General features: G+C 40.8%; 2 protein-coding genes across 2 annotated transcripts in view; one reads left to right on the forward strand and one right to left on the reverse strand.

The window, feature by feature from the left end:
• Window positions 1-4949, forward strand: part of C5H4orf54 (chromosome 5 C4orf54 homolog) — a 17739-nt gene extending 12790 nt beyond the window's left edge. The window contains 2 exon segments of the mRNA XM_075066230.1: window positions 2782-2886; window positions 4665-4949. The gene's annotated coding sequence lies outside the window, so the exon portion shown is untranslated.
• A 12840-nt stretch (window positions 4950-17789) lies between these two features.
• MTTP (microsomal triglyceride transfer protein) lies at window positions 17790-50665 on the reverse strand. Its single transcript, XM_032763027.2, has 17 exons — window positions 50593-50665; window positions 49501-49644; window positions 46577-46684; window positions 45470-45586; window positions 43792-43931; window positions 42059-42209; window positions 38279-38436; window positions 37388-37556; window positions 35955-36062; window positions 33411-33623; window positions 32056-32267; window positions 30852-30949; window positions 30631-30752; window positions 29911-30138; window positions 22744-22868; window positions 20469-20639; window positions 17790-19419 (listed from the first exon to the last, which is right to left on the reverse strand). The coding sequence occupies exons 1-17, from the start codon at window positions 50593-50595 to the stop codon at window positions 19251-19253; spliced, it is 2436 nt and encodes an 811-aa protein (XP_032618918.2). The 5' UTR covers window positions 50596-50665; the 3' UTR covers window positions 17790-19250.
• Window positions 50666-62934: the final 12269 nt, after the last annotated feature.

Here is a 62934-nt window from a genome sequence, read left to right on the forward strand (position 1 = left end):
TTGCTTTACTGGTTCGTAAGAACTAAAAATGAGAGTAACTTTAAAACATCAGAAAGACTTGAGACTTCCCAAGTGTAAGAGAAAGCAGACTTTTCTTTGAGAGTATATCTAGATGAATATTTAGTTCATGGCAAGCTGGGAAATCTACCTCGCACTAGCCTGTTGTACATGAAGGTTCATGTGGAGACTGTTGCTGCAGACTAAAGGTTCTATAGAGCTCTTTGAGCTACCCTGCTTTGAAATTGGAGTAGGTCAAAGCACCCTAGGGAACTTTCAGTATTTGTATAGACAGGTGCTTGGAAGAGATGTGTTTCAGGTTGGAGTGAAGAAAGATACTTAATTTTGAATACTTATAAATATAACCATCTAAAAGAATGTTGACAAGATGTCAAAATTCAAAATGTCAGATCTTGCATTCTTTACTCTGTCCTTAAGTAAAATTCCCAGTAATTTCAAAGGGTTTTTCACAGAGTAAGGAGACATAACCCAGTCTTGCGCCCTTAGCAGTTTAGCCACTGACTTCAGTGGAAATAGAATCAGGCTATAAGTAAGGAGCGTGGGATTTGTCTCTAAATTCATTTAGTCATTTGACATATTTTAATATAAAAGGTTGTTTTCCATATTTAAACTTACTGCAGTTGAATTTGGTCAATGGAGGAAACCTGTTCAAAAATACAATATGTTTAATTGTATTGAATACCCCACTTTCTTATTTATGACTTTCTGCCGAAGAAAATATCTGGAGCCTTCTGACAATGCAAGCCTAGGAAGGCTGTGGCTTTTGGCTCTGGGAAGCATTGACCTATTCAGAAGAAAAGTCTGCCTTCCACTGAAGCCCTAATAAAATAAAATCTAACAGCTCAGTTGCCAAAAATTGTGGAACTGATAGACAGCTGGAAAGCTCATGCAAATAAATTTGCCTCCCAGAATGCCTGATTCTTGCTTTCTTTGTAACTGTCATCCTTCTCAACCACCTGTGGCCATTCAGCACATTGGAATTATTCCAGCTGTAGGTCAAAGTAGTAGTTCTTCACAGGCTTTGGAGTTTTTTCCTCTGATGACCTACCTATATATAATGTAACCTTAATTATGGTGTGGTGACTGCTCCACTGTAGCACATGTTTAAAGCTTTAAAAATGACTTTGGAGTTCGGAACCTATTTGCCCCGTGTCCATTTGTTTAATCGCTGGTCTCTTCATTCTTTTCTGTAGCTCACAGGTTCATTTGTGAAACCAGCCAACAAGAGCTGTGCTACTGCATGGCCCAAGTGCCATCAGTAATGGTTCCTGCACTACAGTCCATGGATCACAAATGGTCTCTACAACAAAATGTTTTCAGATTGAAACAATAGGGGATTGGGAGGAGAGATGCTATGAGAAAATATCTCTCTCAAACTGGTCCACAGAATGAACCGTGCATCCCTGCATACAATAAATCCCTGTCATATATATGGAGTATATGGAAATTAGACTCCTGAAAATGCAGTTGGAGATTCCATTGAACTTGCTCAGGGATTCTCCTAGGAGTGATGTCTTGACCTGTCAGCCTAACAATAACTCAAATGCAGAACTTCTCCAGGTTAATTCCCTAGAGAACTCATTCCTTTAAGATGTCTGGGGAATTGATCTCCCTTCTTTGGGAAACTAGCAGTTTGCTGGAGAGAGACGTACGCTCTGTAGTGTACACACACTCAGTGTCGTTATAGCTATGCTTTCATAGCCCTCTAGTGTAGAAACAGCCTACGCCTACCAAGTTTTTCCATCAGTGTAGGAACATCACCTCCCTGAACGATGTTAGCTAAGTTGACAGAAGCTGCCTTCTGTCCACATAGCTGAGTCTACTCTGGGGGTTTTGTTGGCACAGCATCATCTGTCAGAGGTGTGGGTTTTTTCACACCCCTGACTGACATAGCTGTGCTGGCATAACTTTTAACTTTCATTCAACTTTGACTTTCATTCAACTGTGTGCTCTAACAATCCACAGTGCTTGAGTTGCTCCAAATACAAGTGTCGTGGATAGGCCGCAATAACACTCCAGCGCACAGCATATGGTTTGTCATTAAGGTAGGAATAGGGAATTTGAATTATTAGAAATGGATGAGTGCAGGTGTTTGGGAGTTTCAGTTCTCTATATAGTGTTCCCTGAGCATGCTCAGAGAAATCCCCTTGTTTCCTTATATGAAATGATAGTCATTTCATTTTATGGAGATATAGCTAATGCCTACTGAAGTGTTTTGCAGCTATTGAAGAGAGTACCTTTCCACAGAAGAAAAAAAATTCAACTTAGGAAGCGTAGAACGCAGGAGGTTGACACAGCTTTTATGGACCAGTAGCCACGTATTCTGCTTTCAGCTGGTTTGAGCCCTAAAATCCCCACTTTAATAATTACCAGTGATATAATAAAGGCAGTACAGGATTAGATGGTTCTGCCCAAATCATTTGGGGCTATTCCTTGCATTCTTTACTCTGGCAAAACTGCCAGTGAAGTCAATGGGAGTTTTCAATGAATAAAAATATAAAGTTTATATGAAAATGTTGAGACTAATATGAAAGTTTTTGAAAAATGACCTTTATCAAAGTAAAAACAAACAAACAAAACTGCTTAAATAATGGTTTGTTTTAATACATTTGTTTATTGTAGTGTTTGTCACATTTAAGGAAAATCTTAGGGTTTAATTTACAGTGTTGTTTCCACTGATGAGGTATAAAATATAAAAAATGAGCTACAGTTGTCTTGAAGTACACGTGTGATTTTATTTCACCAGAATTTATTTGTTTGCAGGCACAAATTGAAATTATCCTCAGGATGAAATGCACTGCACGTATACAGGTAGTGAGTGATTTAACATATGCTGTTTTCATTTACCTGCATCATTGTGGAAATCAGGTGAAAGAAATGTTTTAACACTTTAAGAACTCTGAAGTGCACAACTAGAATATATAGCATGTAAAGTTCATCCTTGTGTTCCTCAATAATGTTGCCTAGATTTATAAGTTTTACATTTTTATCAGAATTTTGCTTTTCTGTTCAGGTGCCTTTTAAGGAAAATGAATGCATCTTTGCCATTTTCATGAATGATAATGATAAAGTCTATTTATGTTATAAATAGGATTTCTGTGTTATATGAAACAGACAGTACTTCAGACTGCAGGACAGTATAGCTACCAAAGTAGATTGACCATAGTCACACAAATATGTGTATGGTACACACACTATAATGCTAGCATCTGCATTTAAAAATATTAGCGACATCATATCTTTTTCTATAACGGTGCTCAGAGAGGAGTTTCACATTACAGTTTACAAGATGTAGGTTTGCACACACAAACTCAGGGTTTACAGTTTTGCCCGGTGTACTTGAAAGAAAAAAAATGGTGCCCTGTATTTCAAAAAATATTTGTAGTAAATGTTTTTGTTAAACTGCCTGTAAAAAAATGAAAGCAATAACATGAAGCAGTATCAACAATTATCTGTTTTCTCAGGGGAAATCTCTTCAATAGAATGTTTGGCATTAGAATTGAAACAGTGTTTGCTTAATTTTGTCTGTTAATATTAAACAGACTACATGTTTGCATAAAGTGTCAGTTATGCGAGGTGTTGTGTGCTTTGGTCCTGATCCAGCAAAGCACTTGAGTATGTCTTTACCTGTAAGCACTTGAGTAGCTCCACTGACATGTTTAATTAAGCATGTGCTTTGGTGCTTTGCCTTGTTGGAGCCAGAACTCTCAACATCCTGCAAGATGGAGCCTCAGATCCTTAACATTATGTGTATGCAAATAGTACTCCAGGCTTGAGTCTGACATGAAATATGCAGGCATGCATTGCTTTAAAGAGTAGTAATATGGTGCTTATGCGTTCTTACCCAGTGGTAAATTTGTCAAGTTAACATAGTCATGTGTAACCACATATCTTGGATTAGAATCAAGCCCTCTGTGTCAGGTTCACAAGCTGCCAGTATTGTATGTTTCATATTGTGGTCATAGTACCTTAGGGTGAAATTCACCCATCTGTAGAGAATCAGCACAAAATCCAGGTACTGCTCAAGTTCCACGTAAGCCTTGTGGGCCTGATCCAAAGTCCTCTGAAGTCAACATAAAGAGTCCTGTTGATTGCAGTGGATTTTGAATCACATCCTGCTTGAAGGCTTAAATGAGACTCGAGCGGTCCTTGTGTTAATGTGCAGCGCAGAAGGGTGAATTTCACTCTTTTTAGAATTATTGATACATACTCACTTCGGTGAATAATTTTAAAGGTATATTTATGGGTTGTGTGTTTGTTCCCATCTGCATTCAAAGATGAGTTTACTATGTAGTGGTGATGACCAAAGTGTCATTCCTTTTCGTAGAAGTTACCATAAACTTGTGGCTACCTGAGAATTCATACAATACTTTAAAACATGCTTGATGTGGAAGATGATCCTTTTTTGGGGGACGGGACGAGACACATCAGTATTAAGACACTGAACAGCACAAATATGAAATAAAGACAATGATTGTTAAAGAGAATGTGAGTGGTATGTTTGATTAGAGCATAGTGGGTTACATTGTAAATGGTAAAGGCAGAGTGTTGTGAAGAGTTTATAATGACAATGTATTATTGCCAGTGGAAAAAGGGAAGATATATACATGGAGAGAATTTGACTCTTTAAATTGCTTTCAACCTAGACAACATTTTGGCAAGTTCCTAGCTGAAGTCTGAAGTGATCACATTACAGAATGCTGTGAGCTTGGAATTTAAGGACAAAAAATACAGCAAAAAAGCTCTGAGAATTGCACTAACTGTGTGTTGCACAAGGAGAAAATTTAATTAGATGTGAATCATGTAAGAATGGACTGTTTTAAACCATTGAATACCGAAGTTTGTAATTCATTGGCAAACATTTGCATATGTTTTTTTGAATGTTATGACAAATGAAATGTATTTTTCAGTAAAAGACACATTGCAAACAAGCATAAACTGTTTGACTTTGTTTTTGTGAAATTGAATGCTTTTGTCGTGGCATTATTATGGATGTTGTTTAACGTGTAAAATACCAAATAACAGAAGGAAAGTTTACATTATGTAGCAAGCCCCAAAATGTAACAAATTTCAAAAGATTTTTAATTTGTATCTCAAAACGCTGTCACAGAATATAAAAGCTACACAGGAATAAGCAAATTCAGAACATGATTTTCCTGTCTGAATCCTCAGTGATTTGAATTAGGGTGCAACTTTACAGCATTGGTACTAATAATGTGGTACATGGGCCAACCAACTGTCTACTTCCTTGTAATCCACAGGCTCAGATATGTTCAGAGCCATATAATTATTGGGGGTGTCGGAGAGGTGGAATCTATGAAAGGGTGATTTTCTTATGAAATAATTTGTAGTATAAGTTGGAGAAAATCTACTCTGTAGCAAAGTATCCAGCTTCCCTAGGGACCCAATTCTGCAAGGTGCTGCAAGATGTCATTTCTCCCCATCAGCAGTTTGAGGCTCCTTCTGCATTGAAAAAACATTTTTTTCAGTAGAAAGGATATTTTGTGGGAACAGTAATATTTTGGACCAGTTATTTTCTATACAACCTCACTGACTTTAGAAGGTGTGTGAGTGGCATAAGTCAGGGCAAAATTTGGTGCTTTGAGGCATTGTCCCAGTTCTTGATCAAGATATAAATCAAGTAGAAAATACTGTGCTATTTATTTAAGTAATCAGGAGAACAGCAAGAGCAGATCTCTGGGCCTCATTGAAGTCAGTAGCAAAACTCCAATTGACTTAGATTGTACCCGATCAGGTCCCAAGATAAAGTATTCCATTATAATAGAGTATGAAAAGCACTGACTGATAACCTAGGCAGAGTTTTTCTTAGGCTTTCACAGAGCCAAACCAATAAGGTCCTTATCCTGCACCATTAATGTCTTGTGAACTTTGCCATTGACTTCAATGAATACTGGATCAGGCCCTAAATGAACAGTGAAAAGACTCGTATTCTCTCATGGGCACCCCAGGATTCTAAGACTCCTGCTGTATGTCATTAGGAGCCTAATTCAGCTCCCAGTGAAGTCAGCTGGCATTTTCCTATTAACTTCCTTGGGAGAAAGATTGATGTCTAAGACTATGTCTACATGGCAATTAAAACCCCCTGGTTGGCCCAGGCTCACAGGGCTCAAACTAAGAGGTTGTTTAATTGCAGTGTAGATCCTCTGGCTTGGGCTAGAATCAAGACTCTAGGATCCTGGAAAGCGGGGGGGTTCAGAGTTCAGGCTGCAGCCAGAGCCTAAACTTCTACACCATGATTAAATAGCCCCTTAGCCTGAGTCAGCTGGCACGGGCCAGCCCTGGGTGTCTAACTGCAGTGTAGACATACCCACAGTGCTCAAAGTCCCCCTTTAAAGGAGTTAGAATGTATGATATGCTCCATGGCCCCAGTCCAGTGAGGAACACGTTGGTTTTCATGGGCATTCAGGGCCCTGGGCTTTGAGGCTGTCTGCTTGTTCATGTTTAGCATGCTACAATCACCCTTTGTCAAGTAGCTACAGTGCTCTTCTTTAAACATTTGCCTTTTACGGGAGCTTTCAAAGTACAAATGCTTCCTATCTTGAATTTTTTTTTTAAGCCAATGGGCTTGATTGTCTTCTCCCACCTGTTTTTTACTGGTGTAGCTGCATTGACATCTGTGAAGTTACACTAGTTTGAAAGAAAATCAGGCCCAAACCCATTCTTACATATAGCAAGTAAACTGTGTCTGAATTAGAGAATGATGATGTAATTGAAAAAGTGGCAGGCACAAACAGAATTAGAATGGGAGAGGGTAAGGAACAATAATTGTGCCTATTTTTACCAAAGGAAATAAGCAATGACAATGTATCTCTTAAAGCAGCCCATTTTAAAAAAATTCCCAATCCCCTAAATTTCATTCTCTGAATGATAATGGAAGTATGTTTTGAATTAAGAGAGTAAGAGACAAGGTGACAGCTGGTTTTATGCAGGTCACCCAGCAGCAGCACAGGGTAAATTTGAACAATTATTGTTAGAAAGTTAGCAATGGAGTTTTAGAAGGTTGTCTTCTAAAATCATTCCAGATTAACTAGTTATGAGTAGGTTTATCTCAAACCATAATACAGTTGAAAGGCAGATGATTAAAAAAACTCTTCAGCCCCTTGCCCCTCACCCCCCAAAAATTCTTTAAATTGTTTCCGATTAAATTTGATATATGATTTTGGATATCACAAGAACCAGATCAATTTCTCTCTTTGACACTTCCTCCTTGTATACACAGACTAGTGAAGTTCATAATTCTTTTCTAGTCATTCTCTGTTGTTGCAGTTGTCTAATTTTGGGCCAGGATCATAAGCCACATCAGTTTGCTGGCATATAGTGGTATTGCCTGAATTATCTGTGGGCAAAATCTTCTGCTAGTCCATTGTGTTCAACATATCCCAAAAGAAGTTGGGCTGTTTTCCTGTATTGCCAACCCAAATATTAAAAAAATTAGTAAGGAACCGCAAAATTGTTAGGCTAGTTTAAAATTCATGAGACTTTTATTTTAAAAAAAGGCTGTGTTTTTATTTTCCTTTTTGTTTTGAGCTTTTAGGGTGCACATGGGTCATATTTTCAAGCTTTCCTTGTAACCATATGGGGTTGAAACTTTTTTTTTTTTTTTTCCGGTAATGAAAGCTGATATTCTCACCTAATCAGTTGTCTTCAGGATCTGGGGCTTTAAATCAAACATCAAATATTACAAGACTCATGTTAAAATCCTGAAAAATAGCAACACTGTTTCTCTCTTGCAACAAGTACAATTTAATAGTGATTAGTGGTCCAGGTGGCTTGTTGATTAAAATATTAGCCTTTCACATTTTGGGTTGTTTGGAATTTTGAGTCCTAACCTACATTTGGATTAAACAATGGGACATTCTAGTGTGGTGTTTTTTAAATGCTAATAGTAGGCAGAGTGCTTTTGTAAGGACACAAAGGAGGCTATGGTCCCTGCCCTAAACAATTTAAAATCTAAGCTGACAGCACAAAGCTGAGGTACAGTGAGTGTATCAGAGGGCCTAGGAAATGGTTCTGTCTTCGAGTGAACCATTTTTTAATTTTTAACAAGGGAGGTGTCAACACTGTTAGGTTAGTATTGGAGAGCTTTGTGGAAAGAGTGATTTTTAGTAATTTGAATGAAGTAATGGTGGTAGCCTTGTCCACCCACCAACAATGGGAAGGCATTCCAAACATACAGGGCAGGATGGAAGAGGGTATGAAGATGAAAATGGGAGAAGGATTTGAGGGAAGTGGTGAAGCCAGAGTTACTGAGAGGGGGATTTAAGACAAAAAAAGAAATCAGAGCTATAAGCAAAGGGAGTCCTGCTGAGTTCTGAAGATGAGAAGCTTGAGTTTAATATGGGAAGTGAGAAGAAGCTGGTGGAAGGTTTAAAAGAGGGATGATGCTGTCCTAACATCAGGCACAGAAGTTTATTTTAATTACAGCAACTTGGAGAGATTGGAAAGGAGTGAGATGGGAATCAGGGATATCAGAGGGGGGACATTTGCATTTCAAGGCTAGTGGATAATCAAGGAAGGTAAAAACATTTTTTCCAGAGGGACAGAAAGGAAGGGTCACTTTTTTAATTTTATTTTACTTTTTTTTCATGTGGAGAAAATAACCAGTGAAATTTGGTGACAACATGGATGCGTAGGGAGGAAAAAGCAGAGTTGTCACTCTGGGTGATGGGGAAAATGTTGTTAAAAGAAAACAAGAATCTCCTGCCATCACCAAATGCTCCATTGTGCACACAGTTCTCCCCCAGGGGAGAAGACTAGAGCAAGAAGAAACCAGATGTGACATTAGTCATGTCACTTAATGCACTGGTGCTCAAATACGCTGGTGATGAACTTGTGTAACAACTTGTATAGAATAGAAAAGTAATGGAGATGGCAGGGAGAGGACCTGGGAAGAAAAGTTAGTTCAGTATTAGTCAGCTTGTGTAAGATATCCCACATGATACTTAAGAAAAACAGATATGTGACTGGATTGAAGGGGGAAGGTCAGGATGGACAAGAGAGAGTTGTGAATCTTTGGTACAGAAATAACTGCTTGTAGTCATGTGAGCCACGGACTAGATTGCCCAGGGATAATATACACTGGGGGGAAAAGAGGGGATTTAGCATCTACACCTAAGTCCCAGTTTTAGGCACCATTGTGATCCACAAGCCTCCTGCCGAACCCTGTAGGCACCTACGTTATTGCCTCTGGGCATATACATTGCTGCCTTGCTCTAGGTGTCTGGATGCCTATTTCTTGCCTAAGCCCCAGAGTAATCCATGAATCGACGGAAGGTGGGTGCTCCCCCATGATCTTGAGTGTACAGCCTGATCTTATAGGCATTCTCACTCCCTCTCTGGCCCAATGACTGTTTAATATCTATCACAGCCGAGAAGTCATTGAACTAGAGAGAGAATGACTTTATACTGCAGTGGTTAGGGTGCCTATATGGGGAGTGGGAGACCCCTAGGCTAGTCCCCCTGCTCAAATCACTCTTTCATTATTTATCTGCAGTGGAACAGCTTTAGCAGGAGAGATGGAGGAAGCCCCACATAAGAATATCCCATAAGTCAATGGTTTGAGCGCCTCTCTGAGAGGTGTAATGGTTCAAAAAAGAACTGAATAAGTTCATAGAGGGATAGGTCCATCAATGGCTGTTAGCCAGGATAGGCAAAGATAGTGTCCCTACCCTCTGTTTGCCAGAAGTTGGGCATTGGTAACGGGGGATGCATCACTTGATGATTACTGCTCTGTTCATTCCCTCTGGGGCACCTGGCGTTGGCCACTGTAAGCAGAGAGGATACTGGGCTAGATGGACCTTTGCTCTGACCCAGTATGGCCGTTCTTATGTTAAGTGTGAGACCCTTATTCAGATTATTTTCCCCTTTCATTTAGAAAGGGGAGCTAAATCTGGGTGTCACATATGTGAGGCGAGTCCTCTAACCACTGGGCTACTGTTATATGGTGGGCAACACCATCTCCTGCAGCTGTTTTTGTGTGGAGTGATATAGGTGTCTAACTCATTCCCACAAGAATAGCTTAGGCCGCTAAGCTGCCTGACTCCTGGAGAAGGCTTCCCATTTATGGATCACTAAACAGAGAAAGGTGCCTTCCTGTAGCCTGGACTTGGGGAGCTATCTCTGTGAGAGGGCTTAGCTCACACCCTTTCCATCAGGATCTCCCAGTGGCTAGCAAAGGTGGTTCCTCACTTAGCATACTAGCTTTTGTGGATCCTATTCCAACGGCCTGTCTAATTCCATTCAATGTACAGGCACCCTAGGAACCTAACTCAGGCTTTGTGGATCACAGTATTGTTCCTATGATTTTCTAGCAAGAGAAAAAAGGATTTGTGATCCTGCTCGTAGCTAACCATAAAGGAAAAGGGGGGTGGTTGTAACACCATCTGGACCTCTTGCTAACCCCCAGATTGAGAACTTTTAACTGAAGGCTATTCTGTGCTCATGCTATTTTTACATCTATGTAACTTTATTGACTTACACTGTGTAACGCCTGTTTTTACACTCATGTCAGTGAGGACAGAATTTATACTGTCAACTCTTTGTGACAGGGACATCTATCATTTACTTGTCTGTATTGCACTGTGCATAGGTTTGGCATTGCAAACACAATTATAAAAGTAATAAAGTTTAGCCCCATTTCAATCAGTCATAATAAATTTCTGTTTGTTACTGATTAGTTTCAAATGATCAGTTAATGATCATTTGAAACTACATTACTAGATGGAGAAATAAGCAAAATTTTTACAAAATTATCTGTCTATTTATCATCTTATTAAAGTTGGTGAAAGAGTGGTGCCTTTAGGGCTGATCCATAAAACGTTCTATTAGAAAGAAAAGTTTATTTGAAAAAAGAAAAAGATCTCAGTGTGAACCACCTGTGTATTTTTCAAAATTACACTTGAAGTAAATTACACAATTCTTGAGCTATTTAAATTCATTTACTTGCAAGTAGCTTCAAAATTTTCATCTTGAAATGAAAGATGTTTCATTTTGAATTGTGAGAAGTAAAACAACAGAAGTGAAGCCATGGAGGAGTGAGGGGGTATACCAGGGGAGGTGATGGCAGTGTAGTTTGGGTGCTTCTGGTTAGCTGATTTACATAGAAAACATGGGGCTGGTCTTTGAAATGGCAAGTCAGTGATCTTGCTAACTGTAGAACGAGCAACAGCGATGCCAACTGTCCAATAAATGAGAGGGATTTAAGAATATAAAGAAGAAAAGAGACCCTGAGAGGAATTCATGAGACTTCTGAGAAACTGATGTTTAAGTTCTGCCTTCATTTACATCTGTTCAATCTCACTTAATTCACTTCCCCTCTGAAAACTAACATCTTTGGGATTGCATGGATGGAAACAATGGCATTATTTGGTCTTTATTGGGCTAATTGGACCTATTTATTTATTTATTAAGTCTACTACTCTTTGGTGGCCAACTTGATACAGCTAAGCCCTGATTTTTTTTCCGCCAGAGGTATTGATCACCTGCAATTTCAACTGATTGCCATCGGAGCTGTGGCCTCTCAGTATCACTGAAAATCAGACCCTACACGTCTCAAATTTCAAGTTGGCTGTCTGTAATTAGTTGGCAGTTTTGAAAACTAAGGGACACTGTTTACATTTATGTCAGCCACACAGTGAATCAATAACAGAGCCAGGAATAAACAAGTCTTGACCCCCTGACCTCAGGTTCTAACCATCACTTGTGCACCCTCTTGTTTCAAATAAGCTTGCCCATAGCATGACATTTCCACCTGACAATGCCAGGGAAATTCTAAGATTTCTGCTCCTGGGCCAGATGCTCGACTAGGGTTCATTGGCGTAACTTACTGACATCAGTAGAGCTATACAATTTTATACCACTTTAAGCTCTGGCCCAGTGAAATCCGATCAATGGAGTGATGCTAATTTATATCAGTGGAGAATCTGGTCACATGAGGCTGAGTCCTAAACGCAGAGCTACCCTATTGCCTCAATAGAGAACTTTCCTGGAAAAACATTTTTATTTATATAGAATAATATATAAATTTGTTTTATATATATTTATATAGGAGATACCTTTATGTGACATACACCAAAAAAGTAGTAGATCACTAGATTTTTTTTTAAGCAGTTCGCATGGCCTTTAAAATGTTCATTTCATGCAATGTAGAGTTTCCCGCTAGAGAAACTGTGCCTGCCAAACTAATAGTTTTTTGTTTTTTGGTTTTTTTTTTTTATTCCACCATGTGTGCATGAAGGTACTATCAGGCCTGGCGTGAAAAGCTTTTATCAGGATGTTTGTTTTTATATGAGAAATAGCTTTTTAAAATAGACTAAAATTATAAGGAGATGGTTTAAAAAAATCTATTTAATCATGGCTTGTTTTTTTTTTCCTGACTAGCTGTGTTTATAGAGGTCTCTTTTGTGGACTTTCCTTAATAGGAATTAATATTTCATGCATACAGTTCTGTTTAGAGGAAATAATGTATTTAACTTCCACATTTTGTCATTTGGAAAAATGGTGATTTGTAACTATTTCAAAGGTTTAATAAAAGTAAACACATTCCACCATCTACTAGCCCCAAATTATTTGATATGCATTAAAAATGTTTGCTTTGATTGTAACTAAGTATGTTTTTATTTCAAATGTGGGCGTAGGTGGTGTATTATGTTCACCTTATTTTTAGAAGATTGTCAGTTTTGTTGTTTCCGTAACTATGGAGTCAGTGTAAGTAAGCCATTACCTTCTATTACCCAGCTGTTGGGCTAAAACCCTTTAGGAATTTCCATTATGTCCAGCTGTTAGGGTAAAATATCTTCAGAAACAAGTGCACTGGAATGATACCATGTAGTATCCATTAGGACATTTATCACTTCTGGAGTAACACTGGCCTCAGATACTTTCTTTTACCGACAGCTCCATTTGATTTAATTTCAAGGGACATTCTCAAAGTTGTCAAAGTCGAAAACTTGACCTAGTGAGACAGTTGTTCCATCTGAAAGGACTTATTTTTAATAATGCAGCTACATAGATTTTCTCAGTCTATGCTAGTGCCAGATGAGTAATTTTTTTAAAAAAGCCCAATCATATGAGTGTCTTTGGGGGACTGACTTACTCATGATAAACAAACTTGTGCATGTTCTCATAAAAGACAGAAAAAGTTAGCATTATTGTGTTCTTTGGGTACCTTGCTCTCCAACTGAGTTGCAATAATGAGGTGATCCTGTACAATTGTAAAACATTTTATAAGTGTTACTATTTTTTTGAAAATGGGGCATATGTTATGCTACATTTCCATACAAAGGGCCCAATCCTACAAGCATGTGCCCCAACTTCGGGCATGGGAAAAGTTCTTAACAGTTGTATATTATAAATTTGAGAGGGAGACTGGTCATGTAATTTAGGTGTTGGTCTGGGACACCCACCACAGACATCCTGTATGGATACACTGAAGCACTTAAGGCTCCTATCCTGCATTGAGAAGTCAGTAGTGCTCTAAGTGGGTGGTGGTGTCTGCCTGTGCTGATCACAGTACGTGTGCGTGTGTCTTTGTGTGAATACATAGCACAACAGCACTCTGATCTCATATTTGATCTGTAGATGCTACAATATACAAATAATAGAGAGACAAGGTGGGCCAGGTAATAGCTTTTATTGGACTAACTTCTGTTGGTTAGACACAAGTTTTTGAGCTTACACAGAGCTCTTCTTCAGGTCTGGGACCACCATGGCTACAACACTGCGTATAAATAATAAATAGTAATAATAAGCCATTGAAATAAAAAAGTTATTTAAAAACAATTTAAGATTGCTAATACAGCAGTGTAGTTACCTGACACATCATTTACAAAACCAAAGCACTTAAAACCAGGGAAATGAGTAGTTAAGCACAACCTAAAACTTACACTGTCCACTTAAGTATCAGAGGGGTAGCAGTGTTAGTCTGGATCTGTAAAAGCAGCAGAGAATCCTGTGGCACCTTATAGGCTAACAGATGTTTTGGAGTCTATAAGGTGCCACAGGATTCTCTGTCTGGAGACGTCTGTTAGTCTATAAGGTGCCACAGGATTCTCTGCTACTGTCCACTTAATAAATGCATTGTTCTTATAAAAGAACAGCATTTCTCATCACAACAGAAAAGCCTTAACTCTGCCCCCTGGATTATTGGGATTTTAATATATTATTTTTATCTTGATATTGGTATCTAAATATTTTCCTTTATGGGATACTGTAAATTATGGAACTTGATTAGTTAAGATATTTATCAATTGACAGAATAATTTCTTTGCAATTAACATTTATGATTGTTTCTTGAGAAATGCTGGAGAGATGAATTAACAGGAAAAGTGTATAATAATAATGTCAGTGATTTATGGGAAATGTCCTGTGTGGATTTGCATCTGAGGCTACTTAAGTTGCATCATTAATGTGTATATGTATTATTCATTTATTTGCATTTAATTGCTTGTGTTTTATAAATGACTTGATAGGTAACTTTGTATAATCATTTAGCAACCTAAACAAGTCATTATGCTGAAGTTTTGTGTTTTGGAATTTACTGGGTTTCTTTAATATAGTCTTTTTTTTTTTTTTGGTAGGACATGAAGACCGAGTGTAGAAAATTTTAAATAAATGGGATGGATAGTTCACCAGATAATTAAGTTCAAGTAGTGAGCAACACTGGCCACGCTAATATTAGCTCTTACAGAGCCCTGTCTCATTTAGTCACACCTGCCAAGACACCGGGTAGCTAAGTTAGCCATGCATACTCAGTACAGCCAAACTACATTCTGTTTTCTGGGTAAAAGTGCCAAAAATTATGAGGTAGGTCTGACACTCAAGTTGCTATGTGTTGCTGCACTAATGCCTAATACACTAGGTCCTCAACCTTTTCCATACCGAGACTCCTTTTGGACATTCTGAAACTTCATGAGGTCCTCCTCTGATCTACCTGGGCTCCTTCTCCCTCTTAGCAATATGAAGGGCAGGAAGGGTTGTGATACCCAGACTGAGAACGCCTGTACTAGGTCATAGTCATGGGTGTAATTTTAAGGAAGTGACAAGGGGCATTTCCATCTCAACTTTGAGCTTGGGGAGGAAATGACACTATAGTACTTACAACCAATTTTCAGCCCTAGCTGAAGGGGAGAGTAGGTGGAAGAGGAGGAAGCAATCAGAGACTGTAGCTTAGTGCAGCTCAGAACTTTCACTGCACCTTACCAGCTGATCAGCTGGGTAAAGAGGCAGCTACAGCCTCTTGCCCTTAGGGGACATTCTGTCCCTGCTGGTTCTGGAGAAGACACTGAGCCTTTATGACAGGGGAATTGGCACTGTAGCTGATGGGGCACTGGACTGTACACAGTATTAGGGGGAGGATCTTGGGGAGTCACAATATTCATAATTAATACCTATGGTGGTCTTAGGAAAAAGACCCAGGCTTAAAGGGGTATCTTGTGGGAGGGGAGCTGCGGGTGGGGCAGAGCCTCAGATAGACACTGGAGGCAGAAGAGTTGGGAGGAGGGCACAGACTGAGAGAGCCTTGAGAAGGGAAGCTGAGCAGGGAGACAGCTTGGGGGTGTCTTGGGTATCTGGGTAGCAGCTGGTTTGGGAGTGGGGGTTTGGTGGGGGAGAGAAGGAATGTTTGGTGAGAAGGAGTTGTCCAGAGCCTTATTGGTAGGGAGTTGCAGGAAAGGAGGAGGAAATATTTATGACTGGGGGCCTCTGAGGGGTCTTATGGTACAGCAAGGATCCGTCTCTCCCCAGCTTTGCTGGCAAAATTACTCGACTGGCCACGTAGTGCATTTTCATCTCTGAACCGCTAACCACTTTACAAAGGTGAGTACCTCTTAATATCCCAATTACACAACTAGTTGAAGCAATTTATATAAAACTATGGTTTTCAACCTGTGATCTGCAGACCCCTGGGGGTCCACAGACTATGTCTAAGATTTCTGAAGGGGTCTGCACCTATATTTGAAAATTTGTAGGGGTCTGCAAATGAAAAAGATTGAAAACAACTGGTATAAAAGGTACTGTGGTCTAGTGGCTTAGGGATGGGGCTGCTACTCCAGAGATAAGGTCTCTGTTTCCAGCAGTGCCACAAACTTACAGTGTAAAATAGTTGGACAACATTTCTTTAAACTTTCCAGACTCCATCTTCTTGACCTTCAGAGTAACCAGGTCAATTTTCAGACCAAACCAATTTTCCAAGCCAAAGATGTAATGGATCTAGAACAGGGCTATATAATGGAAGCTGCTCACATCCCTTATTATAAATACCTGTGGGTTGGTGGGCTTTTTTGTTTTTTTTTTCTAATTTGACTTTACTTACAACTTTTAAAAAGTTATCATCAGATATTCAGTATGTAGCACAGGAGTGTGATTTGCATCCATTCAAATTGAATTCAGCTTAAGTCAAGTTCCAATTGATATTAGCATACTGGGAAAAGAACATTCCTACCAATTGTAATTGATTTTCTAGTATTTTTCAAGATTTTACCTGCTGGTGTTGAAGATTGTTCCCATTCACAAATTAATTTATCTTTCTGTTTGAATCCTGAATGAAGTTATACCTCTGTGTTTCCAGTGTGACATTATTGCTATAATATGACATCACAACGGAAGCGTTATAATGTCTTTGCCAGTAGGGAATGAAGACAGGCTTTCAGCATTTTGCATTGCTAGAGAGGTATGATTCCGCATCCTCAGAATAGAGTGTAGTGGATCTTGTAGGGCATAATGGATTCTGTAGCTGTGTAAGAGGCCCAAATGGCTTCTGTGTGGGGTAAAACAAGATTTTAGCTTGATTATCAATTAGGTGCAGAGTTGAGTTCCATGCATAGAGTGTACATTCTTTATTTGCCCTTCCTTCTCCAATCCTGCTCCTCCTTTGCATCACAGAACCTTACCAGTTCCACTTCAGGGAGAGGCTACTTGGCTATGGACCAAAGGGCAGCATTTATCCCTGTGATGGGTTGCACCTGGCCTTTGTGGACACCTGCTGGAGGCCCAATGGTCCTACTACACCCCACCCCAGGAAAGGAGCAGCAAAGGTGGGTCCTCCAGGCCTGTCTAGAGAGGCCTCATGGAAGCAGCCAATCAGCACCCACAGGCTGAGATAAAAGGAGCTGCAGGACCATCAGATCCTGGTTGGGGTCAGACGAGTGGGGAACAGTGCTCCTCTCTGGCCAAAAGAGCTTGAAAAATAATCAGAGTTTGGTTCTGGCTGTGTTTTGCTTAGGCTGGGAGAGAGGATCTAAGAACTTTAATCCTGAGGTGAGGGGTGAGAGTGCCAGGAAAGTAACAATAAGGAATTTAAGTGAGTAGTATGTGGAATCAGGAGTAGTGGGCAGGCCCGGGTTCCACCATTGGGGCAAAGTGGTATAAACCCCAAGAAGAGAACAAGGCTCGTTTGGAAGCCTGAGCAAAGGGCTGAATTTGAAGCCCAAGAGCTGGGGCTGAAGACCCTCACGAGGGTTAATAGACAGTTTTGTTGGACTCTTTGCTACCTGGAAGGGGTGCATTTTGTTGTGACACCTGACTGGAGGACTGAGCCACTGAAGACCCACCAAACAAGGCTGACAATCTACAAGGGGTGCCAGGAGCAGGAAGAGGCCTGCAGTACCGTGTGTAGCAGCAGAAGGAACTCAAGAGGTGAGCGTCCCCCAATTACCACCCCTTAGAGAATAAAACTACCCAAAACACACAAATAACAAACAAAAACCAAGCGTGAACAAAGGATTTTTGTTTATTTTATTTTGCCCCATTTTATTTTTAGGCTCTGGCAAAAAAAATGTGCTGTAGCATCAACTGTGTATTTGGGAAATACAGTACTCAGCCCATAAATTCCTGTTTATAGTTCTAAAACAGATTAGCTGTTTGTGTTGAACAGACTGGAAGTTTTGTGCTTTATATCAGGATAAGGATTTTGGGGGTGGGGGTGTGTGTATGTGGGACAATCCAAATGCTTTTTCTGCCTGATTTCATGTTCTGAAATGCAACTTATCCTAGGTTATTTGAGCCCAGCACTTACACTAGACACTCTGTCCTATGGAATGATAAATAATTTGGATCACTTGGGAAAGTAGTGTGTTCTGTTATGGGAAATAGTTGTTTGTTTATTACATTGTAATAACTGCAAAATGATTAACAAATACAGTATTTTTTTTCAGCCAAAGTTGGTCCTGGTCCTGTAAAACCCTTACTCTCACAAATAATCCTTACTGCCCTGAGTAGTACTGTTGATTTCAGTAGAACTACTTGTGTGAGTAATGATAACTTAGGCTCCTCTTTTAGTCTAAATAAGTAATCTCCCAAAGAAGATACTAGAATTTTATCTCTCCTGACTGGACCTGCTAGATGGTGCATTCACAACTCATTTTCAAGACTTTAAAACTAATCATATTTCATACTGCTGCTACAGTGAGTGCTCATCTCTTGAAATGTGCCTGCTTTGATGCTTTGTCGTTACATGAAGTTTCAGAGTGTGATCTTCAAACACGATCAGCATTGGCTTAACTTTGCTTCCATTAAAGTCAATAGGCATTCTTCAATTTATGTCCATGGGAGAAGAGTTAGGCCAACACAGAACACGCTTGAAAATTTCATCCTAAATTTTTAATCAAACGTGTCTAACCATAGCACTCCATAAAAAAAAAAAAAATAGATAATACTTATGAGACTAAGGCTCAAAAAAAATTGTAAAAATACACCCTGCTTTTGATTAAACAGACAGCAGTGAGCAGCCAAGAATTAACGGTCCTCCTTAGAACAATGCTGCTGTGTATTTAAATGAGAACTGGTTAGTTTTTTAACAAATGGCTGTCTCTAAATGTATTTATAAATAATCCATTCTTTTTACAGCACAGTTGTTCTTACTGAAAATCAGAAACATGGGCTTCTATATTCCCACTTTGAGAAAAATATGAATGTCTTTCTGCTAATGGAAAAAAAAATGGAAATCATACCTCCCAAAGGGGAGTGAATGGATTGCCTCCAAACGTTTTGTTTTTGTTTTTTTCTTAGCTTTTTACAAAAGTCTTAAATATATGTAAATATGTAAACAAACACTATGCACATAATAAGAGTTTGATCCTGGGCCTGTTGGAAGTCAATGACAAACTTCCCATTGATTTCAACAGTGCAGGATCAGGCGCTGAGCTAGTACAGTACATAGACGCCTAAGTCACTCAGGGGGCCATGGGTTCAGTAAAATGAAAGAACAGATGCCCATTTCAGAACCAGCTGTCGGAGGAGTCAGACTGAGTGCTGAAAACCTTCCTGCACATGTTGGAGTTCTCTTGATGGAGAGGGTATTCAGAACCTGCCAGCAGTTTGACTTTTCCTTTCCGAGAGGTGTACCGTTTGCCAGATGGCAAGCTTTCATATTTAGTCACATATTGCCTGCAAAGACGCAACAGTATTATCTTATCTAGTATGGCAAAACTGATATAAAATCTGCATCCATACATGTGAATCTAGGTAAGGGCACCACATCCTTGCCTGATTGATTGATTGGTTTCAATGGAACTAGTGGTTTGTATATATAATCAGCATACATATCAGTACAACTAATACCATGTTTTCAGAGAGATGGGATTCCTGGGAGAGCTTTAAGAAATTCCCATCTATTGGGCCAATCATTGTAAACATTGTCCTCTGGCCAAGAAACACTGAATGGAAGCCTTTCTCACAGGGACAGAGAATGCTGTAACCAGACCATTCTCAATTCTTAGCAGATATGGACCAAGACGGAAAAGCATCTTACATGGCAATGCAGTGCTACCCCTTGGAAAACATCTTTTACTTTATTGTATAGTTATTTTAAATGTCAAGGTGGAAAACTGACTGTAGTCAAAAAAAATATTTCCAAACCTATTGGAAGTACTGTATCTATTACAGAGCATGATAATTGAGCTGAGCACTAAATATTCTGGCTAATTTCACAAGCATCAGGAAGCAGTAGGTCATAAAAGCAACCTTGGAGGCTCAAGTGCTTTACAGCTAAGCACCTGCACCATCATTGGCCTAATGAACAGAGGATAGACATTGCTGGTAGTGCTGCTTTGTTTGACTCTCAGGTTTTTTCACCATCTATAATGATGACATGTTGGGGTAATTTAGTGGGGTTATTTCACTTGGTTTTTACTTCTAAAAGCTGGGTGGAAAATCTAACAAAAATGAGAAATCAAAGCAAGTGCAGTGGTGCTTGTCAAAGTCTCTACTGAACATTTATTCATATTTCTGGCATGTTGTAGGTCAGGGATGAATGGCATTAGCAAAGACATTTGTGTGGGGGAGTGATCTTGCACAGCACTTGCTTGTACTACGCTTAAATCTAGTCTCTGTTTTTAATCCCTCATGTTTGTGAACATCAAACACATGGAGGGAAAAAAGATCTGGAGTTCCCAAATGGTTAATTGGAAATCTCAGGTGGTGTTTTTATTTCTTACCTGAATGGAGATTCAATTTTGTCCATCTGCATGCAAACTAAAAATGGATATTCTGAAAATTGCACTGTGGAGATGAAGTTTAGTGTTGCCTCTGTTTCAAAACTGGTTTCCATACCAGCCTTCACAAAGAAGGAATCCACAAAGATGTTACCAACTACCACCATGGCTCCCCTACAAGTAAATTCAGATATTAGAATTTATTATTAACAGGGCTCAGAAACAAACAGGAGGTTAAACTGCAAAAAGTCCTAACACTTGAACAGTATAGTATTGACTGTTCTCTTGGAGTTTGTTCTTATGTAAGTGTAGCTAGAGAACTTCAGTTGACACCACTGGGGATTGTGCACGTGTGTGCACGCACACACACATGCAGACGTGGAGAGGAGAAAAGAACCATTAATGTTGGGTGGAACATGCGTCCTTTATGACTGGAGCTTGCTGCAAAAGCATGGTGCGTCGGCTGTTGTGATGTCCAGGGTTGATTCCTCAAAGGGCCTCGTTTAGTTATCTACATGAGGTAAAGAGAAGTAAAAAACTACCCTGTTGATTTGGTAATATTTTATACTCATTTTGTACTGGTGCAAATGACCACACCAGGTGTCTCTGGCAGGGCTGGCTCCAGCTTTTTTGCTGCCACAAGCGACGAAGGAAAAAAACAACCCTATTGAGTTGCTGCCAAAGACTGAAGCAGAGGGACTGAAGGACCCACTGCCGAATTGCTGCCGGAGACCCGAACATGCCACCCCAATAATGGACGGAATGCTGCCCCTTTCTGTTGGCCACCCTAGGCATCTGCTTCCTTCGCTGGTACCTGGAGCCGGCCCTGATCTCTGGCAAATTTATACCCAAAATCTTTGCTCATTGGCAGTTTTGACAAAGCAGTCTGGGGCTTGCAGAACTTACAAAATGTCATTGTCGAGGAGTGAAACTCAGACTTGGTGGAAATGGGACCAGTGGAGATGCACCCACTTACACTAGGATGTCTCTGTTTCAGGGTTATCTTTGAAAGCAGTGGCATCTGTTTTGTAATTGCTTTATTGGTCATCAGTCAAGAACTGTACTATATGGATGGGTAAACTTCACTCACTATCTAGGAGAGGGATCCTTGCCATTCAAAGCTGGTAAAAACTAGTAAGGAGAGCCTAAATCTATTATTGATGACAGTCATCGTTAATGTAAAACACACCACCCTAAAGCAAGTTGTGTTTAGATCTTGTTCAAGAAACCATAAGTGAATATTAACAACCTTGCCCATTTTCCCTCTTCTCTCAAACATCAACCCTTCTGGATTTCATCACACATCCAAAATGCCCATGGAAGTCAACACAATTTCAGGGTGCTCAGCATCCTACAGGAGATGCTTGGCACCTTGCACGGGCAGACACCTTTTCCGCTCCCTTTGGAGACTAGCATCTCATAACTCCAGTTTCCATTCAGAGGGCTAAAGATGTAATTCTCCCAAGGGAGGGCACATCCTTACTTCTGGTCAGGATTGAGTGAGTAAACTTCTGCAGTACTGCTTCAAGCTACAGATCCAGTAATATCAAATCCATTCTCAAATTCTGAAGAGGCAGCATAATCTATCAGGTTAGACATGAGTTTAGAAGAAAGGAACTCCTGTATTTTAATCCTTATTCTGACACTGATTTGCTGTATATTGGGTAAATTGATCTCTTTGCCTCTCTGTACCCACTTTAAAGTGATGGTAATTATTTCACAGGTGAGGATTAACTAATTAATTAGGGAGGTAACATTTTCAAAAGTGATTTAGGCACCTAAGGGCCTAACTCCCTGTCATTTTTTTTAAGTACCTGTCATTTTTGAAAATGGGATCTAGGTTCCTAAATCACGTAGGCGCTTTGGAAAAATTTACCCATCATATTTATAGCACTTTGAAGACTGGGGTCAAGTTCAGTTCTCACATCCACTGAGATAATTTCACAGAGACCAGTGGAGCTGTCTCAGTCTAAAAGAGGGCAGAATGTAGCCTTTGAAGCAATAACGTTCATTCAGATTTTCTATAACAGGTTAAAGGTGATTCATTTTTATATCTTTTTTTTCACTGGCATTTGCATACAGACAACGTACTTATTGCCACATTATTTTCCCCCTGAAATGTGACTCTAATTTTAAAAGGCGTTTAATACAACTCTCCCTTAATTTTAATGAAAATGCAAGGTTAGTTCTGTTTTGAAAGCCTCAAAATAGACCAGCTCATTTTACATTGTTCGTATTTCAGAGTATAAGGTTACAGTGTGTACTGTAAGTATCTCACCGGTTCTTAACACTGGTTTTGGATTCTCTGTACCAAAGACTGAACTCCATTCCACCTGAAATGTCAATTGCCAGACCACCCTGGAACTCTGTACTGGCCTTCAGCCCAGACTGTAACTGAATGACCTGAAAGCATACAAGAGCAGAGATCACACTCCATTTTGATAAATACAGATCAAAACGATGTTCATTTTCTTTTTTCTTTGAGGACTGTTCAAGTGGGGAGAAAGCACGTGGCGCTCCCCTCTATCCTCTTCCATCCTTGTGGAGGGGATGAACAGAACTTCACTGGGGACATACATAGCCTCTGCTCTTGCCCAGCACCCTTATGAAAAGGAGGGGGTGAGATTGGGACCACGAGCGTGTCCTTCCTCCCACCTCACCCACCATACAGCATTACTGGTCAGGCGCAGAACAGGGAGCATCCTGCCCCCTTCTCACAAAGTGTGACAGAGCTACCACACAGGTCTGCACCTCCCAGGAAAACCATGGTGGCATTCTGGCTTACTCTTAGTTTGTCTTGAATCAGCCTGCTAGCAGGGAGCACCCAGTATAGTATGTTGCCCCATAATGGCAATAAAATACCCACTGTTGCCAGCAGGACCATCTAGAATGATACAGAACTATAGTGGAATGATCTGATCTGAGCAATCAGGTGGCTACCACAAATAGAGATTTTTTGCTATCAGTGCACTTTTTGCCAGCACTGAGCATGCTTCTGGCTGCTGTAAACCTTTACAGCTGGACTGGAAATGCATTGCCTGGAATCAGGTTCGGAAGTGATAATAGCTCAGCCTCAGAGCAGCTCGTTACATTTGAATTTTGACAGTCCGCCAACTTTTTAAAGTTCACACCGCTTGGTAATCTGATTTGCCTTATATAACTGCCCCACTCACCTTAAAACTAGATCATTTCATTCATTTTTTAAAAAGTACATTTCATTTTGAAAAAGGGTGATTTAGGCCATAACCCCCCACCACCTAACTTTGCAGTGTCAATGGCTGGCACTAATCAGTAAATCAAACTCATTGCTAAGGTCCATGGAACAGCATTGGTGGAGAGAGAGGTACAGCACTGAGCACAGACCAGGGAGATAGGAACTCCCCAGTTCTAATCCTGGCTCCAACACTGAGTCCCTTTATGGCCTTGGTCAAGTCCCTTAGGGCCTGATCCAGAGCTCACTGAAGTCAATAAAAAGACTCCAGTTGACTTCAGTAGGCTTTGGATAAGGTTTTTAATCTCTCTGCCTCAGTTCACCTTCTGTGCAGTTAAGATGATTAGAGCTATGCAGAGGATAATTTCGTGAAGGATTTTTAAATTTGGCTTCATTTTTAATTGGAATGAAACATGAACATTTCAAAATTCTCCAATAAGGTAAATTCAGGGTGAAGGGAGGAGTGTTGGATCAATCAAAATGTTTTGTTTTATACTTTTTTAAATAATACATTAAAATAGTTCACAACAAAAAAAAACCCAAAAGGTTTATTCTGAAAGTGTCAAAATGGGACATTTTGATATTGTCAAATGTTTTTGTTTTCTCCAAAACAAAATCTGAGTGAAATCAACAGGGATTTTGCAAAGCATTCTGATTTTGAAGGACCTGCATTTTCCAGCAAAAAAATGGATTTGTTGGTCTGAGTAACTCTAAAAATGATGATTTTCTACCTGATGTAGAATTGGTGAATTAAAGCAGCGCTCTGAGCCTCACTTGGGAGAAGACAGTGGTTGCCTAGTACACTTTTAACTTTTAAAAACTGAGTGAATGTATGGGCCCTCAGAGCACCTCTCCCTGGCTACTGATGTCTGACAGGCAGCCTTGGCCTCCCTTGTGGCGGCAGCAGCAGGAGGCAGTCAGGCATCTGAGGGTACACTGCAGTAACACACCTGTGGCTGGCCCACATCAGCTGGCTCGGGCTGTGGAGCTATAAAATTGAAGCCCGAATGTCTACACTACAACTTTATAGCCCCGCAGCCCAAGACCCATGAGCTAACACGGGCTAGCCACGGGTGTTTTATTGCAGTGTAGACATACTCTGAGAAGCCACTGGGTATAAAGACCATTGGCTCCTCCATTCCTTCTGGGGCTTAAAGAAGCAGGATGAAGCTACACTCTCTTCCAGAAACACCAGCAGTAATGGTGGGGGCAGGAGCCTCTGTCCCCTTTGCACCTGAAGGAAATAGCACATGTGGGGAGTAGGCAGTGAGAACAGTCACAGGAGAAACGAGAATGGGAGCAGCCACTTTCAGTACAATGGGAGCTGACTTCTCTTTCCCCTCCATTCAAGCAGAGGGCCTGTCTCCCCTCACTGTTGAGGGAAGAGGGGCCTGTGGCTGGCCATCTTTCACCCGTTGTCCTAGGGAGATGAATTCCCCCACACTGAGCGGGGCTGGCCGGTGGAGGATGTACACACAAACTGCCGGTATCTATGCTTAGTGAAAGCTGCTGCTCTTTTTCTCCTTTTCCCCTGTGATCATGGCTCTTTGGGATGGGGATACTTGTCCTCCCTCCTCCCCACCTGGGTCCCTCCCTCTGCCAGTTTTTCTGCTCCTGTGTTGTTCCCTGTACTACTGCAGGTGTCTGCAGCATGCAGGAGTGCTTGATGCTTCTGCCCCCTTGCACGCCTAGGCTGGACAAAGGGGTCTCTCTGTGTCCTGCCCTTGCTAGCTGCTCAGCAGCTCTGCTGTCTCCTGTGGAACAGGCTGCCATGAGAAAGACCTAGGTTCCCTCCCCAACTCAATCAGCAGGGTCTGGTGCTTAAAGAGGTTGGTTGTGGGGGAGGGTCTTAAAACCTTTCACTCACAGTGTATGGAGCCTGGAGAAATGTGGTGACTGTATCTGGTTACTTCACCTTTTAAGGTCTGAATCATTCTGTGTTGCAGAGTTCAATAGGCTTGTCACTTGGCAGTCAGTTGCTATTGGAGTGGGCTGGAGATTTAACCTAAGAATGCAGTGGGCTTGGATGTAGCTTATAAAAAGGATGCCCCTCACTAGCCTGAACAAATGTTGTTATCCTATTTTCTTGTTATCTAGTTAAAGTCATTGGGTGAAATCCTAGCGCAACTGAAATGAAAGGGAATTTTGCCATTGATTTTAATGGTCCCAGGATTTCACCCATGGTAGCTAATTACAAATGCCTGGCTCATTTGGATCTGGAGACCATTCCATGCCTCTCTTTTAAAAATTAGAACCGGACTGGGCTATAACTGAATGTTTGTGAGTGTGTAATAGCATGCATTCTGAAAGTCATTTGTGCACAAACAGGGCAGCAGATTTTTTGAGATGCATGTTAAATTGCATTTAAGTATTTGAGTGAGGGATCAATTTGCAAAAGCTGAATTATTAAATTTAACAGTTACTGTGGATGTGATTATTTGGGACTTAAAAGGCTGCAATAGTTAAGTTAAATTTGCTATTAAAACTCAAAGAAAATCTCATGAACACCTGTGTCTCTTTGTTTAATGTTTTTATGAGATTTGACAACAAGGTTGACCTGATCATCCATTACTTACTCCAGGGCTGAATTCTATCCTCAGTTAAACATGTGCAAATCCCAGTAAAGCCAGTTTGGCCTTTTAGAGGCGCTCCTTTCCTTTGCCTTTCTATTTAAAGCTTAACAGTGTCCTTTGTAACAGAAGACATGATATGAAAAACTGGGATCAATGTCTTGGTACTGATTCAAAATGCTGAAGTAGACCACATTTCAACAAAAATCCCACTACTGTACTACTGGAATGGAATGCAAATGGCAGAGCTGAAAAAGGCACTTATTTGGGGCGGGCGTCTGGTTTTCAAATGGCTGCTTTGACCTACTCATAAAATATTTGGTTTCCCTGCTCTTCTGGCAGGTGCAATACCGAGAAGAAATATTGTTCCTACACCCAGGAGTGTTAATGCAGGTGTCTTTGGGACTCAAAAATAATTCTGTGAGAGCAGTTTCTTTTATGAAGAGGACTATGATTTCACTCTTAACCCTTGAACCAAGTCTGGAAAGGTGGTAATAGATGCATAGTGCACCCTGAGGATTTTTGTTTGTAGATTTTTGAAATATCCTCTCACACAAAAACACTGCATCATGGGTAGTGGGCAAGAGCAGGAGTTTAAAGGGACATCATCAACTTAGAATTCACATCTGTCTGAGAATGCTGTCTACTATAGTAATGACTACTACTCCTGAAAGGAACTAGTGAAAGAGAACTATTTTTCCAGGTATTTTTACGTTGTGTATTTGACACACTCTTTTCACCTGTTTAGTCAGTTAGCAGTGGAGCAACTACTACCTGAAGTGATCCATATACAGATGAACAAAAGAGTAGAAAACCCTTTATAACAGTTCTAAAAAATCAGACTATACAGCTTTGAGACCCTATAAAATAGAACATTCTGAAATTAGTTTTCAAAAGTTCAATTGGCCAGTTTTAAATTCCTCCTTTCAGCTTTCAAGTCATTGTCCTATAAATAGGATAGCAACTGTGCTATCTACATCCTTTACTGTTACACATTTGTTCCTGTCTGTGCTTGAAACCATATTGCCCCACGCCATGACTGACTGTGGATCAGGCTAGCAGGTAGCTGACCACTGGGCACTATAGAGAAGGATGAACAATGTTCTAAACTCTTTTATAAAGCCATACCATTGGCCAGTATGGTTTACAGGGGCTGTGTGCCACTCTCCATGCTGGCTAAGGAAACAGAGTTAGCAAAAACCATGGGTAAGAAGCTATGTGAATCATGGCTATTGGTGAAATGGCTCAGCACAAGTGCAGGCAGTGACACTTTTCCTCTCTCAGAGCTAGATTCTTAAATGCCAGTCTTACCATTCAATTAAGGCTCCATCTACACTTTTTACACAGTTTCCTGATACAGTTCTAGTTCTAAGCACAGTTTAAAGGCACTTCAGGTGAAAATATTTCTAACACAGTGGAGTGGGCTTATATGGAAGTGGCAAACCAATGTTAAGGCTGTTTCTAATCTTAAACATGACGGTTAAAAATAATCTCAGTCAGCCCCATACACACTGACCAGCTGTACTGTGGGAAAAAAAACAGTTTAGCCTGAAGCTTTTTTTTTTTTTTTTTTAAAACAGTCTTGTAAAGCAGTTGAGGACCCTGTGTGGATGGGGCTTAAAAGGAACCTGGTTAGGAAGGATCAATTGAGGTATCTGCTACATGGAACCCAACTTGCTTGCACAGCAACTGTGCTGTCAGTGACACAGAAGAGAAAGCAGAGAGTGATCCCATCTGCTCACTGTGCTGTTACAGAGCTTCTACTGCCAAAGCTTCCTGAATTTCAGTGACTGACCTAAAATGATATGCCCTGCTGTTGGGAGGGATGGCATGCAGTTCCAACACTGGAGTGCCCTGCACTCTTACTAGGTTATCTGAAGTTAAGGAGTCCAGAATCTACTGGCTGGCAGAGTTCTCAAGGTGCCTAGCCAAGTGATTCTGCCAGAATATTTAGGGAGCTTTGGGCATGCACGGCAGTTGGAAAGATTTAGTTCTGGAAACACCGCCCTTATGTGATCTGAGCTTGAGGATATAAAGGTCTGATCATGTTTCCCACCTGCCAGGTTTGTAAAATAAGTCACTGACACAGTCTGATAGCTGGACCTCTGGCGTATAATCTTGTTAGATCCCAACCAGTTTTCTCAGTGAACTTTAGTTCACAGTTTGTGTACTGGATGTGAAACTCTTAGCTGACAGAACCATTTAAAAGTGGCTGTGCTTGATTTGAAATGCAAATGCCAATCCTCTGGTGCAGAAGACTTGGGGCTCAGGATAATTTCTGGTTGGTATTGTCAAGGGTACAATGTTAGGTAGACTGTCTTTGAACAGTTTGACATTCTCCTCCACCAAAAAGTAGGGGAGATTAATGAGATTCTATGAAGTGAGAAGTTCCACTACCAGAGCCTCTCTGAAATTTTTCAGTGGGAGCACTTTGCACCATGCTTGCCTAGTAATCCAATACAGTACTACTTTGGGATAAAACTGGAGCCTACAATTCTTTATAGGTTGATTTCTACCATTAGATCTCCCAGTTCCACACACCTGTATTTGAGCAGAACAGAAAAATCAATTCAAATGCTGTCTCTTTGATCTAGGTTAAGTGTCCTAGATTTGTGCTACTCAGATGCCTGGTTGTTCCATATCTGAAGCTAGATATACATATGAAGTAAGTAGAAAAACATATAACATAATGAACCATATATTCATATGGTGTTCGTTAAAGATGAAAAGATTATCTGCAGTGCTATAGTTGGCACAGGAGTGACAACTACATCTAAAGTTGTATAATAGCTTCAATTTTAAATCCCTGTTTTCATACGGTTATAACTATCTGAACCCTTCACCTTTGGTGATTTCCATCTGAAGAGGAATTGTTTGGGAAAGTTTGACCAAATATAATTCAGTGGCTTAGCAATACAAGGACAGTGAAAAACACTTGGCCCATCACACAAAAAGAAAATATCTTGTAACTTTTTTTTAGCATCTCTGGTGCCAGTTTGGTTGAGGGATGAATGTTTACTGGGAAGAGCCTTTTAGACTTTCGATGACAGATCATTTTGATGTCACTGACTTATTTTCAGGGGCTCATTGCACTCTGTGCATTCACAGTAAATTCTGAATAATGTTAGCACTAAGCTTGTAAAGTGAGCAGTTAAGGAAGATCACACGGTGCATGCAAGCCTGGGTAACTTAGCTGAGCATTTGACAACATAAAGAAGATGGGTGTCAGATCACTGGATAACTTCTGAGCTATAAAAACAGATGGCTATTGGTGACCCCACCACTTTAATAGGAACTGTACATTACAAAATAACTGGGTAGAGAGGAGGCTGTATCTACTACTAATATGTTGGAAGTCAGCAGGGTTTTTCCACAGGGAACTGTGTTTTTTTTTATAGTATTAATGTGTTTTTTTTAGAGTGATATGTATTTGCAGCCTTTATCTTAACTCTCTTCTATCCAGGCTGATTTCCTGTCTTCTGATTTCATGCAATATATAATTTCCCTTTTGATAGAAAAGTAAGTAAAGTCCTATAGACTCTTCAATATAAAATTAGTGGAGCAAACCGTCAGATTAATATAATGTATCTGGAGAGGCAGGACTAGGAGAGAGAGAGTGTGTGTGCGCCTCAGACTGAAAAAGTTTAGAATGAGATATAAGTACCTGTGAGTAATCTGTCAGAAGGATAAGTCCTTTCACCACATTTACAGGGTCTCCAGTTGCCGAGAACATTTTAGACATTAAATCTCCATACCCTTGGAAAAAGGTAACGGGCCTGAGTTGAACATCCAACAAGATTGCTGACATGCCAGCAAAAGACTCCAGGTTTTCCTCGCCTTCATCAGCAGATGCAGCTATTATGGATTCTAGACCTTGAGCTTCAATCACAACCTAAAAGGCAAAAGTGAGACGCTATCCAGGACAAAATGCCTGGTCTGGAATTTTAAACACTACAAGTATTTCTAGTACACAATAGTTGAACTTTAAAGTTAACAATTTTTTTTAAAATTTTACTGTAGGTGAAAAAAGCATCTGATCAAAATATAACAGTGTTTAAAAGCAGTAGGAGAAAGAGACAGTAAAGTAGTCTCATATCAGCTATTGCTATTAATTAGTTGTGGGTGAAATTTGCGCCTAGCAGTAGACTATATTGTCTTTCCCTAGAAGTAAAACTTTGGACCTATTATATAAGAAACCGCCTTTCTTTTGTATCTCATTGTCAGCAGTTTTTTCTGTTGATGGCATATTCTCTGCCTGACTCAATAGTCCTTAAATGCGCACACACACACATGCACTGGTTTTCAATAAGAGATATGTTAGCTTAAAGGCTGCCAGAACAGGCCCATATGCTAGCTCAGTGTTTACATAGTGCACGACAGTTACCTGGCTGGCATGAAGTTGAGCATTTTTATTGAAAAGAAGGATGTTCATGTTACTACTTCTTAAAATCCCAGAGCCTGAGTAGAGGATGTCAAGGCTGTACGTGGATGATGCATCAGGACCACCTTAATCGACAAAGACACCAGATATGAATCATGCCTGCAACTAAGTCAAGTTACCAGCAACATAAACAGGCTTAAAAAGTCATTTTTCTGGTTACATACGTGTCACGTAGCCAGAATAGGCAGAAGATGACCCAGTCTTGGAGAAGCGATCATAGTTATGCACAACCATGTCCTTCAGAACTTTACGAATCATTTTGCTGCAGTATTAAAATATAAAAAAACTAGTTTGCTACTGTATTGTCTTCTACAAGAACTTTAAGAATGTTGGCCTATTAGGAAAGAGAAGATTTAACTTTGCTCACACTACTCTATGCCTGAAGCAAAGCTTACTGAAGTCAATGAGAGTCTTTTCATTGACTTCACTGGGCTTTGGATCATCAGTTCCTAAAACCTGAAGATAAATAAATACGAGATAATAGATGGTATTTCAGAAACCACCTAAGAGATTTAGGAGCACAAGTCCCATTGAATCATTTATGCACTTTTGAAAATTCCACCCAATGTTGATTATTTCCTTTTTCTTGAAAGAATTTTAAGGTCGAAGATGGACAAACCGCTGGGGAGTAAAGTTCTTATCCACAGAACAGGTATTATCTGACTTTTTGGTGCTTCACTTTGCACCTTTAATGTTCTTTTGAATGTAAGATTTTTAATCTGTTTATATAAATTGATATTTCAATAAAAGAAATGTAAAAGATTACTACTGAAAGATTTTTTTTGTTAAGTACCTGGCTGGCTTAATTGTTGAGATACTTTCATAAGGTCTTGGTCATAGATCTGGGTTTGGTTGTAGGAAGGTTAGCAATTAAAACAGTTTTATTTGAAAACTAACAGTCTAGAATGAAAGATATTTCAATGATTTTCTTTTAATGCTGCAACTTTTCAAAGAGCTTCACTTTTTGGAAACATAAGACATAGGCTCCATTGAACATCAAGAATGAAGACCAGGTGGGAAGATTTTCAAAGGCACAAATGGCAGGGAACCACCTAACCAATCAAAAATCATCAGGGAGCTAGGCGCCTCAGTGCCATTTGTCCCTTTGAAAAATCTCCTGTCAGGCGTTCAGTGTCTGCCACTGGAATATATGGATTTATTTTAAAATGGCAGTACCCAAAAATAGAAAGATGAGCATGTGCCCACTTATTACCTCTTAAAAACTACACATTTCTTAGCTATTAACTGAATACGCTTTGTTTTTATCCTGTCACATTAGTACAGAGAGCAATAAGTTTGTTTATATCTGTGTATGCCTGTACATTTGTGTGTGTGTGTATATATACACATATATTAAACATAATGTACCTTGCAGGCATTTCAAAATGAAGTATATCTTGGACTAATGAGAGCATGTACTTGTTCATTTCCAATGGCAGTTCTCCAATAGAAAGCAAGAGGTTTTTCACTTCCATGTAGGATGGGTTATTGCTGAAGATGATGGCAGCAGCAGTGGTTCTGAGGATCTTTTCATAAATTTTATGATTCTGGTGATAAATCCGGTTCATGGTTTCCTTCACCTAATCAGAAAACAGAACATTCACCTAATAAGTCACAGGTATCTATAGAAAATGGAATCATACTAATTTATGATGTCAGAGATGCAAACACATAGCCTGACTTCTGCCTAGTCTAGGTCCATAGCTAATATATTTATGTTTTAATATAGTGCTTTTTATGCTCCCAGTGTCACTTCACATGTTAAACACTAGTAGTACAGTAATTGTGTGGGGCAATGGAGCTGCCGTTACGTTTTCAACAATAGCTCACACGTGGCCTTACACATTAGCACTGACAGCAAGATTGTTGGCCAGAGCATAGTGGAGGAGAATTAATACAAGGCTGACAATGGCTAAGGAGATTTCTTTAAATGGTTAAGAGAAGAGGTATCTTTAAAAATAAAAGTACATTTTCCAGAAGCTAAAGATTGTCTGCTACTGAGAGATCCTACCATGAAGGGCTGCAGAGCTACTTCCTAACTAATGGAGTGACAGAGTGAAGCAGTCATGGCCTGCTGATGAACTGAGATGGTTGTGTGGTGAAACTGCATCATGACAATGCAAGGTCAGCAGTGGTTGGTGCAGAACAGCAACAGAAGTACACAGTGCAATGCAATGATGTCAGGACCTTGCTCTGGGGTCATCTTCTGTAGTTCCATTTGCCATAATCTCTCAGTATTCCTCTTGACCAATCCCTTTCCTGGCTGCTGGGAAGGAAGACAGAGATGCCTCTCTCTCTTCCTTTCCACCCATTTTCCTTTGCTACTTGGGGGGCAAGGAAGGATCCTGTTTACTCTGATTCACATGTTCAGCATTCCCAGTATGTCTCTTGTATGCCGCACAGCAAAGCGAGCACATCTGTGAATGGAGTTCAGATCAGAGCCGGGATCTCCACATGCTGTACCATAATTGTTGCATGTGACTCTGGAGCCAAAGATTAATTCTAGATACTGGTCTGTGGGAAGAGAGATGTGTAGAGATCAAAACTGCCATGAATAGTTTTCTGGCTACACCATGAAAGGGTATAAAATACCATTTATTGAAAGAAAAAATATCTAGGGTAAATTGAAATGGGGTGGGACAGGAAGAATGGGCTCCATTTAATTTACATTTGATTTTAAATGTCCGTTCTTGTCTTTCTTCCCTCGCAGTAAATCTTCTCACCTCACTGGTGATGAAAGAGGTGGTGTATCTCTGCAGAGCTGTGGCAGCAATATTACTGATAGGCCCTTCTCCTGATTCAGCATATTTTAGCAGCAGCGGAATTGCTTCAGGCAGAAGGGCGTTCTTCATTGCCAGCAGGTACATCTTCACATCATCCTCTTTCTTTGCCCTGTCTAATCCTCCTAGGATCAGCTTCTTAGCTCGCACAACAGCCTGAAAAGAAAATAGACGCCACATTTAAGACTTGATCCTCCAAGATGCCGAGCGCTTCCTGCAAGGTGCAAAGCTTGCTCAACACCCATGTGACTAAGAGCTGCAGGACTGGGTCCGGATACCCTTGGCTGATTTAAAACATGATTAGTCACATTTAGCAAAGGTATGACTTTTCAACTGCATACTGAAAACTTCCTTACATCTACAGGCATGCCCTGATGCATGATTCCTAAACATGCCACTCACTCAGCATGCACCTGTCGATTCAAGGAACATACTGACTCCGCTGCTGCGGCCAACAGACACAATTTAAATAATTGTGACAGAAAGAAATGACACGGGAAATGTTCCTTCGTGCCTATTAACACAGTGGTATAGGAACGCACGGCACTTAACAGAAAAATACAAGGTGTAAATCCTTGGGTGCTGGCTGGATGCTTCAGACTCTTCAGCAGTGCAAAGGAGTCCTACATCCAGCAGATCTGACCAGCTGAGGATTCCTTGTCCCTCAGGTTGCTATACTTCTTATCATGACCCATAGAATGGCATAGAATCTGTCCTAGGAGCTCCCTGAACTGAGCACAGATTAGACACAATCCACCACTTGAACCAGTTTTGTGACTCCAGTGAATCTATAATCTAAGTTGGTTCCATGTTTTAGGTAGACCCTGACTGCACAAAGTTCTCAGGGGATGCCAAAAACTTCTGTAAAACGAGACAAAAGTACCATGTCTACTGCCAGGCTAGGAACATACAGGCATTTGGGGTTAGAGAGAGGTCTGATGTTAGTTACCCTACTGTAAATCAGGAGGAGTTAGAGTTATCTGCATGCACAACAGATGTAACTGAGATCAGAATCTGGCCCCCAGAACACAAAATAAAACCTGTTCTAAAGAAAGTCTGTCGATCGTATTAAAGGTGGGTGTCCATAAGCTATGTTTAAAATGTGAGGGCAAATTCTGAGGGATGCTGATGTAAGCAGAGTCAGGATGAGCTCTATCCTGGCATCTGGTGGTGAATTATGGGGAGTGTGGAAAGGAATTTCAGGTATTTGCATTGGCACACCCATCCCACCTAGCATAGCCCACGGCAGCCTGGGATGGTTATTTTGACAGCTCTGGGATCCCCAATTCCTTTGTTATTGGGGCAGGAGGAATAAAGTGTTGTCACTCTGATTATGTGAATGAGGAACTATGAGACTGCTTTATGACAGAGATGTCTCAACATCAATTAAGTAGCACTTGCTAGACAAGGGACATGGGTGCCAAAACCCAGTGAAATGAGAGAGGTTGGGGACTGCTGGTGTGTGTACCTGATGGTATGCGCCCCTTTTGAGGTCCTGGACCACCAATTGCACATCCTCTTCTCTCCACTGTTGAAGAGCAGAGCTAATTTTGATTCCATTAGGAGTCCATCTAGAGGCTGCTGAGCTGAATTCACGGTGGGCCAATGGTGCACCAGCACTGGGGCTCTCCTACTACAAGCTGAAATCACTAAGAGCTGAAATCACTAAAAGGGCTAAGCTTACTGAGCTGAGATCACTGAGTGCTGCGTTAACTAGTGGGGGAGCCTGAAGATCTATCGCTAAGCGAGTTTGCAGCATGTTGGAGGAGCCCATGGAACAGTGAGCGGAGCGGTTTGTGGGGACGGCTGGAGCGGCTCACAGGTCAGCTGGAGGAGCAGCACAGCTGGTGTAGTGGAGCTGGTCATGGTGAAGGCTGCAGCAGAATTCCACGGAGAGGCGGAGCAGTTGGCTCTGGCCCACGTAAGGTGCCCCTTAACACCCTGTGTGTGCCCCGCCCCCCCATTTCCACCCAGGCTAGGGGGTAAAATTCTGCAGATAAACTTTTGAACTCTGGGGTGGCACTGACCAGAGACTTTCGGGCTGTTGGACTTTGTGGTGATTGGACTTAAGACCCTAAGGGGGAAAGGACATTGCCAAACATACTTGGAGGTGGGTTTTTTGCTTATGGTTTGTGTTATAATCCTGTTTGTGGTGTTTCTCCAACATGATGCAGCATTGTTTCCCTCCTTTATTAAAAGGATTTTGCTACACTCAGACTCCATGCTTGCGAGTGAGGAAGTATTGCCTCCTAGAGACGCCCAGGGGTGGTATGTAATTGTCCCAGGTCACTGGGTGGGGGCTCGAGCTAGTTTTGCATTGTGTTATTGAAACGGAACTCCTGGATACTGAACCCAACCCTTGTTGCTGCCAACTCAGAGGGGCAGAAGGGTTACATTTGCATGGGTCTCCCAATACTTCCAGCAGGGGTTGTGCATGTGCATCCAATGGCAGAATTTGGCCAGTAGAAAAACAGCAAAAATACTTACTGGCAGTTTGCAGCCTCCCTTGTCACACAGCTTTTTGACGAGTGCACCAATGATGATGGTAACAGTTTCTCTGATTTCACTATTTCCAATCTGGCCCTGGAGTTTATTCTGGTATTGAAAGGGAACACTGTGAGCCTTCACATCTAAATAGAATGGTACAAATCCTGCAGTGTGCTGAGCGCCCTCCACTCCTGTTGACTTCCTTGGGAGAGGAGGGTGCTCATCACCTTATAGGACTGCACTTGTACTCAGCAGAATATTATTCTGCCGTCAGGTGTAATAACCAAATGTAGGTTTTTTTCCCTTATGAGGCTGATGTCAACAGATAATAGAAATACTTAGCTCTTATATATTTCATCTCTAAATTGGTATACTAACAAGAACAATTTGTAAAATGTTGCTTGATCTGGTAGTGTCGAGGATGAATGTGCAAACTACAGCCTGTCAGCTGTTTTAATCCAGCCCTTGAGATCCCGGTGGGGAGCGAGGTCTGGGGCTTTCCCCACTCCAGCCGGGGAGCAGGGTCAGGGGCCACTCCATGTGACTCCCAGAAGCAGCAGCATGTCCCTTCTGTGGCTCCTATGAGCAGCAGCAGGCAGGGGGCTCCGTTCCGCATGCTGCCTCCACCCCAAGCGCTGCCCCCCCGCAGCTCCTATTGCCTGGGAACTATCACCAATGGGAGCTGTAGGGGTGGCACCTGTGGACAAGGCAGCACGCAGCAGAGCCACCTGGCTGCGCCTCTGCGTAGGAGTTGGAGGGGGGACATGCCGCTGCTTCTGGGAGCCACCTGAAGTAAGCGCTGCCCTGAGCTACCCCCCAGTACCTCAACCCCCTACCCCAGCTCTGATCCCCCTCCCACCCTCCGAACCCCTTGGTCCCAGCCTGGAGCACCCTCCTACACCCAAACCGCTCATCCCCAGAGCCCACACTCCCAGCTGGAGACCTCACCCCATCCCTCGCACCCCACCCTCGCTACCCCAGCCCGGACCCCCCTCCCACACCCTGAACTCCTCGTTTCTGGCCCCACCCTGGAGCCTGCACCTCCAGTCAGAGACCTCACCCCCGTGCGCACCCCAACCCCCAATTTTGTAAGCATTCATGTCCCGCCATACAATTTCTATACCCAGATGTGGCCCTTGGGCCAAAAAGTTTGCCAACACTGCTCTAGGAGAACTGGGGACATACCTACATATTGTTTATATAATAGGGTTTCTGTGGTGTAAGCAGAAGTGACATTTTACAAAGTAGATATAGGTTCTGTATCAAAATCCTATGCATTGTGGGTACTGTATGAGCCACAACCTGCAGCAGAATATGCACACCTCAAAGTTATGAGGTGCTTGAACAACACCTCTTTCCTCTCCTCTCAGCATGGGTTAGGCTCCTTGAGTAATAAATGAGCTTGGTTTTTTTTTCCTGCCATTTTGACTTACAATTAAAGATTTCAGTAGCAACTCATTGGGGTGGGAAGCAAATCCACAGGCATATAGGAATCGCTCCTGCAGGACAGAGCTGCTTCCATTCTTAAAGTCCAGGAACTCCAGCATGGCCTCCAGTGAGGCTGGGGTCTGAGCAGAGGTTACAGCATCCACCAGCTGAGGACTGTAAAGGGAAGAGTTGAAATTAATAAGTTATTGAAGTGTGTTAGGCAAAGTATTGAAAAGACACAGCTACTTACAGAAACAAATAGGTTGAGCTATTAACAGGTCTGATCATGGAAAGTAAATCATAGGTTGAATTTATTACTCTTTTTGGCCTCTACTGCTTTCAGCATTTACATTTTTAGCAAAACCTGTGCTCCTGAAATCTTCCAGGACAAGATAGTTGAAGGACAGCAAGGGGCATCCATACATGTAGATGATATTTTGTTTTATGCCAATACAGAAGAAGAGTATGACAAAAGGCTTAGAAGTGTTCTTAGTGTTTTTAAGTCCACAGGATTAAATCTGAAAAAGGAAAAGTGTGTCTGTAAAAAGAAAAGAGCTATAACTGCAGATTAAGGAGTTTTCACTCAGCTTGAGTTCCAGCTTTGACTCTGTTGTTTACCAGAGACCACACTGTCTGGGATGCTATACAGTTGCCAAAGGCATCTAGGGGCTGAATAATAAACTGCAAGAACATATTATTGCAGAAGCAAGCACTATCCTACAAAAACTTCCCGTTCCCTATAGATAGAAAAGTGATAACTATTACAGATCCAGCATATCACTAATATGACTACACATGTATGTGGATGACTTACTCCCTCCCATGCTCCCACCCCACATTTTTTGTGTTTTGTTAACCCTTTAGTACAGCATAAAAGTTTGCTCTTGGTGACTTACAGTACTTCATTTCTTTCACTTCTAAGAATTTGAAGTATCTCCTCTTTCGTAGCTTCCCTGAGGTTCTGAATGAAGGACAAAAAACTTCTTGTTGCTTCAGCTTTGGCAAGGTTTTCAGGTTCCAATTGTTTCCTGATAGCCTGCCAGTGCTCAGAAATCTGCAAAATAATTAAACAAATTGATGTCAAACCTTGTGCACTGGTTTCAATTCTCAGAAATCAGTCCCATGATAGATATGTTGAGTATAGTTTATACTAGTTGAAATCTCATATACTGGAGATTCCTTAGATATCATTTAATATGCTTCTGCTATGGTACCATGTGTTTCTTAAACCTTTTCCAGGTCCCAGCAATTACATTACTGCAGCGAAACCAAAATTAAGCATCTCATTGAAGTCTACAGTATCACTTGAATACTACATAATATCTGAAATGTGATATATTTTGGTCCAAAATATGGTTGCCCAGCCTCCGTAAATACAGTGTTCTCATGATGTGGTTCTAGTTTTCTTGAAACTTCACTATTGAAAGAAATGTGAAATGCCACATTGACATTTTTTTTATATGATGGCACTTTTGTAAGAAGCCTTTGCAGATGCCCCCATATGACTTTCCCATTCTGTCTTCTACAATTGTGTATGGTGATGACGGGTAGCAATTTGGGGCTGCTTTATAAAATAGTAGTTATTAGAGTATTGGAAACAGGATGCTTTTGCATGCTTTCAGTTGTTGAATCATTAATAATATGTTACATGTATATAGCACGTCATCCCAAAGTATCTTTAAAGTGCTCCACAAACTATTACCAATATACCATTGAAATACAACTACCTCTGCTGTGATGGATAGCAATCAAGTGGGGCACAGCATGCTGCACGACAGTTGTAGATGGGAAAGGGGGTGAAATTTAGGCCATGATAAAGAGTCAGTCAAAAGTGATGTACCAGCACTAGAGGAACACAAGAATTGCCATACTAAATCAGACCATATCTGGTTCGTCTAGTCAAGTATCCTGTGCACAGAGGTGGGAAGTACAAGATACTTGAGAGGGAGGGGCAAGAAACCCTCCAGTAGGCAGTTATGGGACAATATGTCCAAAAGAAAAGTTTCTTCCTTCCATCTGTGGTTAGAGATTAGTTTATGTCCTTAATTGTGAGGATTTATACCCCATCCAATTGTTGTCATCCCCTCTCTCTCTTTTTGTTTTTCTTTTTTTTTTTTAATCCTTACTATTATACCTCTGGATGTTCCTGTTAGTGATACAAATGTCCAGTCCCTTTTTTCAATCCAGCTAAACTCTCGGCATCTATTTTATACATTTCCAGGCTTCCCATTTGCAGTGTTTTAGAAGCCCATGTTCAGCGTTAAGAAATCTAAAGATTGAGAGGGTTACTTTCAGACGCCCTTTGGTAAGAAATTTGTACAGATATTTTGACCTTTTCTCTATTCTATCACCTGCCTCCACTTGTATTATCTAGGACATTCTTTGGTGCAAACTCATCTGTTCTTTGCAGCAGTGTTTATTGCAGTTCTCCAAAGTGGGAAATCACATCAATACCAGTTCAATCTTTGCTAAAATATTCTACCTTCACAGAGTTTGTATTAAGCTATAGCACTTGAACCTGCCTGCAAACAGAAATATCACTTCAGTGATACAGAGTGTAATTTCCATGAACTGTAACAGACAGTAATTAGGCAACAATGACAGAGGCACTGGGTATTTCCTGGGGATTAATGACCATCTGGGAGGAACTGATGGCCTAGGTTACAGATGGGGCTGTTAATCTCAGCTAGTCACTGATGCCCAGCATCAAGGTCAATATCACTATTGTCATCTGAAAATGAATAAATATACAGTGTAGAGAAACTAATTTTTGTGGTGAGTGATGCCCTTCGGTTGGTGTGCTTTAGACAATCAATGTCTTTTGCATTACTTTAGATTACTCTAAAGCATCTTTTAACATGCATCCAGCCATAATGATTCTTTTGCATTTTCCGGCAGCTGACCAGTTTGAGGCGGCTAGACCCCAAGAAGAAGCTTGGGGTCTCAAATTCTGGCTTGTCATTAATTGCCAGGAAATGCTTCACCCACTGCAATTAGAAATCATGTGAAACGTAAAAAGAAAAATTATAATGCAGTTACTATTTTATATGTTGACAAGTTAATAGTTAAACTACATGAGAAGCAGCTTCAAACTTCAACTGTGAATCTGATTTACTCTTTAGCCTGCGGAAAGTTCCTTAAACCAAAATTTTCAAATGTGCGTGACTAAAGTAGCCATCTTAATAGATGACTTGATTCCCAGAAATGTTGAGCACCCATTTAAGTAAGAACAATGATTGCTCAGCACTTCTGAAAATCAAGTGACTTATGTGAGGTGCCTAAATATGAATTTACATGCCTAACTGTAAGCTTCCAAGTTTAAAAATGTTGGCCTTCCTTTCTCTGTATCTAGGTTTCCTACTTGTAAAATGGAGATAATGGTTACTTTTACTAATCCTAATCACACCTAAATGAACTAGGTAATGTTTGTGAAGGCCTTTGACAATGTAAAGGTGTGTGGCATACTATATCAGTGTGGCATTAATATATATTATGATATGGAAGTACTAAATATTATGATGTTGCTATTCTGGATATAGTGGTCTATTTATAGACCCAGTTTTTGTATAGCAGTTACAGTAAAATATGGTAGGAAAGTAGGACTCCATTGTCACCGTTCCACTAGGTTTACAGTGAGAATGCCATGCCTCATTCCTCATGCAGTGCTCTGTAAATATACCCCATGATTTTTAATTTGGCCTGGAAATTCTCTCTACAACTATTATGACAAATTCAGATCCAAATGATTTGACCTCAGCTCTCACAATAAGAAGCGAGAAACTGTTCAGTGTAAACATTCATAAGCACAACCCCATGGGGAAGGAGGACACCTCTCTTTCTCAGCTGTTTGCCTCCCATTGATATACCCGCCCCTTCAGAACTTCTTTACTACCCATGCAATATCCCTTCTGTTTAGCCATACAAACTCTAGGAAAAAACATAACATTACAGCATGATTTCACTGCCAAATAATTTACACAGGCTCCAGACCATCAAGGTATTTTAAGTGCATGAAGAGACCCTTTAAGACTTCAAATTATGCACATACTTCAGTGTCTTGCTGAACTGGAGTCACACCTTCCACATCAAAAAGTTTTTAGAATCATAACTTCTAAATTTTAGGGTTTCTGTTCACTGAAAATAAACCCATTCAATATCAGTTAAAATATCTGTTGACAATATCAATGCTTTAAAAAAAAAAAGTAGCTTTTACCGTACATTTTGCTAGTGTGTAAGTCAAATATCAAAAAATCAAGATTGTTTTGCTAGAGAGAGTGAGAAGAAAGGTTAGACTTTCAAAAATATATATATAAAGGCCCATTTTATTTGAAAGTGATTATAATTAATACATTTTTGAATTTACTTGTAAATTCTCAGAAACTCCATTATCTATTCTTAAGAAATATGTGCTGTAAGTTTAGAGGGAGATACATGATATTATTCATAGAAAACAAAAGAGATTAATTCCACTTTTAAGTGCAAAACTCAACTCAGCCTTGGTTCTTGACTCACTACAGGACAACCATAATGTTCAGACATTTGGGGGGAATTCCTGTGGCATTTATAATGATATATTACACGTCTTCCTTTGGCATATTTGTTGGATAGAAATTTCTTTTTCAAATCTGTTCTGCTCACCTCCTTGAAGGTAAGTCTCTAACAGTGTGGTTACTTACTGATTGACAGTTTTTGCATTCATTCTTCACTGGCTCTGCCACTAGTGGCACTGCTATGTAATTAGAGTCCAAAGTATTGATAACGCTGGCAACCTGCTTCCCAGCAATCACTCTAGGGCCAGCTTCTGTTGACTTCAGTTCCAATTTCTGCCTGCACAGCCACACATTGGAAAAAAACACTGTTAAGTCGGAATATGTTTTGAAGAGGTAAATGAATTATGTGGAGAAAGAAATATATTATTATTCCATTGATGTGAATCACAGAATCAATGAATTTCTCATTTGAGAAATTATAGGAAAAGACTGTAAATCTTTTTTCTCCATTTTAAGCTATCAGGAGGATTTAATACTAGTGGAGTTGTTGCTGGAGGGAAATGGAGGAAATCAATCTGTCTAATCAATAAGGTGCCCAAGTATTAGGCTATCTAGGATTCAACTCCATAACATATGGGAAACAGCCTTCCAGAACTTGTAGGTGTAAATATACCTTACTGCCAGATAATTTAAAGCGGGATCTTTAGTCTGAAATATTTCATGTGCTTCTGTATAAGAAACGTCTGAGTACCGAAATGGCAAATAACATGGTTTCAAGAAAGCAGGGCATGCTTCCACCATAATGCTAGGGGCTTGTCTACATGGAGACGTAGTGCACTGCAAGCTGGGGTGTAAATCCACAGCACACTAACTTGTTGTGCACTAACTGTCCATGTGGACCCTGGCACCCAAACAGCAGTATGTCAGTGCTCACTGTGGATCTTTCAGTGTGCAGCAGCTAGTGAGTTGTACATTTGCAAAGCACACGGTGACTTTGTGTGCCGCAGGCTAGTGAGTTGTACATTTGCACCCTGATTTGCTGCATGCAAAGTCTTAGTAGACAAACCCTAAGCATGTTCCCGCACCAATTCCCTGGATATGAATGTCTCCAAACTTTGGTGGAGATTACGGAGTCTGGACTCAAACGTTGTTCCAAATTTTGCAGTTGATCCTGATCTGTATAACAGGCCATGGTCCAAACACCTCTGAAGTTTCAGAAGCTGGAAGTCTAGATGTGGAGCTGCATCTTGCAGCTTGGGTCAATCTCTGTTTAAAATGCTACTAAAGAAATGAGAGGATGCAGAAATGGAATGACTAGAATGGTGTTATGGCTTAATACCGCCATTAAGAATGTGATCAAAAACTGGAAAAAAAGATCAGCACTCCTTAAAAAAAAAAAAAAATTTCATAGATACTGAATTTTTCAAAATGGTTTAACCAGCTCCAACTATTATTATTTCATGATTTATTACTTGCAGCATGATTGTACATTTGCACCCCATTGAACTAGGTACTCCACAAACATATAGGTTAGACAGAAATCCTTTCTGAAGAGTTTATGGTCTTAGGCCATTGATCATGCAGACACTTGACTCACACAAGCAGTCTCATTTCAGTCAATGGCACTGCTTGCATGAATAAAATACATGTGTTTGCAGACATGAGCCCTAATTTAAGACAAGACATCACAAGTGTGTATAACAAACAATAGGAAATAGGGAGGGAGGGAGAATGATGACAGAAGTGACTGCAAAGTACAGTTACATACACTAAATATATACACTAGTCAGTGGTATTCTATTTTTAATTATAAGGTTAAGTAAACATCTAAAATACATATAATTAATTATTCCTACCCAGCCATTATTAGTTGGCTTTAACAGTTAAACATTTTTAAAAAATCAGATTAGCCACCTTACTTGGAAACTACTTTGGCATTTGTTGTTTGCCGGAAATTCAAAGACAAAACATGATTCTCTTCTGCTCTCACGGATTTAATAAAGCTGTCTTCTAGGACATAAATTGTAGCAGATGTGACTTTTGTACTGACATCTAAAAGCTGAAAAATAATAACAAACAAGACAATAGGGCCAGATCCTACAATCCAAACCCAAGACAAAACTCCAACTGAACTAAGGCCCTGTTGAGGAATGTGGGACTGGGCCTATCCCCTGGTATAGGAAAGGGATCTAAGCCCAGGACTGGGAGCCAAGATCTCCAGAGTTCTCATTTCATTTTTGACAGGATCACCTTATCTGTGACCATGATCCAATCACTTCCCCATTATTTGTCTCAAATTTTTCACTGACAAATTGCAATAATGCTTCCCTACCTCACAGAGGGTGGTGGGGAGAGAAAAAGAGGGCTAGGGAATTGAATATTGCTGAAAAGACACCCAATAATTTGTAGATCAAGGTTTTTTCTTTTCTTTTCCTTTTTTTTTTTAAAGGCAACCATCAGAAAAGAAGATTCTCAAGCAAATCAGTGGGGCAACTCCTAAGCTGTGAGTTGGTGTTGCAGGATCTGGCCCAACATGGTAGGCCTCCCATATCTAGAACATATTGTGGAAAGCAAACTAGCTCTCTACTCTAATGACCTGTTCAGAAACAACTTGAATTCTGTGTGGTAAACTTGAAATACTAGGCGCTCAGTGCTTAGATCCGGCCGTACTACCCTCGGTGCAAGAAGGAGCAGGGCAAAGATGTCTGTATACCACCTTTGCGCTTTATGGATCTCCTCAGCGGACAAGGACATGTTTGGCCTCTTGGGTTAGCTCGAGTATCCTTAGCATGGTTCTAATTTGCACTTGTTAGTAACAGCCTAAAAGGGGCATTTATGCTAGGCATGGATCACTAGGGCACAGCCACTTTGTGGCCACATCCATTATATACCATACCTCCTTTGTCATGCCAGGGGAACCAGCTGTGTGCAGTTAGGCCAAATTTACTATCTCCCTATGCCACCAAAGTGCCATGTCAGGGGTCGGGATCTGGCCCTACATCTGCACTATGTACTAAACACATAAATAATAGCTGGGGAAGGGTTTACAATTATTACTAGCACTGCCAACATATATAGAAGCATTACCCACATAGAAAGAAACACACATTAATTAAAACCACAAAGAAGACAGGACATCCTGGAAGTCTCCATAGACAGTACAAGTAAAATACATCCTGGATCAGATCACCAGCAGTTATACAAATTATAATTCCATTGACTTCAGTTGAACTATGACATTTTACACTGGTTGAGGATCTATCCCCATGTTTTCGTTTGCTGGTAATGCTCATATTATTTGGGGATAAAGCATATACTAGGAAGTGTCCTACATGAAACATGCAGCTGTAGCATGCGCTCTACAATGCAAGGAAGGGAATAATAATGAGAGCAAGTAAAGAGGGTATAATAAGAATGTATTTTAAGGTAAAACAAATAATGTACATTAAAATGACTTCCATTGGTCACGTATATCTACCACCGCATATGTGCAAACATAAAATAAACTATCACTCAGAGCTGGCTATTTTAATTTTAGACATTTATCTGACATGCTGATTCTTATATTTATTTTTTCAGAAATGAACCACATTGTACCTCATTATGGCTGGTAAATCCTGTCTTTTCTATTTCACAGGTGCCCAGGGCTTTAATTTTAGTCACTTGATTTTCTCGAGCATGGTAAGTAACATTGCATTTCCCAGAGACATCCACCTTGAAAAAGGAAAAGGAAAAATTATTTTCAGTGTCACCCATTTCTTATTTGTTGTCATGTTTCTGATATTTGTTTTTCCCCTCTCATACATGTGCACCGTCTATCCTGGATGGCAGGCTTGTAGTGTTTGCAACTGGGTAGGCACCTGCAGGAGCCTTGACAACATGTCCAGAGGCAATTACTTGAATCAATCTGGTGTGCTGTAGGGTGCACTCCAAAGATTATCTGTTTTCTGAACTCTTGGGTACTTGTGTGAGAGGTGATGTACTGTCTGAGGTTGGTTTTCATTTTGGGTTCATTATTTTCTAGTTGTGGGGGTAAGGGAGGCTGTTGGTTTTATTTTTGTTTGTATGATTATGTTTTTAACTTATGCAAAACGTACTTTCTCTTGGATGGGCAGAGATTATTTTTTATTAGTGGCATGTGAAGCAAAGTAAACATTAATTAAACAAATGTTAAATTATAAACAGTTGACGATGGCATTGCATTTGCCTGTGCTGGAGTGAATTTTGGCAAGACTCTGGCCTTGTCCATGTTCAAAGTCTCATGAGTTTAGCTCAATGTATTATTTTAGACCAATATACTTAAACCATTGCTAATCCTGCCTGAACACTCTTAATTCTACATAAACCTCAATTAGGTTGATTTAGTTTAAGCTGATTCTTAGTGAACTAAATTAAATTGAAACAAGGGACTTTTAAATCAAATCAAGTGTTCTCAGACAGGGGTAGCTCTGGTTTCACTAAATTGGTTTTTAAACCTTATAAAGTTAAACGTCTGCAACTTTGAATATAGCCAAACACAATGTACCAAAGGCTCCCCCGATGAACTTTTCAATCATAAGCTGAAGTTTAAACTAAAAGGGCAAATTCTGTTCTGGCCTTTAAATACTTGTGAAGTCAATGGGAGCCACATACATGCATTCAGGACTTTATCAAATTGGACTCTATCAATCTGATTATCTCTATATTGCTGATGTAGTACAGTACCTCCCTGGCAGCACCAGAGTGTAGCTGTATCTGAAATAGACTAGCCAGACCTCTCTTGAGATTTTGAATAACTGCAGGTTCATTTTTGTAGGAGTAGAAGTTTTTAACCTGTGGAAACAAAAACAATCAGTTTCTGATTCAATCAGAAAAACACCACGTGATCCCCTGCAAACCTCACTCCAGTTTCCAGAGTTCAGCTCAGGAAACTGAGCTTATTGGACCTTATCCTGTAGTTCTTTCTTAAGCAAAACCCCACTGACTGCAGGATCCAGCCCAGGATCCAGCTGAAGGAGGTGATAATGTTTCAAGCCTCTGGCAAAAACTAAATAAGGCCTCACCTGAGAGGACTTCCTGTGTGTTAATAAGAGAGAATTTAGAAAGGAAATGGAAACTAAATATAAGATCACAAGTGGTTCACTCTTACATGCATGTTGAAATGAGTCCCCTACAGCATTATTCTCTCAAAGATGTGGACAAAACCATTACATCCCATAGTAATCCCTCCCTCCCCACCCCATTCCCTCCCCACATACATCTAGTACCCATTGCACTTTAACCACAAGTTTACAATAAGTCAGAATGAATCATAACTAAATCAGAGTTGGAGAGACTTAAATGACGTGTCAAGCATGCGCTAACCTTTGAACCACAAGGGAAGACTGTCCTGTCTGAGCTTTTTGTCTGGTAACAAAAGACTTTGCACCTTCAATCTGCATTTAAGGAGCTTTTATACTGCCCTTCTTCCTAGAAACTGTAAATGTAATCAATATGTTATCTGTTAGTGTTGCAGCATTAGAGGGAACAGGCATGGAAGAGGAGATCTTGTCATTGTGATGGGATAGAGTAGAGTGACCAGATGTTCCGATTTTATAGGGACAGTCCTGATTTTTGGGTCTTTTTCTTATATAGGCACCTATTACCCCCCACCCCGTCCTGATTTTTCATATTTGTTGACTGGTCACCCTAGGATAGAGTAACATACTAGTTGGCAAGAAAAAGAGTTTATGGAAACCGCTATATGGAAAACTACATCTCAGCCTGTAGTACAAGAGCTGCATCTGCCAACATATTTGCAGTGTATTGGGAGCAGATGTTTTCAGGTTGTGTTACACTGATACTTTAATCCTGGTTTAGAGATGCATACAGTGGAGAGTCAATGCCATTCTGTTCCTTTTTATGTTTTGTAAACGGATGACAAGGCTAAGTTTGAAACTTACTGAGCAGGCCTGATGGCATCTGCAACGGGGCAGGCCAAGCTGACAGCCAGTGTATGTGCTCAGAACCTGTTTACAGCAGTAGGTGAAGATCTTTGAGGGTTAGATTGTCACAACCCTTAGTCAACTTTGCAGAGGGCTGAAAAAGAGTGACCCCCTCCGTTCCACCTCCCCCTAACCCCAAACACTTCCTGCTCAGCACAATGCAGGTTTGTCACTGGCTGCAGTTGGGAGAACAGCGGCTGCTCCCCTGATACACTCTCTGTGAGCCAGTGGGTAGCAAGGGAATAGAGAGGAAGTGGGAGTAATCTTGGCTCCACCCTCCCCATTCATTGGTCAAAGTAGCTGGCTGGACACAGTGAGGAAACTAAGCTGCTCCATGAAAGAGGGTGAAGTAACTTATTCCTTCTCCCGAGTAAATGGGAGCTCTTTCTGAGTCACCACGGATTCTCTGAGCTGTTCCTGTGGCTCTGTAGCTATGTGCTGCCCATTACTTGGGACAGGTTGTAAAATGACAATCCAGCCCCTTGCCAATGGGAAAAGAATTTTTTTTTCCTGATTCTTCATGAAAATTTCACAGTACAGACACAACACAGAAGATTTCAGATTTTCAATCTCAGGATATTTTATCTAATTAGTTGTAACCAGTGGAGGCTCTGCATGATGATCTGACGCGAGTGCTGTGTTGGATGGTGATCTCGGATAAAGTTTTCATAAATACATACGTGACTTACAGCCTACGCCACGTTTTCAAAAGTGAACTAGGCAGTCAGGAGCCTACATCTCACTGAAATCATTGACGATTCAGGGTTTTGGATATCATGCCTAATTAACTTATCTGACTACAGTAATTTGCACTAACACTGCTGTAGACAGTAGGGACATACTCAAATACTTACCTGAGTGATTAACATTGCTCCAGACTAGACTCAGTATTGTCTGCCTTCATGGTAAATAATATCTCCTCTTCTCCCTCTGCCTCTTGGGTGAAATCCTGGCCCCAGTGAAATCAGTGACACAACCCCCATTGATTTCAACAGAACCAGGATTTTACCCCTTGTCATTGGGTGATATCATTCAGTTTTGCAGCTTCAGTTACTGCCTGTATACCGATAACTCCTCAATCTACCTCCTCCTCTCTGTTCCTCTGGGATGCTGTGGCCTGCTCTCTCTGCTGTGCCATGCCCAGCAAGTCTGTGGGCTGGAGGGGGTGCAGCCATAGCTTTCCTTTTTCCATGGCTTATGCCCTTTGCATAGCTGTGTGCCTCCAGATGTGCACAGAGAAAGCAGGGACTAGTTTTGGCTGGTCCCTATGCAAGGTATTAAGAGCTGGTGTAAAGAGCTGCACAGGAAGCTATCTGCAATGCAAAAAAATCCAGTTTTATTGGTCCTACCTAGAAACTATGCTACATATTCTTGAATGAAATCTCCTGGCACCTTCCTCTGAACAATTTACATATATACAGACATAGAGCACTCTCATAACACAAGAATCCAGGTTCCTTATGTCTTCCCCACAATGCATCCAAATAAGGGCAAGTCACAATCTAGCCCAAAATGAATGTATTTTATGTACAAAAGTAAGACAGGATGGTGTATTAGTAACTCTAAAGAGACAACAAATTATTAAATCTTTTCATGCCAACAAGACATTGCTTGTTCAGGGCTTCCCCAAGGAATATGCATGAACTTTAAAAGGCAGGGACTTACCTTTCCACGGGTCCATTGGAGAACTACAGGCCTTTGTAAAGCTGACAGATATTCCTTTCCAATTATATTTTCTGAGTGTTTCCCTTTAAAGATGTTTTTTGCTGCTGGACGTTCGTTCACATTTTCAATCTTAACATCTTTTATCTAGAAAAGTAAAAGCAAAAAACACCACCACCATAGGGAGCAATCATAGGGAGGAAGGCACCTAGCTGAAATGGCTAGATTTTCAAAAGTACCTAGCAAATCTCAGTGTTCTCAACAAGAGCTGCTGGATGCTGAGCATGTCTGACAATCTGGCCAGCTCATGTTGGTACCTAAATGGAAGCTGTTGGGTGAGGAGCTGTTATGTTATGTTTTGGTATCACATAGTGATTTTATATTCTGTAGGCAGCTACTGAACTTACAACACTAATTTTAGTTGGTGAGACTCAGATAAGATGGCATGGTGATATGCTTATCTTCTGAAAAAGAAGTGTACCCCAACAGGAAACGGTTCTTCAATATCTGTCTGCCTATACTGTCAGTTAAACAGAACCTGCTAGAATATCTGTGACTCCTAATAATGTTTACAACAGGGTCACACATAATGACTGTTTCATAAGGCAGTTAGATTTTTTTTGTATAGACAGATCTTGGAAAACTTTATTTTTAGTTTGGATGGAGATTTGTTTAGCATCTGAGCATCACGTTGACAAAGTATAATCACTCCAGTAAACAAAACATTACGTGGTGCCAAAATATTACATATGTTACATAGACATAATGGAGGACTTGTCATAGAGTCAAAACTTCAGATGGAAAGGACCTATTAGATGATTTTGTCCTCACATGGATGTCTCCTATAGCAACAGGAGGTGCTCAGAACCTTGTAGTGCCTGGGCTTTTCCTCAGCTACCTTGTTTCAACAGGTAACAGATTTCTGGCTTGTAGATGTGTAACAATCTCTTTTGTTTGAGTAATTCATCCCAATTTTGATAAACACTCTAATTTATTGTACTTGTCACAAAGCAACACACAGTGGGAATAGACCACTGAAAAAGGTGTGGTCTTTAAGTAATTTGTCTGCTTTCATATGCTTTTGAAGACTCCTACCATAATTTTGATCAATTGGTCATCATCATTGTTGGGGTTTCTCCATACTAGGTTGACATCCACGCCGGATGAAATCCGGTAGCCCGCGCTATCCTCTGGTAATCCTTTAACCCTGTCGATAAACACATCTGTTGAATAGGTGAATTTGTATAGCTTGTCATTATTTATTCTTGGTCCTGTAGTACGTCCTGGGTGGAAAAAGACAAAAAATGCACATGGCATCATTTTAGCAATCACCACAGACCCAAATTATCTGTCATCTTCTCTCTCAAACGTGTAGAATCAGCTTTAGAAGAACTAAAGACGTTTTCTCTAACAAAGGATTCAGTGTCTGAACCTGCAACCTTTACTGAGTTACATTGACTTTAATGAGACTGCTTTTGAGAGTTCGACAATGTCCATAAAAAACCTTTGTAACTTTACACAGAGATGATAGACGATTTACCTTAAGTTCCAATTCTTCCCTTTGGATAGATTTTTTAAAAAATTAATTCAGAGTGAGCTCAGAATATAAAGAATTTCCTATCACTAGAAAGCAATCTGTTTGGCAACCTGAGAAGTGCTGAGTGCCTTGATCCCCCATGGGAGTTAATGGAAGTTGAAGGCACTCAGCCTATATTAGGAATCACTCCTCATCTTTCAGGACCTTGCCTGTAGTCACTGCATTGAGACTCCATCCAAGGGATGACACAAATGAAAGTAATGAAGATCAGTAGAAAACAGTGGGGTTGTTTTTTGCACTCAGAGCAGTAAACCCATTTTCTTCAAATAAAATACATGTCTCTGGGAGTTATCACTTGATTTTGTTATATTTAGACCACACAATCTATTTTAAAAGACACATCTCCGCCCCCCAATGAATAAAATAAAATCACAGACCCAGCTTTCAAATTAGGCATCTAATTTAGGGCACCCCCTGCCATAGGTGTGCTCCTATTGATACTTCCAGCGCTTCTGCACCAGCAAAAATGGCACACATTGTTCCCCAGTGGTTCAGCTCTGCTATCGCTAATGTAGGCCGAAGCTGGAGTGTGTAGACAAGGTTCAAGGGTTTTTTCCACCATCTCAGCTAACCTGCCCGGAGTGCCCAATGCCCTGTGCCCAGTGCCCTTCCCCCTTCTCCTCTGCACAGCTTCGGCAGGGGAACACATCACATCCCAGTTCCACTGTCAGGGATCCCTCCCCAGCCTCAGAAGTGGGAGCTGGCTTTGCCTCTACAGGCCTGATATGAGAGTCACACTGCATAGAGGTTTCACTCACTTTAATTGCAGCACATGGAACGGTTACCCCATTTGATCCATAAAGTGTCTTGAGTAGAAGTGTTTGTTTTTAAAAGGATGCTATCAATTGGAATTTTTTAACTCACCTTTTTTAAAAAAGGTTCTGATAGCACATCCTTTAAATGGTATGCCGTGAAATAAATGTATAAAATTCCCTTTAAATGAATGTTTACAAGGGTTTTTCTCCTCTCTTGTTGATAGTTATAAAGGTCACTTCTGTGCAAGGGAGTATTGACTAATTCTCTTGTCATATAGAGGCTGGGGCTGGAGATGGGATGTGAAACTGACTGACTACATACAAAGTGCTGCCAACAGGGCGCTGAAACAATTTGTATTGTGGGGGTGCTGAGAACCACTGAACCAAACTGTAAACCGTGGATATAATAGAAACCACTTTAAGCCAGGAGGTGGGGCAACACCCCCCGTTTCAGCATCTCTGGCTGCCAAAGGCGTAAAGTAAACTAACTGGACAAAAATGAGATCTCTCCTCCCCCTTGCCCTCCAAATTACTTTCCATTATAATGATTTGACGTTCTATTTATAACTAAAACGCTGAGTCCTACTAGGCTCCAATCCTACACTAATGGGAGGCTTGCCATGGACTTCAGTGGGTGCAGGATCAGACCCTTAAACTGAAGAAACTGCATTCAAACCTCTGCAACAGAGTTAAACTGGAAAAGGTAGTATTGTTTTCTACGGGATGGATGAATAAGTCTCTTGGCAAACACAGAAAAGGAAAATCCCCCACATCACCTCAGGCAGATTCTCAAATCAACTGGAACTCAGTCAGTGTGTTTGTCATAAACAGATAGTTAAGGGTTAATGTCTCTTTTACCTGTAAAGGGTTAAGAAGCTCAGTAAACCTGGCTGACACCTGACTAGAGGACCAATCGGGGGACAAGATACTGTCAAATCTCGGTGGAGGGAAGTCTTTGTGCTGTTTGTTTTGTTGGTTGTTCGCTCTTGGGGCTAAGAGGGGCCAGACGTGCAACCAGGTCTTTCTCCAATCTTTCTGAAACAGTCTCTCATGTTCAAAATATTAAGTACTAGCTAGAAAAGGCGGATTAGTCTTATGTTTGTTTTCTTAACTTGTGAATGTGTATTTTGCTGGAAGAACTTTTACCTCTGTTTGCTGTAACTTGTATCTCAGGCTAGGGTGGACGAGTCCTCTAGTCTTCTTATAAGCTTGAGCCCTGTAAACATTTTCCTCCTGGTTTTACAGAGATAATTTTTACTTTTTCTTTCTTTAATTAAAAGCTTTCTTTTTTAAGAACTGATTGATTTTTTTCCTTGATTAAGACCCAAGGAGCAATGGGTGGGGGCGGGGGAAGGAGGTGGGAGAGGTTAATTCCTCTCTGTTTTAAGATCCAGGAGTTTGGATCGTGTAGCCTCTCAGGGTATCCAGGAGGGGAAAGTCTGGGATGGAGGAGGGGGGAATGGTTTTTTTCTCCTTGTTTTTAAGACCCAAGAGGTTTGGGTCTGGGTCACTAGGAGAGGTTTTGGGGACAGGGAGTGTACCAGACACTGGAATTTCTGGTTGGTGGCAGCGCTATCAGATCTAAGCTAGGAATTAAGCTTAGAAGGGTACATACAGGTCCCCACTTTTTGGATGCTAAAGTTCAAAGTGGGAAAAATACCTTGACAGTGTTCTATGTTCCTGTCAGAGAATTGACAGTACTAGGGTTTCCCAATTTGTATAGTGTCTTGCACCATTTGATATGACTTGGCTAAATAAAAGTTTCAATACATCTAATCAAGAAAAAATGCAAAGTTTGTGTTTGTTCAAATGGAAGGTAAAAGTTTAAATTCTTCCTTTGATTAGCTACATGTTGGAGATCCACCATGACAGGATGGATTTCTTTTTTAAAAAATCAAGTGTTCATAAGTTTAAAAAAAAAACACTCCCATTTTTTGGTCAAATGTTTTCAGATGTGATAGTCAATAGCAGGTTAAGGTACAGTCAAAGGGAAACGAAACACACTTCTCTAAGGGAGGCTGTACCCCCAAAGAGCCAGATCTTCAGCCACTGTAACAGAACAACGCTGATTTGCACCAGCTCAGGATCTGGCCCTGAGATTTTGCAGGCCCTGATATTGAGAACTACTACCCTAGAGCTGAAAGTTGGGGCTGTTATCTTGTTTTCTTGCTACAGTAATGATGCTGGGAAGCACTTGTGGGGAAGAGGGTTTTCTTGAGCTTTAAAAATCAAGGGCCTGCTCCTGTAATGGTCCTGTAATGGTCTGCGAGTGCTTCCTGTGAAGTGCTGAGCACCCTCTGCTCCTATCAACTTCAGTGGCAGGTGTTCAGCACTTCATAAAAGCTAGTCAACATTATCAGACCCCAATTCCTGGAAATAAATCTTTGCTAAAGTCCCATGGCTTGTTTTACGTGTACTGTAACTTAGTACCAATTACACTTTTGAGTATTTAATATTTATTGCGATTGGGGTAGTGCACTGTGATAGATACTGTCTAACCACAGAAGATGATGCTGTCCTTATCCCCGAGAGCATTCAACCTAAAAAGGCAAAGGCAAATGAAGGGTGGGGGAAAGGACATGTGAGTAAAATGATCAGGGCGACGATAGACAGGTCTTGATAGTTACAGCATAGGATTGTTTGTTCTCTTTTTACATTTTTCTTAAATTTAAGCTTCCTACATTCCCCTTTTCTCACCCTTCTTCCACAATTCAGCCCATGTGTATTTTTCTACAGTACTCATTTAATATTCCCTTTGTGCCCTACCCGTCCAACACTAGATCCCCTCCCCACACAGAGGAGAAGTTCACACATGCAGGAAACGGATACGCAAATGACTTAACCAGCTAGTTTCTCGTGGTAGTCATGGAAGCAATGAGTGTTTGGGAGGTACAGAAATGTGGGGAGGATAGTGGCTTTATGCACCAGCTCAGCAAGGGCATTCTATGCATAGGAGGCAGGATGGAAGAAACTACAGACTGGTATTGGAGAAGCAGACACACAGGTCACAAGGCTGAAGAGGATTTGTTGTGGGAAGACGTGATAAGAGACTAGGGAGGGCAAGTAGGGAAGGGGGCAATCATGAATTTATCAGTAGAAAAGGGGAAGTCAGTGTCGATTAAAGAGGCAGTAGGGTAACGTGGCTAGATTAACAGGCAAAGAAGATATTAGCAGCTATGTTTTATGTGGACTGGGTGATATTATGCACAAAACCAATACCCAAGATAGCTTTACAAAATACACATACTATTTCCATCATAGGAAAAATAGCAGTACTGTTTATGTAAATAATTAAATCATGATAGTGTATAATATGGAAGATTACACTGCATTTCTGTTCCTAGCCAATAGAAACCTCTCCGAGAAATCAGAGACTTAGTGTTATGCTGCCTTTCGGAGATCTGTACTGTCAGTCCTACATAATGTTGTGATGTTTATTCCTTTGATCCTGTTTCCATTGCAGTCAATAGCAAAACCCTCACTGGCTTAAAGGGGACCAGGACTGGACCCAGAGATAGCATTCTGCTATACTGTGTTGGGGTCAGAAATGCCTGCATGGACTATATCGCTTTTAAGGTGGAGTGGATAACACATAGTTTGACTAGTAATGTTAAGTGTCTGTCATTAAGTGTAACATGCCAATTCTATAATTAAATTATGATAGTGTATTATACAGAAGGTTACACTGCATGAGCAGAGACAGCTGTCAAATCCTGTGCCTTTTAATACATTTGGCATGCACAACATGTGCATCTCTAACCACTAACTGGCTCTAAGACCATAAATTACATTTGCCAGTTCTTATGATATTGGATATCTTTAAAAAAATGAAAGCCATCTATTTATTTGAAAACATTTTAGAATGTAACCAAAGCTAGAAAAGCATCATGTGCAATTATCTGACTGACTTGAATGTAAAGAATTCTCTGTAAGTATTTTAAAAAGGCAGCACAGTCTGGTGGACTGAGTGCCAAGAACTGAATTCTAATCCCAGCTCTGCCATTGATTCACCCTCTGGCCCTGGACAAATCACTTAACCTCTTTGAGTTTCAGCTTCCCCATCTGTGCAATGGAAATAATGATTTCTCACAGGGCTGTTTTGAGAATTACTGAATGAGTTAATGTTTGTACAGCACTTTGGAGATGTAAAGTGCTAAAGTGCTAAGGATTTTTATTCCATATTATTTTACATCACGGAGTAGCTTGGCTAAAGTAACATTATCTCAGAAGCTGAGAATAGCAAATATTAGAGGTACAGCATAAGATCATTTTGGCAGCATGGCGAAATTCACCTAGTGGTAGAGGGTTTGTATGATGAGCCCTGTGAGCAGAGAAGATGCACAGGGAGCCTCTGCACCCATTGCAAACTGAGGAGGTGGTTCCACATATACTGGTGTGGAAGAGAACAATGGGACCCAAGTGGCAGTGAGCTGGAGGAGCAGCCACTTGGTCTGTGCTTACACAGATCCAATGACCTGGATTCTCTACATGAGGGACAAGAAAAGGCAGTAACAACTAACCTATCTCACAGGCTAATATTGGAGCCTAATATCGGAGGGTTGGTTAATTATGGATGCAGGGTACCTGCATAAAACTATATTAATTACTGTTTATCTGAGTTTTAAGAACGTGGCCCTTGAAGTACAGACTCAGAACAGAATGCTCTTACATCATTTTCACCCAAAATGTTGATTGGTTTGGCCTAAAAGTCTTGTACATTTACTCCATCATTTACAAATAGTGGCAGAATATCCCCACATAGGCATTGTGCAAGGACAACTTCTACTCCATAGGCTGGTGACACTCAAGTGTACAGAGGGGCTGCAGGGGAGTCCTGTGTGTGGATTTTGTACCCCTGACTCTTGTGTGCAGGAAACCTGCATAAAGCCACTTTATGTGGGCATCCAGAATTTCACCCTGAGAGCAGATCCAGATCCAGCTCCAACTCCCATTCAAGTTAATGGGAGTCTTTTTATTGATTTTAATGGGAGCAGGAACAAGCACATAGGGCTCAGTTATGCAGAGCTGAGCGCTCTGGCTCTGATCCATCAAAGCTCTTAAACAAGTGCTTAACTTTAAGCATGTGAGTAGTGCCCTTGAAGTCAAAATAGCATTAGCCCCATTTAACAATTAGGAAGCAGAGAGGTGAAGTGACTTGCCCTGGGTCACTTGTAATGCCAGGACTAGAAGCCAGGTCTTCTGACTTCTAGGCCAGTGCCACATTCATTTGACCCCTTTGCTTTTTCTATAAACTAGGGTGAAACTAACATTACAAGTGTGTGTGCTGCGTATTTATTTTCATTTAGTAAATCCATTTAAAAATTCTGCTCCTCGAGAACCCGTTTAGCATAAGATCTTCCTTTCGTATGTAAAAAATATACCATTGTACATTCACCACTGCTACCACCAAAAGATTAATCAAACACGGCGTAGACTTACCTTTAACTGAGGCAGAGTATGTGGAAAAGATGCAGAGGAAAAGCACAGTAAGAAGAATCATGTTTGTCTCATCTGAGCTCTTGACTACAGCATTAAACATTAAAGCTACCAAGAAGTGAACTCTTCAGATTGGAGTGAAGTTTGCAAAGAGAGCCTCTGAATCTGCAGCTGTGTTTATCTAGATGTAGTAAAGGTCAGATTCCAAATTCCACACTCAGGTACTAAGTTCATTGATGGTCTTCCAGTTAATCATTAACAACTGAGGTAATTGGGGCTTTTACCTATTTTATTGTTCATCTCAGTTTTCATTTTTTAATACTAATCACATTCAGCCTGTACAAGCTCCTCTTTCCCAAGTCTGCACAGTCAATGCTCTATTTTGGAGGGAGTGAGTGGAATGAGCCTGACAGATGGCCATTGCCTCCCTTAAACCACCAGGCTTAAACCAAGATAATGGTGGCCTTATGCTGCTTCCACGTCTGTGGCGTGAAACACTCCCCAACCCCAATGCAAGGGTGGGAAAACCGAGGCAGAGAGAGGCTTATGTGGAGACCACAGCAACACATTTCCTTAAGGAATGTGGGGCCAGAGAGTAGGACTGGTTCTCCTTACAAGAGCCCTAATGTTCGATGGATTTCCCAAGATCTCGGTACACTGGTGGCTTTGGAGGTTCAAGCCCACTTCACATTCTGCAAGAGGACAGCTGCTCACCTCAGCTTAGAAGATAGGTAGAAATTGATTTTCAGTTTATAATGTTTCCTAGCACCTACATGGGCTTTTCCCTTGAAGGAAATAACATTTTATTATGATGTTTAGGGTCAAATTCTGCTTTTAGTTACACCTGAGCAAATCCAGTGCAGTCAACAATATTTCATGTATTAACTGAAGGCAGAAATTGTTTTAGGGTACAAATTTGAAATAGGTTTGAATGGAGCTTTCTTTGCAAGTCTGGTGCAAGGCTGCCAGCTGGTTACATATTTTTGTGGTCATTTTAATTTATATTATACCTTCTATGCGATATACTCTTGCATTACAAGAGTTACATAATATATGTATGCCTATTTCTGGATTGCAGCTGATACTCCCACTGTGTTCTTTATTGCTTGGAAGCATAGAACTTTGCAAACTGATGTACTCTTTGAAAACTGAATAATCTGTCACCTTGCACAGGTAATTTTATGGTTGGTGAGAGTATGGAGATGTAGATTCGGGGCTGGAAATGTTGAGGTATGGAATTTTGTCTCCAAAGGAGAGTTATGTCTGTTTTTGTGGAAATGCGTTATCAGCATTTTGCATACATTTTACATCTTTGGAATTTAATCCAGAAAATTATTTCATACATCTTGTCCATCCTTAAAATAAAGTCAAGAAGAGTGTCTTTTAAACATTTAAAACATTAGGAGCCAAATTCTCAGCTGGTGTAAATCAGTTTATATCTTGTGAAGTCAATAGAGCTATGGCAATTTACACAAGCCAAGGATCTGGACACTGTACCTCTATTGGTAGATATTGTGTGTGTGTGTTGTGTTGTGTTGTGTTCTCAGAAACAGAGGGCTTAATTCTAATCTCAATTATACTGGGTACAAATCAAGAGTAAATCCACTGAAGTCAAGGGAATTTACATCACAACTGACTTTTAGGGGTAAATTCTGCACCCACTGAAATCAGTGGAAGTATTTACAATTGAATTCAGTGGGTGCAGGACTGGCCACTTAATGTGCACCTCAGTTAAACCCTACTGGCATGTGTTTCAGGGTTAAAGTACCACCGTTGTCACCTATATTCCAGAGTCCAGACAATAAACTTATCATTATTACCTAATAAAACTAATTACACTCCTTTTGCTCATTTGAGTTCAATAAAATAGTCTTGCTGTTCTTCACAAAAGATGGAGTGAAATTTTAATTTTTCCCTAATCTATCCCAATCAAAATTTTAAAAGAAAGGAGTCGTTCTAAAACCTTGTCTGCAGTAGGTAAGTTACTTATTGGTCATAATAATGAACTAGTTTGACTGAACATGTAGTTGCCAGGGTAGCGAAGAACAAACCACACTGATTTAGCTATACACCTTGATGGCAAAGGGTGCTACAATGGGTAATTTTATATGCTTCAGAGAAGTGGAAGTAGGAGGCTGTCAACCAGAATCCAGGGCAGGCAGCTCTGGGGAAATATGGCTACTCACTCTGTATGGTTGGTACTTTTCTCTTTTCTTGTTCTCAGTGTGAGATAACCTAGAAGAACCTCTGGAATCAAACCTTACCAAGAGACTGATTTCTGTGTACAAACCTGAGCCTCCTATTAATTTTTTCTCTCTCTCATTATTCTGCAACTTGCCCTGCATCACCTTCCCTATAGATGTTCTTATTATTAAATAATATCATTAGACTGCTGATTTTTAGCTGCTCCTGTGTTTGTTTAGTTTGCCTCTTACATTTTTGCTTCATTTGTTTTTTGATTTTGTTGATACTTTTTGTATTCAGTGTACTTCTGTTCACACACACTCACTTTTTAAATGAACATCTTCAAGGTTCACATTGGACTCTATCAGAATACTTAGTCTAGCACTATTTTTGAGCTATTTGCAACTGTTTGGGTCATCAATTTACCCTATCACTACTTGGCAGTGTGACAGATTTTAGACCAGAACAGTTGCATTGCTCCACTACTGCTATTTAAAGAAACATAGGTTTGGATCCGCAATGCTGCCATCCTGGAAAATTGGAAAGTGTGTGTGGGATGGGGGGAAGGGAATGTTATGATAATCAAAATATTTGAGGATCTTCACACTCCTAAGAAAAAACAGATTTGAATGCTGCTGTGTTTTTTAAACCAAAACACGAAAAGAAAGAGAACCAAACAAAAATGAATGGGCTTCGGTCAGCAACCAAACTGCAGCCCTCTACTGACCAAGTGAAAATGAAGGATTCTTTATTGGGGCTGTGATGCAATTGAACGTGTGTGATTCTAGTATGTAAATCCAAATATAAATAGAAATATGATGAGGTTTAAAATAGACACTAGCATAAGCAAATGTAAATCCAGGTTTTTTTAAGTAACCCAGGGTTTATGGGGCCCCTGAGAAGATCAAATATTAAAATTTCTATGTATGGAGGAATTTGTGTACCAGTTAAAGGTAAATGTCTTACCATGGAGATACCACACTATTTTGTGACTTCTAATATAGCAGAAGTAAATCTAAAACTAACACTGTGACTGAAAAGCAGTGTATATCTGGAACAAATGAAACCTGAGATAAGCATTAATATACATGAAAAAGATATTATGGTTCCACAGAGTGATGCGTTTGCTGCCTTCATGTGGCTCAGTAATGGAGCTAGGAAAGTATCACCATCTATACCAGTGGTTCTTAACCTGGGGTGCATGAACCCCCTGGGGATGTGAGATGCCCTTTTTGGAGGTGCGAGACATGTCAAACAAATTAAGCACAGGCATGTAAGTACAACTACTTTTTCATCAAACTATTATACATTTTTTAACAATTACTGCCTTAAATTTTAACTGTGACATTAAAATAAATATATAATTCACACTCATTCTATAATTATGATATATCTAGGTTTAAATAACTGACCTATTTCAATGATTTTTTATAAGGGGTGCGAGAACATATTTTTGAGAACCAAAGGGGTGCAGGCTGCAGTAAAGGTTAAGAACCACTGATCTGTACTGTCACGAAAGTGTGTTTTATGTCACATTTCACACACACTGAACTCCAGAATTAACTCCAGTTCTATTGCGGCATTCTTCCAGCAGATTGGTTGGGAAAGATAAGTGCATAGTGTATTTCAACACCAAGTAGGTAATGGCACTGCAGTCTTCAGAACTGAGGCCTGGTCTACACTACGCGTTTAAATCGATTTAAAGAGAGTTAAATCGATTTAATGCTGTACCCGTCCACACTACAACGCCCTTTATATCAATATAAAGGGCTCTTTAAATCGATTTCTGTACTCCTCCCCTGACTTTTGATAAAGAAATGATTACATGATTTTATAAAACGATTACTTGACTTTATTTCCTTCAGCCGCTTGTAAGTAAAGGGGAAGGGTGGGTTGCTTACAGGGAATGAGTCAATCAAGGGGGAGGGTCATTCAGGGGAAACAAAACAGCAGTCACACCGGTACCTGGCCCGTGCTGAAAACTCGAATAGTTTTCAATGCTTCTCTGATGTCCACCGCCCCTGGGTGTGCTCTTCCTAATCGCCCTGGTCCTCGCGCTGCTCGGTACTCAGTGCCAAGGTGATTTGCCCTCAGCCTCCACCCGCCATAAAAGGTCTCCCTTAACTCTACAGAAGATTGTGGAGCACACAGCAAGCAGCAATAACAAACGGGAACATGTTGGCTGAGGTGCTTGACGAGTAAGTAATCGTTTGCCCAGCGCCCTTTTAAACGCCAACCTGGCACATTCTAACAACAATCCTGCACTTGGCAGCGTAGTTAAACAGCTCTGAAACACTGTCGCAGGCTGCCTGTAAGCATGGCCTTCATGAGCCATGGCATCAAAGGGATAGGCTTGGGTCACCCAGGATAACGACAGGCATTTCAAACATCCCAAGGTTATATTTCTGGTCTGGAAGTAATTCCCTTGCTGCAGCCGTTTAAAACAGAGTAGTGCTTCTGAGAACGCGAGCGTCATGAACTCTTCCTGGCCCCCACGTTGGATGATTGGTGAAATCGTCCCTTGTGATCCACCAGTGCTTGTTCAGCCCCATTGAAAGTACCCTTGTGGTACGTACTGGGTGCCCTGGCCTCCTGGGGCAAGGAAGGGATATGGGTTCCTCTATGCCCCCCTACCAGTTAGGGAATCCCATTGCAGTAAAGCATCCAACCTGCACGTTTCAAGAGTTCACACCTTTCGTAGCAGCAGCTTAACGATTGCTTTGCTACTTCATCACTGCAGCCCCCAACAGTAGAATTTTGCCACTCCAAATTGATTCCCGACTGACCTAGGGTCTGCACTTGCAAAGCTTCCAGAGGGATTTGCACTCGCATCTCCACTGTGAGGGCTGCTCTCATCTTAGTATATGGGTTTCAGGGCAGGGAAAGCATGTCGACAAAGTTCAAGAAAGTGCTCTTACGCATGCGAAAGTTTTGCAAGCCACTGGGATCGTCCCAACTGCAAAACTATGCGGTCACCAGTCTGTGCTTGTTTTTCCCGCGCCCAAAATCGCGTTCAATGGGTAGAAACCTGCCCGAAATTACCCAGCAGCTAGCTCCAAATGCAGGGGCCCGCGGTTAGGGAGAAATTCAGTGTCCATGTCCTCATCGGTCCTTTGTCGCCGCGCTGCCGTAGGTGCCTCCTCCTCTCCTCCTGCCTTGCAGTTCATGGTTCAGCATACGACAGCACGAGGAGTGCGCGAGAGTTTGGACAACGATTCCGATAGCATTACTGATCTCAGCAGGCCATGCCTTGCTGTGCTATGGCGTTTGCTCAGTTCACCCAGGGAAAAAGGAGGCGCGAATGGTTGTCTGCTGGCTTTCACAAAGAGAGGGTGAGGCTGTACCCAGAACCACCCTCGACAATGGTTTCTGCCCCATCAGGCCCACTGGGGCTTCTACCCAGAATTCCAAGCGGGGGAGCACTGAGGAACTATGGATAGCTACGGAACGCTACCCACAGTCACA

The sequence above is a fragment of the Chelonoidis abingdonii genome, chromosome 5, assembly GCF_003597395.2.
Source record: "Chelonoidis abingdonii isolate Lonesome George chromosome 5, CheloAbing_2.0, whole genome shotgun sequence".
Lineage (NCBI taxonomy): Eukaryota > Metazoa > Chordata > Testudines > Testudinidae > Chelonoidis > Chelonoidis abingdonii.

Coding starts and splice junctions, on each gene's coding strand:
- MTTP (XM_032763027.2), bottom strand. Junction 42,210..43,791: donor AATGCCAAAGTAGTTTCCAA/GTAAGGTGGCTA, acceptor GTGGCTGTGCAG/GCAGAAATTGGAACTGAAGT. Junction 37,557..38,278: donor AGTGAAAGAAATGAAGTACT/GTAAGTCACCAA, acceptor TTCCCTTTACAG/TCCTCAGCTGGTGGATGCTG.